Source organism: Amphiura filiformis, chromosome 11, assembly GCF_039555335.1.
Source record: "Amphiura filiformis chromosome 11, Afil_fr2py, whole genome shotgun sequence".
NCBI classification, from domain to species: Eukaryota; Metazoa; Echinodermata; class Ophiuroidea; order Amphilepidida; family Amphiuridae; genus Amphiura; species Amphiura filiformis.
Genome location: NC_092638.1, coordinates 41508287 through 41580375, shown reverse-complemented (window position 1 = coordinate 41580375; position 72089 = coordinate 41508287). Strand labels below are relative to the sequence as shown.

At 37.1% G+C, this 72089-nt stretch overlaps 3 protein-coding genes across 4 annotated transcripts; 2 read left to right on the top strand and 1 right to left on the bottom strand.

Moving 5' to 3' along the window:
• Window positions 1-7180: 7180 nt before the first annotated feature.
• On the bottom strand, window positions 7181-14764 carry LOC140164854 (TGF-beta-activated kinase 1 and MAP3K7-binding protein 1-like). Its single transcript, XM_072188232.1, is given in 8 exon segments — window positions 7181-8263; window positions 8266-8868; window positions 9225-9468; window positions 9870-10008; window positions 10773-10897; window positions 10900-11009; window positions 12149-12288; window positions 14564-14764. Coding segments are annotated over 8 exon segments (1689 nt in total). The 5' UTR covers window positions 14624-14764; the 3' UTR covers window positions 7181-7995.
• Window positions 14765-22370: 7606 nt separating this feature from the next.
• Window positions 22371-38635, top strand: LOC140164853 (THO complex subunit 4-like). The gene is made up of 6 exons (XM_072188231.1): window positions 22371-22702; window positions 26498-26686; window positions 28520-28667; window positions 29103-29199; window positions 30498-30696; window positions 35128-38635. The coding sequence occupies exons 1-6, from the start codon at window positions 22487-22489 to the stop codon at window positions 35140-35142; spliced, it is 864 nt and encodes a 287-aa protein (XP_072044332.1). The 5' UTR covers window positions 22371-22486; the 3' UTR covers window positions 35143-38635.
• Window positions 38636-40226: 1591 nt separating this feature from the next.
• LOC140164852 (rho GDP-dissociation inhibitor 1-like) lies at window positions 40227-64041 on the top strand. Of its 2 annotated transcripts, none has more exons than XM_072188228.1 (6): window positions 40227-40363; window positions 51830-52066; window positions 54302-54385; window positions 54763-54836; window positions 56548-56611; window positions 57721-64041. In XM_072188228.1, exons 2-6 carry the CDS (start codon window positions 51886-51888, stop codon window positions 57915-57917), a joined length of 600 nt encoding a protein of 199 aa, XP_072044329.1. In that variant the 5' UTR covers window positions 40227-40363; window positions 51830-51885; the 3' UTR covers window positions 57918-64041. The 2 variants fall into 2 exon arrangements, with proteins under 2 accessions (XP_072044329.1, XP_072044330.1); XM_072188229.1 differs by lacking the exon at window positions 40227-40363 and adding an exon at window positions 50333-50441.
• Window positions 64042-72089: the final 8048 nt, after the last annotated feature.

Below are 72089 nucleotides of genomic sequence, written 5' to 3'. Positions count from 1 at the left end.
TATATGGTGCTTTATCTTTGAATTCGTGGGTAACACCAATTCATTTAAGCCATCATAACTTGTCCCCTGGTATGACTTGCTAGTAAAGGCCTATATGCACAAAGAGAGCACATTGGACGTGACATGATATGCTCTATCAATAACGTGATTTCCTTTATTAATGACATTTTAAAGTGGAAAGTTAACATAGAGAGAATTTTGTCCCGCTTTCGCTGGAATTGACCATATGATCAAAATAAATTGCATTTTTTAGGTAATTTTTTTGTTTCGATTTCAAATCTGGACATTTTTGAGTCCGTGTTGAGAATAAATTCTGTTTATAGTTAGTCCCGGTATTTTGATCCAGTTCAGGAGTTTTATGCTCAGGTGCGTATCAAGCAGGGGGACAGGGTGGACAAAGTCCATGTGCCCCGATGGTTCAGGGGTCCCAAGCAGAGTTTTCTTTAAGCATTTTGCTGAAGGGGTATTTTCAAATTTTTTTGACCCTTTCAATTGTGAATTTTTCCTCTGAAGGAGTAAAAAACATTGCACAAGGGGTATTTTTATAATATTATTTTTGGAGACATTTTTAACAATATGTGTGTTTTTGGAGCCATAGGCGTAGATCCGGAGGGGGGGGGGGGTGGGGGGTGGGCAATCTCCCCCAATATTTTGCCAGGGGGATGGTCCATACAATCATCCCCCAATGTTGACGCCTGTGTGTGGGTTTCTGACCAAAATTTTGGTCATTTTAGCCCCAAAAGAATTTTTTGCGAGCTTCGCGCGAATTTATTCCACTTTTGCACCATATTTCAACAGTTTAGCTTCAAAATGGCAACATTTTTTGTACCATAAACTTATTTTTTCTCCAAAAGGTGCTGGATTCACTATACATCCCCCCTGTCAAAAAGAAATCTACGCCACTGTTTGGAGCAGTGGCGGGTCTAGAGCAGTCAGAAGGTGGTAGGGGGTTATTTTAGAAGAAAATAATAATATTTAAAATGCCCCTGAGAAGTAAGAAACTTTTGCAAAATGAAGACCTAATTGAAGCAATTTGGTGGATCATTTTGGCACTATTAACAGTGGCGTACCGTGGCCGCCCCAACCCCGGGGGCTGAAGAAAATTCAATTTTGCCGCCCCCTTCCTCAACAGCCCGAAAAGGTTGACCCAATTTTTTTCTCGGTCGTGTAAAAAGTGAAGAGCAAAAAAAAAAAAAAAAAAAAAAAAAAACGGTTTCAGGCGTAAAGCAGCACATTTTGATGTATATTACCATTTTTTCAAATTTTTTTATGCTTTATCAAAATCTTCCGCCCTTTTTTATTTACTAATTCTTTTGGCCGCCCTTCGTTTTTGCTGCCCCTGTTTTTGCTGCCCTTCTTCTTCCGCCGCCCTTCATTTTGGCCGCCCCTGCTTTTACCCCGGGGCTGGCGCCCCAAAGCCCCCCAAATACGCGCATGATTAATGTGTAAAATTTTAGTTTAAAAAAGCCGAACATTTGTGAAATGAGCAGTCCATGGAGTCTTTCGTGGACGGCAAGTTTTCCCTATTATGGTAGGCCTATAAATTGTGTTAAACATAAATTGTCAAATGTCGAAAGCAGAAGTGAAAATGGTCATTTGTTTATCAACTACGCAAGGTGATGCATGATGTTCCCCCCTTAGAACAGGAAAATTTTGCAAAATGATGACCTAAAGCGATTTGGTGGACCATTTTGGCACTATTACTGTGTAAAATTTAATTGAAAAGTTGAAAAGCCGAAAATTATGAAATGACGGTCCATAAAGCCTTTCGTTGTTCCCATTAGACCTATAAATTGTGTTAAACATATGGTCTAAATTGGCAAATGTCGAATCGAAAGCAGAAGCGAAAATGGTAATCCACTACGCATAGGGGAGTCTGAGGGGGATGTTCCCCCCTGAGAGGGAAAATTTTGCAAAATTAAAGTCCAATTGAAGACATATATTTGGTGCATCATTTAACCAGAAAAAAGGACCCGAACCCAATTTGCAAGATTTCAAACTGACACTATACAATTTTAGAGACTCGCAATCACTAAAACATACAGGGATCGATGCTGACAAAATGTGATGCCCAGGGCCCCCATAAGGTAAATCCTGCCCTAGTTAAAAGGGCCCGTACTGCTCCTTGTCCATGGGCCCCTGATCATGCTCTTGCTACGCCCTTGTTTATGCTTATTCCATGCCCTAGCGGCTAGCACTCATATTTATGATTCACATATCAAATATAAAGGATGGAATTATAACTCTCATTTGTGAGATTGGTACCCCTCCCCCGGCGACGGCCCTGCACGGAGTGCCTTACAAAATTTATTGATCAGAAAGTAAGTATGCGAAGGATATTCAAACAAATTAGAACAAATTATGTATAAACATAAGTAAAGCTATATCTAACGCACCAATATTTCTCTCACTGGGATATTTAATTGCTGAGAAAACTTGATTTTAGAGAACAGGTTTATACGTCTTTTATATGTCTTTTATACGTTTCTTGTAGTATCCTTAATTAACCATTTTTGTATTCAGTGCAATATGCAGAAGATTTACCAATTTTTTTTGAACATTCCGTGATAGAACACTGTCGCCAAAGGGTAAAATAACACAGGAAGCCTTTCCGACTTGAAATGGGGGAGGAGGGGGGGTCTGTCTGAATTGTCGTATGTGGCTGAAAAGAACAAAAATGCCAAAAGGTGGGGGGGGGGGGGCAGTCTCCCCCGCACCTTCGTTTCAGATGGACATTTTATTATGAAAGGACCTATATGTCATTGTACAGGCAATACAATTATCTATGTATTCACTCAAAAAGCATTTTGTGTGAATTTTACATCCGAACTAAGTGCTATTTAATTTGTATAGGCCTTTTTATTTTACATGTAAAGTGTATGGGGTGAAGATTAGAAATGGACGACCATATTGAAAAACCCCTCATTTTGGGCCATTTTAGACACTAAAATGACCACAAAATAAGAATAGCACTTTAATTCGGATGTAAAATTTACACACAATGCTACCTTAGTGAGTACAAACATAATGACAGGGAGTAATATCAATATACAAAATGTGATTCCTTGTGTTATTTTTTTTATCATATTCACATAACTTCCTTTTTGACACCTTATTTGTAGTAATTGACTAAATATGGACGTCACAGCGTACATTTAAATCAATGTAACTCAAGATTTGAAAGTTGAAGTAAATTCTATTGATTTGTGTTCTGTATAATGGAAGGAAATCTGTGTAATGATATCTGAGTGTTTTAGTAGGGATGACCAATGAACCATCAACTTGATTAGAACACTCCCATAGACATGCAGGGAGCTCAACTGTGCACTGCTTGCACAGACATTTCTAAATTGATCTCATTCTTTTAATTTTCAATATTTTTCTGTAAAAATTGGGGAAGTTACTGCCAATTATATTTTGTAACTATCTTGCAAATTACAGCAACGTAAGTTATTTCGTTTTTCTGTAAGTGCGAGTCAAAACTGGTCCATCGCCACAGTGCGCTTAATTGCCAGTGGCTGAGTTCAGCACTGCTCAAGAATGGCACAAAATATTCATGTCAATAATTTCAGGTGAAAAATGTGGCCTACTGAGCTGAAATTTGGCAGAGTTGCCAGTAATACCTCTATCATACCCTCTGTAAAAAGGTTAAAATATTGAACAAGTAGATCTTGAGTTACAAATTAAATCACCTTTGGAATTTCCATACTCCTTTCGAATCATGCTAAGAAGACACCTTTCTGAACATAAATGTGAAGTTTCGTGCTCATTTGATGTATTTTTCACCTGATTTCAACCCTAAACGTTTTGTTATATTTAGGCCCATACCATCTACAACTTGCTGCTGGCTATACCTTGTTTAGGACTTTCACCTGAATGTGCAACCACAACTGTTTCATAATAGCCCGCGATAGTCATGCAGGTAACTCCGAGGTCAAGCATTGAATTGTTTGAACAAAGATACTCATAATGTATTGAGTATCTTTGGTTTGAATGAGGAATACTACAGGAACCAGCACCTTTTGTTAGAAGTCGCACATGAGCATGATGAGTAAAGTGGATAATCTCTATTGTTGTGAATGAGTCAATGACCTTTAAAACTTAAGATTTCGTTTACATACACCTACTAATTGGTCATATTAAACCCAATAACATTGACATTCTTGGTTGTGAAAAAAAGTTCACCTTCTTAGTGCAATTTTGATTTTGTGCCATATCGGCTATCTTGGATGATTTTTGGCAAATGTCCTCTAAATGCATGATTTCAATGCCTCGGTTTGAAAAAATAAGTTATGCCAGTGACTAGTTAAGTGCCATTTCATAAGAAACCCTTTGATACTTTCACAATATGCTTGTTTCATGTTTGCAAATATGTTAAAATAAAGAAATATATAAAGGTAAATATATGCTTATGCCAATTTGGCTCCCAATTGCTATTTTTGGACCTTGTATTTTATTTTGTTCCAATGACCGGTCAGAATGGGAAACTTTGATAATTCATAATCCGAAAAGTTTTTGACCGATTTTGACCATTTAACCACCAAAATACTTCTGTTGATGAGTTCTACCTAGAAAACAATATTTTGTAGCAATAGGGTCAACATGAAATGTTGATGGTTATCCCTAGTTTTAGTATTGCTGTAAGTGCAACGGTTTTAAATCTGGACCTCACTACATTAAAGTGACCTGTGTTTTATTGTTTTTTGGGCTATCTATCAAATGAGGTGTCAAAATGCGCAGAAATAAATTCTGCTTCCAACACATTTTACAGATTTGTAATACAATAGCCTGTTTTTGAATAATGGTCATTATTTACCCAGTTATCATCACAACTTGGATTTGCATCCAAATGATTATTTGCCTATAATCTTTTCTCCAATATCAGATAAAGGAACACATAGCTATATCATTAACATTGCATTTAAAAGTGGCAAGATAGGGCTTATATCCGTCATATTTATTATTTAAAATTGTAAAATATTGAAATATGAAGAGGTTCTGCATATCAATGTCATGTAACTGAGTAGACCATCCCCACAAATCTCTGGTTATACATATCAGCAATTTATCATTTTAAATTTCTTGCGCACAGGTATTTAGACCTTACGCATGGTGTTTGTTTTTGTTTTTTTGTAGCTGTAAAAACAAAATATACTACTTGTACGTCATTGTGAAACACTTTAACAAGGTGCTATTTTCACAGTCAGCGCTCTATTTCACTTATTCAGTCCCATCATTTTGTTACTTCCACAAAATCGAAGTATATTTGATGATACATCCACATTTGATCAAGAATAATATGTATTTAAAAAATAAAACTAATACAGAGAAAATACATACATTACAAAATGCTGCTCTCCTATCATGCAATGATTCCATGGTGTATTAGGCAAATCTACAGGAGCAGGGTACAAATATAGGAAAAGCAGATGTGATGTGTTTGCTCAAAAGAACTTTCCAGTTGGCTCCATAAACTAACATGTCTGGGGAACATTTCTTAAATGCATCCCAGACCTACAAGCATATCTTTCCAGTATTTTCTAATATCTTAAAAACTGTTGCCTTTCATGCTATTAAGGGGTACTACACCCCTGGCCAATTTTACATATTTTGCAATTTTCTCAAAAATATAGCACATTGGTGACAAGTAAGATATGTATATTATAGGGGCAAGGACTACAACTACTGTATTAAAAATTCAGCAACTCAAAGCAAGTAGTTATTGATTTATTGATCAAATATTGGTTTTCCCTCATTTTTGACTGTAACTCCACAACTGTTGTCTGTGCTGGAATAAAATTTCCAGTAGAGTAGTTGTAGTCCTTGCCCCTATAATATGCATATATCTTACTTGTCCCCAATGGGCTATAATTTTGAGAAAAATGCAAAAATAGGCACAAAATTGGGCAGGGGTGTAGTACCCCCTTAAGTTGTGGAATAGCATTGTGGTAGACAATAGGTTTTGAATAGAGTTGTATATGTTAAATTCATTTTCCAGAAATATATTTGTATAATCTTAAAAAGTTTAGTTGTACCCTGTATATTACCTGTGTGTGTGAATATCATATCCATAACACTCTAACCAAACCTGTTGTCAGTCACATTCAAAAGTGCAATGACCTGCAAGTATTTGAAGATCTCATACCATCTAGCATAGAGCTACATTGGATTTGAAGAATACCATCTAGCAAAAAGCTACTTTGGAATTGAAGAACTCAATTTAAAATTTGTTGCCTTTGGTCCCCTTGGACCAACACCAAATTGCGTCACATACTACCTCGCCGAACGTTATTGAGCGCAGCTTCACTCAGCTGGGATACATAAATAAGATGTACAACTAAAGACTACAACTGTATACGCACAGTTTTACGTCAATGCCATGACTCCATCGGTGAACACGGTGAATAAAACAGAGTTCCTGGGTTTATTTATCAAAACTTGAATTTTACTGTAATTAAAACACTTCAGGTTTAGTCTTTCACCTGGTATTTTAGTACACTATTGCGCACAACAATTGTGCAAAAAATAGAAATACAAGAATTTAAGGCATCACTATGGAGCAAATCACACATTATGGCTCTGATTCCCCAACCAAAATGTTCTCATTTCCCATGGAAATTTGAATAAAATTGACATCCTAATTTTACTTTTAAAACATTATCAAACTTCTACAGCCTATTGGGGGCTCAAGGAGTTCAAATATGTGTTGCTATGACCTTGTTTTGCAAATCTGGTCTACTAAAAAGGTCAACAGCCATTCTCAACACTTACAATTATAATGTAACATCTGTCAAAGGCATTAATTTTATTATTTTGCTCATCCCAGGAGCAAACTATCTAAAATGACAGGCAGATGGGTGGCAAGCTTAGACACTGCTCTTCACCCCTCTTGCCTCTCCCCAACCAGGTGTACAAATGAGTAATGCCTCTATTCAATGCCAAGAAGGTAACAGACTCACTGTGGAGGTGTACTGATCTCCCTGCAACAACATTATATGGAGAAGTCTGATCCAATCGCTTCTAAAGAGAGATGAGCACTCCGGCCTGTGAACAAGATTTGTCCCCTATACCTTACATTTTCTATGGTATGCTGACAGGAAAATGAGATGAAATAAATATGGCTGACGAATTGCATAAATACGATTTGGTTCAAATTACATAGCAATGTAAATTTGTTTTCTGCAGAGACATGTAAAATCAAAATTAATATTGAAGCGAATTAAAGTTTTAACTTCAACACTACACTATTTTTCGCTCACCTGGAACGTTTTCACTAGTCCGACTAGCGTCTTCAGCAGATGGTGATGCTGTGATGATATCTTGTCTTCAATCGGGATATTCCTCACTGATGACGTCATATGATTGACAGAATGACGTCATAGGATGTTACGATGATCACCATCTGCTGAAGACGCTAGTCGGACTAGTGAAAACGTTCCAGGTGAGCCAAAAATAGTGTAGTGTTGAAGTTAAAACTTTAATTCATTTTATCTACCACTACGTATGAATATCCACTCGTATAATATTGAAGCGTTTTAATTTGAGCTCAAAACTTAATTAAAGGTGTGCAACCTGATTAACAGCCTCATCCACATACATTAAGCCGAAAATATGTTTTGTAATGTATGGGCATTATGAACAAAAACATGGTAGTTAAGTGGTTACCAGCGTGGTAGTCATGTACTGTTCTATGTAATGGGCCTCTGTTACACACATTTTTGCACTAGAATCCAAACAGATGGAGCAATTTAACTCAAAACTTGGAATAAGAATATATTGGTGAAGGGCCTCAATGTGAGGTAGAAAACATCATGTGTTACAATCGGACCAATCCCCTTTAATATAACGAGGAAATTTTCTTTTTTGCAATGGTTCTTCTTGCCTGTGATTTTCCTTATTTATTGTCATAAAGAATATATGTTGCAATACTTCACAATATGACAAATGCAAGACTGAGCTTATTAGTGGGTTAGTACAAAGCATTTGAGTCACAAGTTATAAGCCTTCTTGAGAGTAGTGGATCTCATTGGCAGCTGCTTCGTAGGCCCTCATAAAGTCTGTAAAATCAACGTACGGCTCTATGTACCCTTCCTCATCGGGCTCGGCTTGCGAGTTAGTATCTCGAGGCTCTGATAACCGCTGAAATAAAAGCGGACTACTCTGGGTGTCGCTATTGGTTGACCCTTGCGTTCCTGTACTGTTTGTATGTCGGGTCATATTTCTCTTGGCGTTGATGTCCGCTGCTGGGTTGAGATTCAATTGTACTAGTGTGAGATGAATGACGGTGAATTTGGGATATTTGGGTTACTCACATCCACAAATATGGGTTGCGTGATAGGTACTGAGCTTGGAGTAGCGCTTGGAATTCCTGTTATGATAGGCGTCTGTGATATTGAATGTGTAAGCGTTGGTGGGGTAGGAGACGGTATGAATAAAGACAGACTGGTTTCAGTTCTGTGTGGACTATAAGGTACTGTTACTGGGTTATAGCCAGGCAACGGACTGACGGAACTCCCCAAGGGACTTACAGAACTCCACAAAGGGTAATCAAAGTTACGTAACAGCAACGTAATGTCATCTCGCTTCTGACAATACTGTGCACGTTCCATGCCGCTGAGATATGTGTCGTGATGGTTGCGCACCACCTTGTCAACCACTTGCTGTGCCACACCACTCAGAGTTGATTGAAATTGGAATTCTGCAGCCACGCGGTATGCAATGTCCATGTTAAGTTGACTGGTGTCTGTGGTTTCCTCAATGGATTTGATTAGACCATTAGTAAACACGAGTAGAAAACCAGACAAACCAGTGATCGGAAGACCTCCTATGACTTCTGGTTCGGCGATGACGGGCTCGCTTGCTGCATAGCTGCAAATGTAAAAAGAAGGTGAGGAACACATGGTTTATGTTATGTACAGAGTCCCAAAAGGTTACATGCAGATTGTTTATAATAATCTAAGTCAATATTAACAACAAATATAAATTTCATTTTTATGTCACCCTCTAGTAGTAATAACAATAATAGTAATGTTTCTATATTGCAATTAGCATCACAGATGCCCCATTGTGGTCACAACTAAAAAAGGAAATGGACACACTACAAATACAATATGAAATTAAGTACCCTTGTAAATGTTGCATCTTGCAAACTTAGCATTCATTGCACATATTCCTGAGAAAGCTGGTTATGTGACATAATGCAACAAAAGCTACCAGTCACCTACCTTAGTACTTCAATATCCCTGTAGCCCCCTTTAAAACTGTAGTCTCCTATACTCCTAGTGGTAGGATGACCTGCCAGTCCTCTGCCATATAGGCCGGTGGCTTGCTGGATGCCTGCAACATCCAAGTTGAGCTGTGATAGGCGCAGTTGTTCATCTTCGTTGTCGATTGTGTGGTCTATACTGAGCTGGCGAACTTTGAGCTTGTTGTCAGGCTCTCGGGTGCATAGCACTGCTCTGGAATCACCTGCATCATGAATAGTTTAGATTTAGATAGATGGACTCGTATGTCCATACACGATCAAAATATTTATCAATATTGGGGACCCTAGATGCAGGAGTGGATACAAAATCTACCATTGTGCTTGTTCAATGATAAATTTTGTATCCACTCTTGTATTCAGTGTCTTTGATATTGATCAATAAGCTTGAACATGTATGAGCCGCATTAAGGATACAATCAATCAATCATTACAATAATAGTACCTTAACTAAAGCTTTGAAATTACAATGGATTAAAGGATTATTATGCACATATGTTAGTGAAATAGTGATAATACACCTTTGAGTCTGATGTTTCAAAAAGACATGTTTTAGGTAACAAAACAGGTTGAGAGACCAGCTCTCATTTAATAGATGTTTACTTACCAACACTAGCTATATAGAGCTTTCCTTTGTGTATAAGAGCCAGAATTGCAGAGGTTCCTCCAATGATTTCACTATCTAGTGACTGCAGTTTCTCCACTTCTTTTGGGTAGTTCTGATACAGCTCATAATCACTCAGTCCCTGCAGATTAAAATGAGTAGCTATGTGAATAGAAAATTTATGTGTGTAATCATAAAAACAGTAATTAGGATCTCATAAAAAAACCATCTTTTTTCCATATTCATATTGCTCAACAGAACTATTTTTGCTGTCTTTCTGTGCAGTGGGGAGTTCCTGATACTTTTTTGACATTGGTGCCATGTCAAATGACATATTCAAACAGAGACTACTTCTGAAATTTACCAGATCTAAGTTATGATTGTGAAAACCTGTCATGAATGAATTCCACTACATATTCTAGGTAGGAATTCAACAATTATTAAATTCAACCTCTCCAAAATGTGTTTGTTGTTTCCATTGATTAAACCGGCATTCACATTAAGCAACTGCAATCTCTAAACTACGAGATGAACTATGAGATCACTTGTCAGGAACTAGAATTTGAGCAAGGTCATTAAAGCAATGCCAACTTCTGATACACACTGGCGGCTTGAGTGAAAATGTCTAAGTGAGGGAGAACTTTTATGTAGATCACCAAAGTACAATCTGTCAGCCTTCCTCCCTTTTCAAATATTTTATTCCTGACCCATGCAGTACATGGAAATCTGGCCCTAAAAATGACAGATTACAATACAGGTCCTCTATAAGTCAAGTAAAATGACAGATTACAATACAGGTCCTCTATAAGTCCGGCCCTAACTATATAAATTCTATGTAAAGGCATTGATGTGGTAACTATGTGGTGTCAGAGGTAACTCATAAAGTTGTGTTGAACTGGCATGTACCTCAGGTAGCTGTAGTTTCAATTTCATCTTCTCTGCCAAAGCAGCATCTATTGTTTCAAAGAAAGCTGCTTCAACTGTCAGAAAAGCTTGCTGCAAGATCTTCTTAACTGAGAAGTCGTCTTCTCGTCGGTCAGCTGTCCAAGAAGAAGTTCTGACGGGAGTCTCTGACGTACAAAGTCTGCAACATGAACCCCAGAGTGACCATCAAAAACACCATAGAGGTAGATATCATCGCATCTGAAATGGAAATGCACAAATTAAATTTTCAAATATTTTATTTCATCCCATTTCTGTTACCGCATTCATTCCATTAACCACCTAAGGTGCTTAAGGGGGTACTACACTCCTGTGGTAAATTTGTGACTATTTTTGCATTTTTCTCAAAAATAATAACACACTGGTAACAATAGTTATGTATATTATTGGGGCAAGGAATCCAATTACTACACTGAAATTTCAGTGACTCAAGACAAGCGGTTTAGTATATATGATAGGAAACGAGGTACATCCTAGTGGTACCTTATTTCTTATCATAAATAACAAATAAATCGCTTGTCTTGGGTCACTGAAATTCCAGTGTAGTAATTGATTCTTGCCCCTATAATATACATAACTTTGTTACCACTGTGTTATTAGTTTTTCTTGAAAAATGCAAAAATAGACATAAATTTATCGAGGGGTGTAGTACCCCCTTAACAATTTGTGGAAATTAACAAATTTAAAAAAAACATATCAAGTATGTTGTATTTGAATAATAATAATAGCCTACATTATAGTAGAAGTAGGCCCGTAAGCCAACCAATTTTGAATTTGTCCTTATACATCCCTCATTAATTATGGAAGTATGTGATACACGATATGTGGTACTGGCTACCGGTACTTTAAGTGAAACATGTGGTGGCCAAGATGTTTATGAGTAATGTAATAATAATTTTATGTCATAATAGTTCTACAATTCTGATTTCTACAGTATTTGTAACCAAATGAAAATTCAATCTAGATCTTACAAATCTGCTGGCTTATTGCCCCAACTTGCTTCCACCAGAAATACTTCCAAGTGAAGTTCAGAAAAGTCTTAACAGAATTTGCTTAGAACTAAAATGCCACAGACTCCCATTTTTAATTTATGTTTGAATGACGGTATATTTCTAGGTGTTTGGAATTATCCAGTCCCTAAAGTTCAAAATGCCAAGAATCTTGATAAACTGAGACTTACATACGTACAAGTCTCACAAAGTTGTTTGGCAGAATTTTTATCAGTTATTTTACACAAAATTAAAGACACACAATCTTGATTTAAATGTAAAAAAAATAAAGACACAACATCTTGATCAACACACAATATCTTGGTCAACATTTTTTTTAATTGCTCTTACTTAAAATGAAAACACCTGTCCTCAAATTCATGTTCCTCTTCCCTTCCACCATCAGCACGATACACTTGGTTAGTAGAGAACCCAATAGCAGACAAGTGACACACTGGCAGATCATCTGTCCAACTTGGAGTGGAGGAACTCTATTAAAACACAAATTACGGAAAGCAAAAAGAAAGATCATTAAAACATTACTCAGAGATGCCAGTCTTCCGGTTTTAACCTGAAATCCGGTTTTTTAGTGTTTCTAGAAAAAAATTCTGTTTTTCTAAAAAAAAAAGTTATAGGCCCTAAATTACTTGTTATTGAAGGTCGGAAACCGTAGAAAATACTGCTACCGTACTTTTAAAAAAAATGTTCCAAATTTTCTTTACAAAGTTGGATAAAGTTGTACATTTTGTATGATTTTGATTACTTTTGCTTCTATTGAACAGTCAGGGACACATTGAATTAGTATGTGTTGCTAGCTGTTCAATAGAAGCAAAAGTAATTAAAATGTACAATTTAATCCAACTTTGTAAAAAAAAATTGGCAATTTCATCATCTTTTTAAATATTTCTTTGGACAAAAGTCAGGAATCACAGATAACACATCACATGACATTGACATCAGTGCCACAGGTTTCTGCTAAAGTGAGTATTTTACTAGATATATTATAAATATAATTACGAGGGGGTATCCAAAAGTTTTTGACATCACCAAGAAGCGAAGGAGCTATATCGATGAAATTTTGTCAGTGCAATTACTGGTCCTTCTCTTCATTATGGTACAAAAATGGTCTCATAAGTATGTTTACTTTTTTTACAGGTACTGTAGCGCTAGATGGGCAGTTGGCGCATAACCTGTAAAATGGTGAAAATTGAGGCACGCAGCGTGATTAAGTTCCTGCATTTGAAGGGTTAGGCCTACAATGCTCAGAAAATCTATGATGAAATGAAAGCTATCTACGGTGATGATTGCTCATCATATGGCACTGTTGCTTTTTGTAAAAGGAATTTCCAAACTGGCCACATGTCCCTCACAGATGAGCCAAGAAGTGGACGTCCATCACTTTCGGATGATGCAGCCACAGTGAAGAAATTCAAGAAAGTGGAGGATCTTATCATGAAAAGGTTATGCGCCATTTCATATAGTACAAGAAAGCCATTGAACAGTGTGGCGGCTCGGTCAAGCATATTGACCGACGAGTCCCTCGCCTTTGTTGATAAACAGTGATGTCAAGTGGTCTATAGGGAAAACCAATAACATTGTCTTGACTGTGTCTGTGACTTTCTTAAAGGGGTATTTCGTGATCCACAGCCTCATCCCCCCACTTTTCTCAAAAAAAGTTGAGATTTTTATATCACTGAAAACCTCTGGCTACATAATGTTTATGTACAAAATATTTCTTGCAGATTAATTCGTTTAGCAAAGATATCGTGAAATTTGAATTTCGTTCTGGTGCACCAGAACGAAATTAACGCTAATGCCCGCCATTGTCTATGCCGGGGGCACATCAAAAAATTTTGGTGGGTATGCTCCCCCAAAATTTTGAGGTGGTGGGTCTTTGGGAGCTGACGGCGTACCGGTAAAAGGGGGTCTTTCGGAGCTGCGAACCGGGCTGTGAACAAGTAAAATGGGGTCTTTTGGAGCTGCGAAAAGTCAAAATCAAGGGTCTTTCTTGGCTTTTTGGTTGAAAATCGCCTGAAAAAACAAGAAATATGAGGAATGAGCAATTTTTGGGTCTTTTAGAGCTGAAATTATCGAAATCAAGGGTCTTTCGGAGCTTTATTTTGGTCAAATATAGGGGGTCTTTCGGAGTTGCGAAAGTCAAAAAGGGGGGTCTTTCCGGGGGAGCATACCCGTATGGTCTTTTGTGTTGAGTGCCCCCCCGGCCCCCGGGTGTCTATGGAGCAGTGTAATACACATAATCATGCATAATTCGTGAACGCAAAATCGGAATCAACTGAAATTTTGGGAATAGGTTTTTTTTCGTGGATATCTAATGAAAAATGACATAAATAGAGGATGCTAGGCTAGACTGCGGAACTCAGTCCTCAATGATAGTCAGTCATTTATCTTTTGGTCGTTATATGACTATCATTTGAGGGACTGAGTTGTTATAATATATCTTCCGAGGTGCAATTTCAGACAATAGCTGGGGATTAGTGGGGCAGAGGTTATCTATTGAATCCTTTCATGACCACTGAAGCATAGTCAAGTCTCCCAAGGACACTCGGCACAAATTGAAAGACCATCACAAAAGAATGCATGCATGTCAGGTCATCGACACCAATTTGGTGTTTGTTATGACACAAATTTTGTGTCTGTTATGCACCTCGAAATATGTACCTTAAAGTCTGTATCTAATGCTAGGCTAGGAATAGGATCACGAAATACTCCTTTAATATTGACAATAAATATACTCTAGAAGCTTACCATTGGCCCAACAGCAGGGCCCTTCCTCCTTGTATTTACTGGATGTGCGGGCATCGCCATTTCACATCACTCATATCATTCTATTGTTAAACGTACAAATCTTCCAATGTTTTCCCCTTTCCTTCCTGGAAATTCAACAACAACAGGGCGCAGCCATATTTGGACCTGGAATATTGGTGTTTCTATTTCATGTATTTTGGCTATGAAAAAGGTCGACTTTAATATCTTGAATAAAAAATATTATCTCTTTAAATACTCCGTACATCTACCAATCGAATAACGTACAAATACTGAATCATTAAAAGATTTTCTCAATTATACAAAACTGCCAAAAGAATCAAATATTTTTTTCTATATATAGAAACAAGGTCACTGTCCCGTGATATGACGGATACCTGAATGGGACAAGAGACAAACAACATTACCAGCAGTTCCAAATCTACTCCACCAAACTGGACCCCTTCACCAACGCATTCTTCCCTAGGACCACCAGGCAGTGGAACGACCTTCAACAAGACTGCATGAACCAGCCTTCCAAGAGCTTCCAAGACCACATTTAAACAGAGCATTACCCCCTTAATTTTTTTTGACCACCCACCTCCTGTCAAAACGCCCCTGCGGTGTTCTACGGAGCATCGCCTGGCTAAAAGAGATACTAAAATCAATACCCGGGATCGATACACGTGAATGTCCTATGCACGAGTTTGATATGAGACGAAAATCTTTAGATACCGGGGTAGAAAATGATGAATATCTCCCGTAAATGATTTCGTATAAAGAAACCAGATATGGTTCCTTGCACTTGAATATATATATATTCTGTTCTCAAAACTCGCTCACTACGGTATTCGTGGGAATGCCTTCGATTGGTTCAGGAGTTACCTTACTGATAGATCCCAGTTCGTTAACTTTAATCATCGTAACTCAATTCATTTGAATACAAGTTGTGGAGTTCCACAGGGCTCGATCTTAGGACCCTTATTATTCATTCTATATATAAATGACATTGTGTTCTCAAGTAAATTTTTCTCATTTGTCATTTATGCTGATGACACTAATTTATTGGCTTCACATAAAAATCTCCATCACCTTATACATTCAGCTAATATTGAACTTGCAAAAATTTCCACATGGCTTAAAGTAAACAAACTTTCCTTAATATTAAAAAAGACCACATATATGTTATTTAAAAACAAACACAACACACGTATTACGTATCCTGACACTATCCTGAATCAATATTGAAAACAAACCTATCTCAAGGGTCTCTCACACAAAATTTCTCGGGATAATTCTTGATGATTCTCTAACATGGCATCAACATAACACTTATATTACAAATATTGTTTCGAAATATTCAGGTATTCTTTATCGTCTTAAACACATACTTTCTGGCTCAACATTATTTTCTCTTTATTCTAGTTTGGTTTTACCACATATTCAATATTGTAATATTATTTGGGCCGACAAGAATAATTGCAATTTACAATCTATTCATCTCAAACAAAAGAAAATTGTCCGTTTATGCACCAACTCACATTACCTTGCACACACACAACCTTTGTTTAAGAGATTAAATACAAGTTTACAGTTTATGATATTCACAAACATCAAATTTCCCTCTTTATGTATAAGTTCAAAAGTAGTTTACTCCCAAATATTTTCACTGATTATTTTAAGAAGAGTAATACCTTCCATTCTTATGGAACCAGGTCAGCTGAATTGTATAGACCTCGCAACTTCAGAACAGATCTTGCAAATAACACAATTAAAAGACAGGGCCCATTAAGTTGGAATGTTATTGATCTCAATATTCGTAACTGTAACACCATTAAATGTTTTAGTAACCTGTATAAAGATTATCTTGTATCCCAATATGAGTTGTAATTAGATTGCTCGGGGCTTTATTTATAGATCATGTTGATTTCCAATTAATGATTCTCGTGACTTTGAGTCTCGTAACCATCTTTTTATTATCTTGATTATATCGTATTGCCAACACATTTGTCTGTCTCACCTGTGCTGTCCTGTCTCGCTTTGCACATTGTAGTTTTGTCGCTTCATAATGTCTCTCGTCTTCGCACGTAGTATTTAAGTATTAATATTAGTAGTTCTCTAATAAATTTCTTTTAGGGTGGCCAAACTTGTACGAGCCGTGTGCTCTTTTTTGGTCATCCCTCCATTGTAATACCGTTTGTATTGAAATATGATTCAATTGGTAAATAAAACTGAAACTGAAACTGAAACTGAAACTGATATATATTTTGAACAGATATGATAGTCGTTAGCTTGCGTCTTGAGAAAGAAGCTTGCGTCTTGAGTCAAAAACTGACAATAATTCTGATTTTGGCCTATAGGCCTATGTGCCGAATTATATAGCGCAGTGTATAGGCCACCCGGTCCCCGCACTCCGTGCATCCGCGGGTATTCATGCTTGTCTGTCAACATTCAAAACACACCCTTTTGCATCTCATTTCGCGAAGTTTTTAGGGGAAAAACACCCCTTTTTTTAGCGATTTCACGAATTATTTGCCCTTCGACAAAACCCCTATTTTCGCTAAAACGCGAACTATATTTCTAATACACCCTTTTCTGGCAGAAACGCGTAGGCTGCTCTATGAAAATACCTTTTTTTTTTTTCAATTTCGCGAACACGTGGTTTGAAAAAACACCCCTTTTTTGTGTGTTTCGCGAATCGCGTTTCTTCATCTGAAAACACCCCCTATTTCGCGAAATTTTCGACGAGCATGAATACCCGCGGATGCACGGAGTGCGGGGACCGGGATAGGCCAATCGTGTAGGTAGTCTAAAAGCATATGACCATTGACCTCATCAATGGCGTATACATGCTCACTCACACACAGAGAGGTCAATTACCAGGCTATTGTCAGTAGCCTTAGTCGGATGCCCTCGGCTCATTATGCGTCTCAAAGGTCGGAACAAAATGGCCATGCGTGGCGGTGGATTCAACCTACCATGGTGATTTCTGCCATGAAGATATCGGGCGACGCCGATGACACTGTGTGGCGTACGCCGGAATTTTTCAAAGGGTGTACTTGTGTATTAATACGTGTTTGTGTGTATTGTATACCTCGACTGCTAACATTAGACCCAGTTTTAACCACCGTTTATCAGAGGATAATGCGTCCGTCTAGAGATCGGAAGGTCGTGGGTTCGATTCCCATATGCCGGCACATTCAGTTGCTTTCTTTTTCAATTGTAACACTTTGGGTTGGTAAACTGTTCATTCTGTTTAAGGCCCTTCACAATTGAATTGATTCTTAGTTTCCTGTTTCATGGTTGAAAACAAGGGACGAGGCGACTTTTAATTATTAATTATCTATTATTTTCTTTATTTTAAAACAAGTGGTCATTACCTACATCAACCCGTTTTGATTTGGACCATACATTTAATTATTTTACAACTATGTTTGATTTTATACATAAGTAATGGTAGAGTTAAATGTTCTTTGTTTGTTCATCATTGTAGTTGATATGAGCAAAGTCAGAAAGAGTATGGAAGTCATTAAAAGTTATTTTAAAAGTAAAATCCAAAATAAAAATAAATTAATTAAATATTTTGCAATTCTCTACTTTGGACGCGGGCGGGAAACAGGAAACTAAGAATTAATTGTAAAGGGCCTAAAGTTGTAAAAACATATTATCAGAGAAGATGAACAGAATTATATACTTCAATCCCGTAGGTAATCCTGTCGCATCTATTCATAATCCTTTATTCTCAAGTAGTTGGACATCCACTTGAAATATTTTTCAAGGAGGATATTTTGCTGACAGGGCCCTTTTCCTTAAATCCACCTCTGCAATTGATTCTTATATTATAGTTTCCTGTTTCATGGTTGAAAACAAGGGATGAGGGGACTATTAATTTAAATGCAAATGTTACATGGCAAGAGAAAATTATAGAGGGCTACTGCAGTCCGTATAACATTAACAGTAATATTTTATATAACACCACTGGTGATCAATTAATAAACATAGTTAAATTTATGCAAATTAAAATTTAATTAGCATAACGAGGTAATACTCATAAATGAAAAGTAACCGTTTCGTTGAATGTATACTCAGTACATCATAAACTTACCATTAGTTTCTAGAAGGGAATCTGTCTTTATCCTTGCCCAACCCAAAAACGATCAACGGTCCATGCTAATTAGCTACTAGGCAAGAACCTCCGGGATACTACCCGACCAGGGGAGCTTCACAACTAACCTGCGCGCGGTACTCATTACAAGTCAAGAGGCTGGGGGGTGCAAAGCCTTACTGTGACCTACCCATAATGGGGAGCACCATTGGACACTACGTTACGTGTTTCAAATATCTGGTTACTCACATTTTTCTGAGATATAAATTTCATGGTGTTGAAACCGTAGAACAAACGTTGACAACGCTTTGCATTATTCATTAATCATTTGAATAACAATGGTCACGGGGCGAATACACTCCAGCGGATTAATAACCTACCAAACCACTTCAAATACAGATGTAAATTGAGATCAATAACTATTATTGATTTGATAATGCTGGCGTCTGAGGTGTTAGTGTTTTTTAATTCAAGAAAGTAAAGTTTGGCATTAAACTTATTTTTAAACAATTATATATACATATTTTGATGCAAACAATTTAATTTTGCTGGCCGTATATGTAAGATAAACGGTTCAAAACAGACCATTACCAGAAATAATGGGCGTGTTGTTCATGACTGGCTCAATGTTAGTTGGTTTGAGGTTTCGACCCCTATCGGGGTCTCAACCTCAAACCAACTAACATCTCACCAGTCATGAACAACACGCCCATTATTTCTGATAATGGTCTGTTTCTCACCCTTTATCTACTACGTAGTTGGACATCCACTTGAAATCTGCAGCTTCAAATGGCGCGTCATATTCTAAAAGCACCACGTAATACACCGCCAGCAGCGCTTTATGTAGACTATGCCATAGTCGAATTTTATTAACTATGTTATTATTAGTCATGATGAACCCATTTCGTTGAACTCAAAATTATACTGATGTTTATTAAAATTAAAGTATTCAATAGTAAAACGGTCATAAAGAGTTAAAAATATCAGATGATTAGTGACAATAAAAGTAATTGAATGCAACACTATCTTGCATAATTATAACGGCTCACTTTAATACTGAACAATTCTGATTTTGGAATCTACCAGTTTATCATTGTTTATTGATAGCGAACCCCGAAAATCCGACTATGGACTTTGAAGTTTAAGCAGAACTTTACCTCCTGGACTTTGCTCTCTAAATACACACTGTCAAGCATACTTGTTTATCAGTCCATTAACCACAAGTACTAAGCATGGTATAGTACAAGACGCGCTAGATGTTTGATGAGAGATTAACTTTCGCGTCAACACAAAAGCGCCGCAAATACCACAGACAGTTGTTTACGGTGTAGTTAATGGTAATGGCGCGGGCCCAGACGATTTAAACAATAGCGAGATATGGGTGACCAATCACAAGGCAGATCCATTTAAAGATGCATTACATCATCGCCAATTTTAGTTAGGCCAGAAATTGGCCTAACTCTCCATAGAGTCCCGTGTTAAAAATCTTAACCGCAAGGCAAAGTCAGTAGTCCACTTGGGAAGCTAACAAACAGAGGGAGTAGGGTGACTGATCAGATGTGAAAATCTATCAATTGTGCACACATTAATTAAATCAGAGTTTTAAGCTTAAATACAATATCCAGAGTATGCACAATGGGCAAGTGGACTACGGGGTAGTAGTCTACGCTTTATGGTGAATGGGTTCCAATTTCCACTATGAGCTACTATGCAGAATTCGTTTAGGGCAAAATACTTTGCACGTGTTATTGAAATGGAGCATCATCGTTGGCCTAAATTGCTCCTAAACACGATGATTAGTTTAGACATTGAGCCCTCTAAATTGCGTTACAAATTTTTAAATTGTGTTCAGAATATTTTAAGCAAATGCGACTTGAATGACGTCATTGATCGCGCAAAAATGGGAATAGCTTCTAGTAATCCACAAATGGGCTATAAATTAAAAGTACTTTCTATAACATCTTTAATAATGAATGGAAAGATGATGTTAAATCTAAATCTTCTCTCGTCGATTATTTGACAATCAAGAACGCTCCATGTATGGAAACTTATCTCTTAGATGAAATTGATTTTCATGGTGCTTGTCTCAAATTCAAGATTCGTTCAAACATGTACGTGGTATTTAAATAATACGTCCATGGCTCAAATATACTTCCTTTAGAACGTAAAATTAGCAGATGGACTCCAGATAACGACGGTATATGTAAGCTTTGTAACATTGGTGTTGAAGATGTAAAGCATTTTCTTTTTACTTGTCATGCACTTGACAATATTAGAGCTGATGAATACTGTAAACTAGAGAATGAATTGATTAATTTAAATAGCCTTGATATATGGGAATTGTTTATTTCTGGCAATCTAGATGTAAAATTTAATCTTGCTCTTGGAAGTGCAGCAACCACTTTCTGTAATTTAAGTAATACTGATGATATATATCAAATTTTTGATAAATTCTGTAAATTTTTCGCAAAGAGAGCGTGGAAATCAAGATCAGAATTGAAAACTACTGACAACTATAATTGTGCTAAATTCTGCGTTGCTTGTTTAATATAATCTATACTATATTGTATATATAATATTTTATTACCGTAAACCCACTTCAAGTCAACTTGGGTTGAGGTACTTGTGTGTTTTCCTCATTCATTTGTCATTCAATATGTATTTCTTTTGCTGTACAACAAGTTTTACTTTTGACTTGTGCTTTTTAAGTCACCTTTATATAATATTTGTGTAATTTACTTTGTTTCCTTTAAAGGAGTATTTCGTGATCCTAGCATCCTCTTTTTATGACATTTTTCAGTACATATCCACGAAAAAAGCATATTCCCAAAATGTCAGTTGATTCCGATTTTGCGTTTGCAAGTTATGCATGATTATGTGTATTACACTGCTCCATAGACAATGTACGTTGTAATTTCGTTCTCAGAGGATGATTTAAGCACTTCCCAGCAAGTCTTGCGGTTAGCACAGCTGTGTGAGTGAACATGACGCCACTGCCGCCCACTGCATACACACGTGCATGGTTAAATTTGAATTTGGACAGATATATTTACAATAAAAACACCTTCTAAAAGTTGGTCGATTTCACATTTTATGTTATCTACAGAAGGCGTGAATTATCCTTCATGCATACGTCACTTTAGATCTGAAATCGACCAAGTAATAATGACACACGGGCAATTCTAAAACAACATCTTTTGCACAGAGTTCAATGGGATTTGAAAAGTAAAGTGGCAGTTGAAACACTAGTGATAACACTTTTACAGTGCATGATGGGGCTTCCTTAAATCATCCTCTGTTTCGTTCTGGTGCACCAGAACGAAATTCAAATTTCGCGATATCTTTGCTAAACAAATTAATCTGCAAGAAATATTTTGTACATAAACATTATGTAGCCAGAGTATTCCAGTCCCGGGATTCCAGTGATATAAAAATCTCAACTTTTTTTGAGAAAAGTTGGGGGATGAGGCTGTGGATCACGAAATGCCCTTTTAATATCATGTTTATGAACGCACCGCCGGATTGGCGTGTTCCACTGTTACAAAAGTGTATGTTCTAATAAATAAATAAATAAATAAATATCCTGTGATGTTTATGTGTGTGACCGCCCACGGACCCCCCCAAAAAAACCTCGTAACTTTAGTCGTAAGTTCCCTTGTCCTACATCGTTCACCGTAAAAGTGAGGGCGCTGCACCGTCCCATCATGCATTGTAACAGCCCGTCGTCCGCCATTAACAGAAGCTGACGAATTCCACGTTGTGTTTCTTTGTAATTTAAATTAAGCTTTTGCGTGTAATAAGAGCGTCTCAGATTTTTCAAAATGTCGGACAAGATAGATATGAGTTTAGATGATATTATTAAACAAGACAGAAGTCAAAGAGGGAGAGGTAGAGGACGAGGTCGTGGTCGGGGAGGTAGGGGACGCGGCGGCGGAGGAGGAGGTTTTCAAGGGGGACGCGGTGGCCGAGGTGGTGGGGGTACAGGTGCAATGAGAAGGAGAGGAGGCAGGATATCAAGACCAACGCCGTATCAAAGGGTAGGTTTAGTACAGCTCAATGAGTCAGTCAGTGCATTGATTGTCTGAGACTGAATCTTTCAAATACATGAATTTATCATTCATGACAGAACTGTTTGGAACTCGCTTGATTCGATTCCATTTCCAACAGTCCAATTGAACAATTCCATACAAACAAACAGCCTTCGTAATCATAGCATCCCCACACTTTCTAGTGGGGATTATGCACTTTCAGTTTCCCACACGTTTGAAGTTTGAACGGGAATTGGATTGCGTACTTTTTCGATGTATGTGAGCAAATTTCTTCAATATTTTGAAAAAATGATGTCAAATTTTCTAATTCTATATTGTTTGGTAATAATGTCTTGCCAATAGTATGTTTAAAGTTGTAATTTTGTGTTTTTGATCGCAAAGATCGGATATTTTCGTTCGATTCAATTCTGAACCCTTCAAGAAGAAGGGTGCCGATTTCGCAGAACTTTGACGATAATTTTGCCTTTTTGGACACTAAAATGCATCCGATCCTTAATTTTGTTTCAACCGAGTCTTAAATTAACAAGCACAATAAGGTTGGTACCACTTTTATATACATTGATGAAATTTTAAAGATTTTTTAAAGTTTCTAACCGGCGCAAATCGTTCTTGTGTGTATTTCCCATTGACATCCAAAATGGCTTTTAAGCCAGTCCTCAATATACATAGGTACGGCCAGTGTCTGAAATGAGGAAAATATGGAGGTTATCCCGAGGATAACTAGAGCATAAATTCTGCTTGTCCTCAATACATTTTGGTTGTCCCCAAAATGTGTCATACTTTTGGAGGTAAAATATAGTGGTTGTCCAGGGGATAAGTGATTTTTGGACAAGAGGACAAGAGGATAAGTGCTTATTTCGAACACTGGGTACGGCGTATATATAGGACTGGCAAGCGAGTCTAACACTTTCTCAATTTTAAATGTCGGCTTAAAACCCATCTCTTCCGTCAAGCTTTTCCAGATTCACAGAAGTAATTGCTCCTTTGTTTGTTTGTCTTTTTCATGTTTTTGTGCGCTCTCCGAGTCTGAGGTCCGCGGCAGATTTTCCGCCTTTAGAACCATTCATTATTATTATTATTTATTATTATTAATAGGTGACACTCATAGCCTAGGCCAGTGCCGTACTGTTATGCTGACTTTCCTAGCCGGTGAGGATGACAATTTTGACCTCATCTGTTTACAAATGTTCAGAGAGGTAGACAAAAGGTCTGTCAAACATGCAAAATACTGTTCTGCTTGTCCGAACACTCAGTCATGGAATTTAAATCGTTTGCCCTTTTAAATTTTTTGCATCTCATCGATTTTAATCCCAAAAACCGATATTACAATTTAGCGTGTCTTTTCAATGGATTTTGAAATATTGTCATGTTCTCATTAACTCATTAATTACGGTAATAGATTATTCACTCGGTCGGACATCCGGGAACATTGTCCCCTTCGTCCCCGTTGCACAAGCGCGCGCATAGCAACCAGCTCGAGAAAGGGGAACTGCACATGCGCCCACTGGTTTTACAAGGCTATTTCCCCGTTGCGACGTCAGCCCGACCAAGAGAATGACATGAGTACAAATTTATTCAAAACACAGGCCTACAATTTTTTTTTTAAATCAACCATGAATGATCCTAGCATTTAGGTCTAGGTCCAGGGACACTCCAAAGCCGAAAAAAATAAATAACTTTTTAAAATTATAAATAAATTTAAATATTTTCTGAAATTTTTAGAAAATTTGGGGGTAGGACTTTACTCGAAGGTGGGACTTTACTCAAGGTGGGACTTAACTCGCGTCAGCACGTATTATTTAGTGATACTGTAGTTTAAAATGCGATCCCAACCCTTTGGTTACCTTAGAAATTTCCATATTGGATCAGTCCCATTAATGAATACGTCTTCCGCACTCCAATGGGTAAATGTTACATGTCAGGTATTTACTTAATTATTCATAATGAGGTCAAGTATTACATATTCATCAGAGTAATATGCAGTTAGAAATTGTATTAAACTGGGAACCACATTTTACATAATCATGTCTAGCACAACAAGGGAAGGACCGACAAGAAACCACCAAACAGCGCATCTACATGTTACATCATTACCCCGGAAGTCATGATGTTATTTTATGAATGAAATCGACCCTTTCAAGGATCATATGCATGCGTTGTGGTAATCTTGGTGACCGGTAGCTGCCATTTTGGTCTACGTGTGTGTTCTACTTGTAATGCTAGATACAGCGGTTTGAAAATTTACTTTTGGTTGACATAAATCGAACAAAATTTTTTTATTAACCCTAACACCCAACCCTGCCTTTTGCTATCGGAAGTTAAAGAAGAAGCAAAAAAGGAGAGAAGATAAACAAAGAAGTCGCTTGGCGCCCCGGGATTTGAACCTTAGACACCCCACATGCCAAGCACACAATCACCGACCGGTAGCCACACAGGTTACGCTGCCCTGGGCAGCGATTCCATGAGCATATAGCACTTGAGGGTGATTGTGTCATCGCAAAAACTCTGGGATTCACGCATGCGCATTGGATTTCATCATGAACAACAAGACCGTGCACAAGAGCGTGCATTTTGCAAATGATCACATTAATCTCAAGACCACTGGTGTGGAGATTAGCGGGTCGCAAACCAGGAAGTAAGATTGCAGTTTCACTTGAATTGAAAACCAGTTTAGGCCGCTTTTCGGGGAGAGTCTGATCATGCCTGATCATGTCATTATCTCTGTATGCTTTCATCGTTACTAATTTGCTATAATGATTCCCAAAGGGGAAGCAAATAAATGAAGCCAGAACAAGAATTATTTAGGGTTGTAGTCTGTAGAATTTGTCATTGTTGGCCATCATGGATGTTTTATCTACACAATATTTTCCTCTTGTTTGTCGACAAAGATTCGACGTCAGATTTTGAAACATCTTGGTTGAAAAAATGCTGAATGTTTTGGACGTGTGAGTGACAGTCTCTTCCATTACAGTCTCTAGCCATTATCATTACATATGACGTTATTTTGGATAGAGTGCTCTATATTGGTGTCTGCTGTACTGTACTCTACAAATAAGAAACCTCACAATGTGGCCTCTTCTTTTTGGGCTCAAGGATATAGCTGAGGAACTGTCTCATAGGATGCATGGGGTTTCAGAACAGTCCCGTCCAAAAACATAACAAAAATCACCATGCTATGACCATGCACCCTCAACAACAACCTACTACAATGCATGTGTTTGTTACCACCATGTGCAATGGAAGAGACTGTCACTCACACATCCAAAACATTCAGCATTTTTTCAACCAAGATGTTTCAAAAATTCCGATATTTCCATGCTATCTTGTGTAGTAAGCTTACCAAGTTGCTCACATGGTCATGAGTAGCAGCAATAAATGGCGAAAATCTGCATCCGAACCCGGAAGTGAACCAAAAGTCAGTGTCAAAAGGTCATAGTTCGTCATTTTAGCGTGACTTTTAAGTTTACCTAATGATTTTAACGGGAATTTTCGTGCTAAAAATGACCTCTAATAAACGCCCCCTTGGGAAAATGTAACGCCCCCGGGGGCGTTTATTCGAGGAAATACGGTAATTTTCCTTCGGTTTTAATGATGGTTGTCAAATTATTCATCTTGAGGGTAAATTTTGGTATAGAAATTTTCTGACCACTGACCAGTTTGCTGTATTCCATCGGCAGACTAGAATTTTGGTGAGTCACATGGTTTCTTTTCACGCTAAAACTACAACCCGGTATAACTTTAATTTACATTAATTTATTTATTTAAAATTCTGATTGTTCACAGCCAAAACAGTTACCAGACCAATGGCAGCATGATTTATATGATGATATGGGTGGCGGCGGCGGCGGTGGTGGCTCAGGTGCAGCCCGTATGGCATACAGACTCACAGGTAGTCCAGGTGCAGGGGGTGCACAACAAGGAAAACTATTAGTTGCCAATTTGGACTTTGGAGTATCAGATGCAGATATACAGGTAAGGAGAAGTATTTTGTTTGTTTTTTCTTTTACGTTATCATCACAGTTCTTCTTGTGGTACCTCACATACATTGTGGTTTAATGAAAGCTGTGCACCTTTGTTTCCAATGGACATTTTATTGTGAAATGTCATTGTACAAGGAATACATTTAAAAAAATTCCACATAGCCCCCTAATGAAAAGTATTTAATTATCTTTGTAATCACTCAAAAAGCATTTAGTGTGAATTTTACATCCGAACTAGAGGCTATTAATTTTTACAAGCCTTTTTATTTTACATGTAAAGCCTATGGGGGTGACAATTAAAAATGGACGGCAATATTGAAAAACCCTCATTTTGGGCCATTTTAGACACTAAAATGCCCATAAAAAACGAATAGCCTCTAGTTCGGATGTAAAATTCACACACAATGCTACCTGAGTGAGTACAAACATAATTAAATACATTTCATTCGGGGGCTATATCAAAAACAAAAAATGTCCTATACCCTAATGGTTATGGAACAAAGGTGTGTGGCAGAGATCATTCTTTTAGGTGCAAAACCTGGAGCATGTGTTCACGCCATGCCTGGTGGTCAGTAAAGGCCCCAGTTGTCTTGGATGTTTGTTGGTTTCTTTATTCCTTTAAGGGGGTACTACACCCATGTGGTAAATTTGTGACTATTTTTGCATTTTTCTCAAAGAATAATTTTATAAAGTTATGTATATTATTGGGGCAAGGAATCCAATTACTACACTGAAATTTCAGTGACTCAAGACAAGCGGTTCAGTATATATGATAGGAACGAGGTACATCCTAGCGGTACATTATTTCTGATCATAAATAACAAACCGCTTGTCTTGGGTCACTGAAATTCTAGTGTAGTAATTGGATTCCTTGCCCCTTTAATATACATAACTTTTGTTACTACTGTGTTATTAGTTTTTGAGAAAAATGCAAAAATAGACACAAATCTATCGAGGGGTGTAGTACCCCCTTAAATTTGTATGTATAAATTGCTTGAATGAAGATGATGGAATAATAACACATAAAAACGTACATACCGTATTGTTTGTAATAAACGCCCCGAGAGCGTTGCATTTTTCCAAAAGGGGGGCGTTTATTGGAAGTGAATTGTCATTGAAAAAAGCTTGAAAATCGGGCTCAATTTCCCGATGGTGCTCCTATTAAAAGGAGGGATTTACGACTATACATGATGGCGGCGCCCACTGAAAATGATATTTTCGTGGGAATTCAACAAAATTACACCTGTAAGTGCATGGAATTAGTGAAATTCTACCATAATTAGACAATGAAATGGATGGGAGTTGAGTCATCACAGGTTTTGTCCATTCAATTTAGCGATCGTGACTGACATGACTGATGCAAGTTTTAAGCATACCTACACGATATGCGATGGATGGCATGGAAATGTTTGCATTTTTGTCAATTTTTCACAGAAAAATTGGAGGGGGGCGTTTATTAGAGGGGTAGCGTTTATTACAAACAAAACGGTATGTATCAGTGTACCCTTTTCACCAATAGCTCACAAATTTGAATCCTCATTCCAGGGGCTACTTATATCCATATTCAGTCTCATGCATGGAGATGAGAGTAACATGGAGTGCATGATGGGATATAGGTACTAAATCAGGCATTAGCTTCTAATTATAAATCTAACAGACTCATGTGATTAATGTATATTTTCTGTTTGCGAATAGTAATATATCTTGAGCTTTCAGAATTGGATAAAAAGTTGATTCTATAACACATATTTGACCAATTGTTGTCACATGAAGTTGTGTTTAATCAGTTACACTATATTTTTGTTTGTACGATTGTATTGCACAGGAATTATTTGCTGATTTTGGGGTATTGAAGAAAGCAGCTGTACATTACGATAGATCAGGAAGGAGTTTGGGCACAGCGGATGTAGTATTTGAAAGGAGGGCTGATGCAATTAAAGCAATGAAACAGTACAATAATGTGCCATTAGATGGTAAGTATCCACTCCACATCAATATTATAAGACATAACCAAACATATAAAAGATAGTCATCGCCACCAAAACGTGTAAATATTTACAAATACAATATTTTATATACATGTTATGTACATTTAGGCCATTCGTGATTGAGTGTCAACTTCAGAACCAGCAACTGTAATGCTTACTTGGATTAATTGTTACTTTTTTTTGGTTGATTTATATTATTTTATTGTAATCGAGTATTTTTACCCCCTCCCCCCTAAACGAAACTAGTTTCGTTTATAGGACGTCATCGATCTTTTGGTTTGTTCCCTTACTTTTTTTTAACTGGTTTATTGGCGAAAGTAGTCTAAAATCTTCAAAAACATAACACAAAAGTTCCATGTCATTCCTTGTCATATTTTGACAAAATTACTCATTTTTGTTTTATGACTTTTTGTTTTCTAGGTCGTGCGATGAGCATTCAATTAGTCACACCTGCAGCAGAATTAGAAAGTGTCAAACCAATTAGGCAAGGTGGTGGAGGAGGCGGCCAAATGAGGCAGTAAGTATTATAATTTATTTGTTTATTCTTTCTTTATCCAGGGTAATCTCTTTGGTATCTTGTACTGATCTCCAAGAAGGCCCTGCACTTACCCTAACCACTTGGGTATAAGCCCATTCCCCTAGATGGCAGATTTCACTTCAAAAATGGGGTGGGCTTATAACGGGAGGGTTAGTACTTGAATTTAAAAATAAGAACAATCATCCCCATTTATATATATATGCCCGATGGGCGATGTACCAGTAATTTCTATCATCTATGTCAATGTTTTTATAAACTTGTATGGAATGTTAATTATCAACTGATATTTTTTTTATTGTTCATAAATGTGAGAGAAAAGCATTAGCCAAAATTACAACTGGGCTTATACCCAAGTGCACCATTGTTCCCAGAATGTTTTGAAAAATAGGGGGTGGGCTTATAGTTGAAGGTGGGCTTACACCCAAATGGTTACGGTAATTACAAAATATACAATACTTTATAAATGATATAGAACAATCAAAACAAAACTTACATTACTTTCTAATACGGAAATAATCAAAACAAGGGAAACATAAATTATGAAACAAAACAAAAAACAGTGTTATAAAATGGATCTGAAAATACACATCCCCAATTGGGAAATACTTCAGACTAAAGATGGCCTTCCATAATTCGTCAACATCTCAAATTGGCCAAAAATGTCACTTACGATATTGTAGCACTCTGCCGATGATTTGTGACTGTCAGTGACATAGTCTAGAGTCCGAAGTTTTCCGTTTTACGGAAAACGGAAAAAAATCATGGAATCAGAAGTACAACACGGAAAATGACATTTTTGTATCACGTGACAAAAATTGTTAAAAGATAAGAGAAATAAATGTTGAAAACAATCTTGAGTTGTGTATGTCAATATTTAAAAAAAAAAATACTGTTTAATAATACCGAAATAAAGATATATTACCAAAGCATGAACCCCCTATCTATCCAAACATCGTAACAGTCGGCATATTATTGTGAGAATTTTCCAATCAGAGCATATTGATCGCGATACTGAACACTTTATTGTGACACTAATATCATTCATAATCATTGTTTATACATTTTAAGATTTATTCATAAAACATGGATTTACAAATTGTACAAAATTATACAACACGGATTACGACACGAAAAATGGATTTTAGAGAACGGTAAACTTCGGACTCTAACCTAGTCATTGTAAACTCACTGTCCATGTAATGTTATAGAGGTGCAGATTGAATGAGGTTTCACTTGTATGTATTAACAATCATATTTTGTTTTTCTCCATGTTACAGACGACAAGGTTTTGGAGGTGGTGGCAGAGGAGGACAAAGACAACGTGGAGGTGGTGGCGGCGGACGTGGTGGTGGCGGTCGAGGTGGACGGGGCCAAAGTGGCAGGGGTAGGGGAGGTCGTGGACGTGGTGGCAGGAACCAGGGTCCAGTAAAAACAGCAGAAGAATTAGACGCAGAGTTGGACGCATATAATGCACAGGTTTGTAATATTAGGTTTAGATGAGTCACGTTTAGAACTATTTAAAGAGGCTAGACCCTAAGAGGACTGACTTACTCAGAATTACCCCTTGAGTAATGCTGTGGTGTAATCAACAGGCATGAGAAGAATTTTCAGGCTTTTGCCTGAATTCACACAGTTTTTTTGTCCAAATTTACACTTTTTTGGGGGGGGGGGGGCCTTTTAAGGCTGAATTAACACGCTTTTTCAGGCAGTTTTCAAAAAAGCCATTCTCATACTTGAATCAAAGTCAGAATTAAAAAAGACTAGTTTGCATCTGACGTCACTGTCAATCAAACTTCCCATGACCCTTGATTGGTTAAAAGGAAAGTTGATTCATCTGGTGCCAATTGGATTAAAGAAATCACTTTTACAAGGCAAAAGGCAAATTATTTAGGCATTGTTGACATGGTGCCTTCAGGAAAGAAAGTTTCCTATAGTATTAAGACCTAAACCTAAACATTGAGGTCCAAGGTCATTTGAGATCACTTGTAAAGCAGGCTGAAAACAATCTGCATGTTTCTACTGGGGAACGGTTTATGTGGTTTAGTTTAGAGTGTTACCGGTTAATGTGCTCAGTGGAAACAGATCGGTTCAGAGTGATGCGGTGTGGACACCCCGGCAACCGTGATCCACCTCATGAGGTAGTCCATGTGGTGTCACTGTGACACCCGGTATTTCTGTCAGTGGAAACGCAATGGTTAACGGTTGCTGGGTGTTGAACTTCTTTATGTACATTTTATGTATCACATCGTGACCTAGCAGCTTGGGGTCAGGAAAATATTTTCAGTACATGTACTTCCGGTACACACCACAACCCTTATTTTAAGCATCAATAGAAACGTGCTGGTTGTTGCCTGAATCGGATTGTGGGTTACCAGGTAATACCGGGTAAAAATACAGAGTGCTCAGTGTAAACACGCAGATAGAGTATGCTGAAAATGACAATTCTGGTCTCCCATGAATAGTTCATATCCACTTGCAACCATTATCATTATGTTTTGATGAATCTAAGTGTGTGAAAATATTGTCCAATATTTTAACACTCATGTAGCTTGACCTATAAATATGGGCTCAATCATTCCAATTTTATATCAAACTTGGGCCATAGCTGCACTATGGGAAATTTCGTGTAATGGTGATGTACAAGGTCACACACTGAGATCAGAGGTCAATAAACATTGTTGTTTGGTTTCTGTGCAGTGCATCTGGCTTAAACAATTATATTTGGATTATGTTGTGCATACAATTTAGGCATCAAGAAGTCACATGTTAATTTTCCTGATTTTTATCAATTTGCATTCTGTTTACTGGAAACGACCAGAAAATAGTAAGCTCCACATGTACATGAATTATTGTGGCAATGGCGCATCTATGGTATAGAAATGAAGGCTGCAAGCATCATTTTAACCCCTTTGTTGGTTTTGTGCTTAAACTATATAAAACTAGATAAATACAGGAGTCCCAAAATTATGATTTTCCCAAGAAGTGGCCATTTTATTCTGTTTGCTTCTTGTTTGCATATTTGTTTGCTTGTTTCATTGTCTATCTATTTAACATAAAATACTAACAGCTAGTTTCAGGAAGTGTTGGGAAATTTTCATGTTTTTAGTCATAACATTGTCATTGCGAAATGGTTAATTCCAAGATAAAAGCTGTACATGTATAAACAACCTTGCATTGTGTTGAAAGTAGGCAAATATTTCTGCTCAAATCCCCCCTGATTGAAAGTTTGGCATGTACCAGCAAAAGGCGCTGAACAACTATCCATTTTACATGCATGTGCAGTAGACATTACAATAATGTACAGTGTATTTTCAATTTCCTTAAATAGTGAAGAAACCAAACTGCAACCATCGCCTTAATTTGTATACACTTTTTTGCAGTACACTGTAAAGATGTGACCTTGTTTCTTAGGATATGTGTTTACAAGCTCTGCACCTTTATTTCAGGCTAACATTATACAATTTAAAGCTCAAATTTTATAATAATTTTATGAAGGACCAGGTCTTATTATAGTCTGTCTCGTCTAAGCTGAGAGTAACGCCATGTTGGATTTCGTAGTGGTAGGTTCAAATCTAATCTAATCCTGTGGGGTGTATACACATATGTAGAAGGATGGTTTGTCCATACGCTGGTGACACAACTTTATAAAGGCACTGATTCGAGTCTGCCACTACAAAATCCAACATGGTGTTACTCTCACTTTGAGACAAGACACCGTATAGTGAACTATTGCATGACACAGCGCTATGTTTGAAAAACATAATGTGCAATTTTCATGAAAAACAAAAGGCTTATTTATAATTTGTGGGCATTTTGTTTGGCCCCCACACATATATGTGGTTTATATGTTATCCCCCAGATGGTTCTTTGTATGTTTGGCTGTCCAGTTGTTTGTCCCGGCAGAAGCAAAACCAGTAATCCACTGTGCAGTTCCATCCCAATAACCGATCAACCGCAAACTTGGTATGGTGATAGGATATGGTGGCCTGATGTGCTGTATAGTTTTGTGTCATGTTATTTGCACATTTATGAATATTAATGAGCTTATTTGCATCTTGCATATTATTTGTATATAAACCTTTGTTATTTACACATCTTTGTGTGGGGCCACCTTAATTACAAACTGCATAATTCTAGTTTATAGCAGGTATTTGCATCAGGGTTTTTGTCTGTGGGAGAGTGGACATAGCGGGTTCTATTACCTCAGTTGTCATTCTGTATTAGCCTTGTAGTAAAAAAAAAAGTTTTTCATAGGAGTATGTATGCAAAATTGTCATACCACTAAGGGAAACATCAAAGAACACCGCTCACCGGATATATTTTCAGTGAGTGCGTACTTACGCTTTATATCTAGTCAGTGAGAGTGTAATGCGCAAGCACGATACACTTATACGGTGAGTTATGAGTATAAAGGCAAATCGCATAAACCGGCCATGTAAAATGCATGTGATACGTAATACATGGAACAATTATCTAATTTTTGGTAATGTTTTTCTTATTTTGCAACAATTAAAATGTATAAATTAAAAACATCATTATTTCAATATTTAGAATGACTTAGTGGTATGATAAATTTGTTATTAGGTTCAGCATCAGCATGGTACGGAAAATTATCTTGCACTCAGTGTCATACTGGGTTCAGCCTTCAGTTTCAGCCAGTATGACACTTCGCGCGTGATAATTTCCTGTACCATACCTCTGCTTCACCTGATAACTTACAGTAGTAAGACCATGTCCTCAAAAAATACACATCATACGTACGTCCTCAATGCTTAAGAAACATGAGTGTGAATCAATTACAGACGGAGCAATATTAGAATAGTTATAACCACCAGAACCATAATCCTAATCTAACCCAAGCCCTAAACTGTAACCCTAAACCTGAGCCTCACCTCACCGCTAATCCTAAAATCTAATAATACATTTGGATGAGGGCAGTGATTCTAAAAGTCTTGCCTTTGAAGTTCTTTCTCCGTAATTCTCCACCCTCCCATCAATATGGCACTTTGCTCCTCAGTTCTGAATGCAGCTGGAAATGTTTATTTCACAATTTGGTTTCTTATTAATTATTTCAATGTTATTAAGGGCTGGGGTATGAACGTTTGAACAGTATTTATTTTGGGACATTAGAGCACATCAGACATATCGAATTGCATTCTGAATACTGAAGAATGTCATTCTGATATCAAATAATTTTGGTTTTTGAAATTCGCAATTTAATACACATTTTATGGCAAATCATTAAAATTGATATTTTTGATATTTAACAGTACTCGAAAGTAAACTTTATAAATCTGATGATTTATACTTAAGCGATGTATGTAGGTGGGATGAAATGCCGACGATCAATTGAAAATTTTGACCTTTCGTATTGAAGATATGGATTTTTTCCCAAAACACCAAAAAAAAATTAGGTCTTTTTGGGAAAAAATCTATATCTTCAATATGAAAGGTCAAATTTTCAATTGACCGTCGGCTTTTCCTCCCTGCTACATACACTTTAAGAATATATCATTAGATTTATATAATTTACCGAGGACTGTTATATATCAAAATTTGAAAAATATCAAATTTTATAATTTGTCATAAAATTTGTATTATATTGTGATTTTCAAAAATGAAAATTATTTGATATCAGAAAGACATGCTTCAGTATTCAGAATGCAATTCGATAGGTCTGAGGTGCTCTCATGTCCCACAAAAAATACTGTCGAAACGCATAATAAACGCTCATTTTAGATCCCTTAATTTGCAGATATTTGTTTTATTTGGTAATATCACATTGTCTTTTCGCCATTTCTTTAACATGCATGTGTGTATTACAAAGCATACAAACTTGGGAATTGTCCAATATATTTTTCTACTATTAAACTGTGAACTCTTGCATCTTTTTCTTTCATTTTGCAGATGGATACAGCCTGATTGTAATATTTGGGAAAATCCAGGGGGGAGAGTCTACCACGGGATCCTGCCAGCAGCAGCTATGATGGTGGTGGCCTAGTCTCTGTTCCAGTCCCAACACACCAAAGCTGTTTGTATTTTTTTAAATGTCCAACCAAATATATTATAAGAGGATGCTGTCACAAACTGCCACAACACAATGAACTATATGAAGCTGCTGCTTAACAGTTTTGATCTCCCATTCAGTGATGCCATTCTCTCTTTTTTAAAGGATATATGCTAGTGAATCAAAAAGAACTTACTACCGTGGGTATTGTACTGTATTGCAGAATATTGCACAGGTGCTATGATGTGGGAAGACTTGATATTTTGGTGGTTTTTCTGTAAATGAAGAATGTAGAAATGAATGTACTTGAAAACTTTTTGTATAGAGTGGAAAAAAGGAAAGTGCCAACAAAGTGAAACCAAAATGAAAGGTAGTCATCATCACGCTATAATATTGAAACCAATACACAAGTTGGTGGTGTGCGTGAGTAAATAAATAGGTGATTTCATGTGATCGCGATGAGGTTTTAAGTTACAGCTGTTTGGAGATTATATTTGTCGCTTGGAATTGTTGTTCAAAACAAGCCTTGCTTTACATAAGTATTAGATATTGAACTTTGAAATTCCAAGGACTCTGTCCGCTCTTACCTGTGACTCCTCTGACCTAGAATATTGATACTGTGGGATTCATTAGCATTATCTGATGACAAAGAATTATTTGGAATGTATTATGTAATGAATGTAAATATGCTTATGTAAATTGTTCCTTTTTTTAACGCACTTCACACACTAGGTGCACAACATATCATGTCGTATTGGGGGTGTGTAAAGGTCAACAACCATGTACATGTTCTTATGTTTTCATTTAAAGCCATATTTGGTGTAATGATGAAATTGATGGTGCGCTGGTTATGTAATAACAATTTTTGAGGAGGGCAAACTTCAGTATTAAAGATCTACATGCATCTGCAATTCGCTGTAGAAGTGATGATGTAACATGATTAATTACCATAGCAATAGATGAATACAATTTTTGAATATATCACCTTGCACTGCAAGCAGGTTGCACTCATCACACGTGTATGTCTGCAATCATTTGATTGAATACAATATCGCTCTTTTCAAAGATACTAATTATTCTATAGAATTACGACCCGGGTCTTTATCCCTGTTCTTTGACATTGTGGTTCAATGCATAGGTACCACATGAACGTTATAGCGCAGGGCGATATATTCAAAAATTGTATTCATCTATTGCTATGGTAGTAATCCGATTATTACCTCACTTCTACAGCGAATGCAGCAGTATTCATAACAGACTTACTTTCATCTTGGATTTTCTGAGCCTTTCGCTGCTCCCATTTGACCAACTTCCCTCCACAAAAACTACTGTAGTGTATGCAAAGGTTCCTGTGCTAAAAAAATTGCAAGTAAATGGTAAATCCCACCAAACTACAGTATGATTGTGGAACAAGAATTGTGGCTGACGAAGACAGCATCCATATCAAGGGTAGAATTTTGACAAGAATCTGAATATCTGTTTAAACAGCAATCAGAACTGTAACTCTTCTAGGTAGGGCTGCTTTACTGTGGCCTGTCAACTCTGAAAACCACAATCACTCACTACCCCAGTGTTTCCAGATTGTTGGGTTAATAGGTTCTATCTAGGAGGGCTAAGATAGGTATGGACTAAATAAAAAATGGTAGATTTTTACACTCTAATCAACATATATCCTTAGGGGTGGGAGTGGGAAGACAATTCTATTCAGATTGATTGATTGATGATGATCATTTCAAAATGTTGTGTCATGATTCATTATAGTGGATTCTGAACCCATGATTTCTTTCAAACAAGAAAGTGTAACAAAATAGTTGTTGTCACCAGCATTGATGACAGAACATGTTCTTGAACCTGTTTTACAAAGTGAAATATTTTCAAATCAGCTTTCAATGCTTTGTCAGCTAATAAGATTTTATATTTGGAGTTTTATAAGTTGTTAACATTTTGAATTATTGTAGTACAACATAGTGTAATTTTTTCCAGGGTTAGAATTTTGTTGAACAGTGTCAGAATCTAAGTCGTGATTCTTGCTAAGGAATGTTGTGCAAATCGTTCATGTATAATTCTTACAAATGGTCTACTGTGTACCCTCTGAAAATTCAACTTTGAATCATGCAAATCATTTAAATAGATTCTTTGTGAGAATTGATATTTGCACTGAAGTGAAATGTGATGAGTGTGAGTTGCAGAGGAATTATAGGTGTAGGACAAAGAAGGTGTATTTGACTATGTTTTCTAATCTTGAATTTTTAAAGGTTTTTAACTGCACATCAGTTATTTGGAGGGCATTGTGACAAATCTAAACATTTTGCCTTTGGAACCGAGAAATATCCCTAGAGATATTCTGACGTCCAAAGCAGAATCTCAAGATTTTGTTCTACGAAATTTGTTAAAATAAATGTAAATTTCAATCTCAACTTATATTGTGCCCTTCAAAAAATTGAACAGGCTAAAACAGACTTACCAATTGCTGCAGCCATGTGCAAAAACGGTAGTTGCGCAAGTGTGAAATGTTCCGACACAAAGGATGCACACATGCAGTAGTCATAAGAGTTCATGATTTGAAAACAAGTTAAAGCCATCTCATAAGCGGTGAAGCCATAAAATTCTAGCAAATATCTGTGAATCGTTAACTGGTTGGCACAAAACACTTGATTCCTATACACTTGGGACTGCACAAAAGATTCTACGATCCTGGCAGATTTCGTTTTTAAGAATCATCATAGATTCTGGCACCTTAGGATTAAATTTGGTTTGGTTAAGAATAATTTCTCTTAAACTGTTTATTGCATAGGCTGTTAAATGTTAATCTTTTCTAGTTTACCTACTGTTTTCTGTTGGCAGTGGCTGCACCAATGGTAATTATCCTCCTGTTAAAAAATAAATTACTGTTGCTGCTACTCGCTGTAGGTATATTAGAAAAGCTGGTCTGTATTACTAATAGGCCTACCCATAAGAGTGAAACCCTAATCAAAAACTGCCGGAATATGGTACTGAATAGCCCCATTAATTGGAATATGATTGTAAAACCACACCAGTGCATCATATCAGCACAGGCATTATGTGTATAAGCCTTTTTGAAATATGGCGGGCACAAAAGGAGAGGGCGTACTTTGAAGTGAGTACTCTTTTGTATGCTTCTCAGCTGACAAAAGATTACTCACTTGAGTCACTTCAAAGTAGGCCCTCTCCTTTTGTGCCTGCCATATTTCAAAAAGGCTTATTGTCATTGATCTGTTCTTGTTGGGCAGGTCTTTTAAATGGTCACCGCTTTTAAGACTTTTTTTTCCATGTTGGTATATTTTGTAGAAAGTTGTAAGCATCATGAAGGCAAGAAATATTTTGTCAATTGTTGTTCTTAGTTTTGATGTGTAAAGTCAGTAAATTTGTTTGTCATTTGACTAAAAACCTGGAGTTTGTTAGTATTTTTTTTAAAGTTGTACACATTGCAGAAATACAAAGTGGTGTATTATAAATTTTGGATTTATATAGCGCCTTTTTCCAGGTCTTGAAGGATTCAAAGCGCTGTAATTTCAGATTGCATCAACAAGGCCAGTTGCCCGGGGCCAGTTGCAGCCGAATCTGGCGCAGACCTATCCGCACTTAGATTGTAACATCCACTAATTAATATCTGTGCAAATTCCATTGATGAAGGAAGTTTTGATAACCAAACAACTAATCGGGAACCATAGGGAACAAATACATGACCCCCTTGACCTGAAAAATCACCCCTTATGTTTTTCCAGGCCCTTTAAATAATGAAGTTAAAGATTTGTGACAATCAACCCCAAAGACTTGTAAAACTAACAAGTTATGCATTTAAATTTTTTTGGAAAATAAGTTTTCTATAACCAATTTATATCACAAATAACATAAAAATAACATTAAAATGATGAGGCAACTCTTTATACAGCCTATACTCAAGATTTTGAATGCTTAGACTTGTGCCAAGTCCTAGGATTTTGTTACTACAAAGGGGCTGAGCAATAATTATGAGGTCCGGAGGGGTAAAATTTCCAAATTGCATGACTAAAATTGCTCCCCCCCTCGGCCTGCCAAAAATACTCCCCCTCCCCCCCTTGCACATGCCAAATTTTTGGGATCCCAAAATAGTTTAGATACACGTTGCGAGCAGGGAAATTTGCATATTTTAAGCGTTTCCGTTCTGTTTTCGGAAGCCTTTTAGAGCGTTTTTATAAAAAGACGAACCTTGAATGTGTGCTAAAAATTGCTTGCCCCCCCTCGGCTTGCCAAAAATTGCTTTCTCCCCTTTCAGTTCGCCAAAAAGTCTCCCCCCTCCCAAAAAATAAACCCCCAAATTTACCCTTCCACCAGGGCTCATAATTATTGCACACAAAAGAAAACATGCAAAATTATTGTTTTTTGCCCATTTTCCTTCAAATTGCAAAAATATTAAAATGTGATTTTCATTGCCAGAACTAAACTAAAAAGAATTTAGATTTGGCTGTTTCTATTGGCAAAAGAAGATAATAAACAAGATAAACAAATAATAACAAGATAAAATAAGTAGGCCTAGGTCTACTGTATTTTTCTGTAATAGTAGGCCTAAAGACCGTTCACAAACACTTGTAACAGGGGGTGCCTTTTATAAATAATAAATTTTCTCGAAGGGGGAGGGGACTATAAAATATCACCTTGACGATCAATTTTCATGGCCAAAAGGGGACCATTCATAAACACTTGTTAGGGGGGCCTAATGCAAAATGGGGGGGCCTTAAAAGTTTTGACCCTCCTAAGGGGGGAGCTAAAAATATTGACCACAAATTTTCCTGGGAAAATTGAGTTTAGGCCTAGGCCTATATGGGGTTGACCCATAAGTTTCATATCAAAAAGGGGGGGCTGAAATTTTTGAGATCTGATCCTGAATTTAATTTGCATTAGGCCCCCTAAAACAAGTTGTGAACTGTCCCTTAAAACTCCATTGTCATGATTGTGCGCCTTTGGGCTTTCCATTTGGAGATTTTGGACGCAATTTTTAGCAACACCGAGAGGAGAATGCGGAAACAGGCTGGCGGAAATAAAGAACATTTTGGCGATTGATATCCTGGGCGTGGAGCGTGATCGTTGATGAGACAGAAAGAGCTTCATCTGTGACAAGTTGACAGTGTTTACAAGGTACGTATATATGTTGAAGATAATCTTAATTGTAGTAAAGTCTGTAATGTTATTGCTGATCACACTTTGAGTAGCTTGCAATTGTTTGAAATGAGAAAAGGGAGCACTTTAAAAACGTAACGTGGGGAGTGTTAAGTTGCCGAATTCGGTAACCGTCCCACCAAAATGCTAGACTGCGGAGCTCAATGATAGTCTTTATAGTATCCATTTTATAGAGAATAAACGCTATCCTCTACCGTGTGCTAGACGACAGGCAGGTGAATTTAAACAGGCACTACTCAAAATATTGGACCTGCCGCAGGTCCAATATTTTGAGTAGTGGATGCTGGTGCATACCCCCCCCCCCACTAAAGCTGTACAACTACAAGACTAGTATAATATTAATAGCCCCATCCAGGGGTAGGACTTGGTACGTGGAACCCATACCGCACTTTAGCTCAGCATCAATAACGAAAATATCATACCGATAAATGACACATCTGTTAACATGTTAAATGCTGGTTTGCCTTGCGAACTAGGTAGCGCTAGACCCGGCCCCCAACTCATCACAAAAGTTGGCAGCCATGAGAGTTACCAAATCTTTCAAAGACCCCTTTGCAATGATTTTTCATCAAATTTACCCCCTTTTTTCATACAAAATCGAGGACAAAATGTGGCCAAAATCAACCCCTTTTTGTGGTTTTCGATTACTCGAATTTCAAACACCCATTTTCAATGACTAGAATTTCAAACACCCCTTTTTCAATGACAATGACACTAAATATTGCCATAAAATTACCAGATTTTCTCAAGTACCCTTTTATCCAAATTTTATGGACAGTGTAAATAAAAATACCCCCTATTTTGCTGATTTCACAGTCAAATTTCACGGACAGTTCAATTTCGCGGTCCTTGCTACTGGTAATTGGTAAAAAATTACCCCTTTTCCGCGCTATTTGGTAACTCTCATGGTTTATACCAATTTTGGGTTGCTAGACTAGAACAAAACACTCAAGGAGAGTCCGAGGGACCCCGAACTTGCAGAAAATAAAAAGTAAGTGGTCCCTAGTAAGTGGTCCCTAGTACTGGTAGAGTTTCTGATTCTGATTCTGATACTGCCCAACACTCCTTTCGTTGCTCAGCAACTGGTGAAGTAATCCGGACAGGAATGTGAGTGCGCATAAAAAATGTGTTATTCTCTTAGGTACTTATGTAACTTGGTCTTGAAAGATGTTGGTTTCTCTGTAGAGGTGATGTCGTATGGCAAGTTGTTCCAATCAACCACTGTACGTGAGAAGAACAAGTATTTATAACAATCTTTCCTGGTCTGAATTCTCTGGAATGTACGGTCGTTGGTATAACGGGACGGACGTGTAGTTGGGAGCAGTATTTCGTTAGCTGGGAATGGATGGACAGGTGACCATGTAAAGCCTTGTGAAGCACCAGAAGTCTTCGCTCTTTCCTTCGTACATGTAGTCATGTAGTGACAGAGGCTCCCATTTCAGTTTGTTGATCATGTGAGTCATAGTTGCACAAATGCAGCAAAACTGGAGGTCTGCCGTGACCCCTGAACTTTAATATAGAAAATTTAAGAAGGGGGGGGGGGTTCCGAACTGTATTTTGGTGAGTCCGGGACCCCAACATGCAACCTAGGGCTACCCTATACGTCAAACAACTGAATACATGCACAACGTACGGACCAATATATTTTTGTAAACATTTTGGGCCTATAACAAAATGTATATTTTTGTACAATTGTACAACTATCGTTTCTACCCTATGACCTATAAAAGTTACCTGTTATCAAAGTGTCCGCAAAAAACTGGTCATCGCAGTAGACTTTGATGATGAAAAGTAACGATATTCACGCAGGGACAGGCCGAAAACCTTACCTCGATCGTAAAATCCAGCCCATGCATGTCATAAATAATTCATTATTGCATTGTGTAAATGTCACTGATTGTGTCCACGTATTGTTATTGCACCTGTTAACCCTATTCTATTACCCCCTATCAATTTCGTGCCATATGGCACGAAATGTAAAAAAATTATTTACACAAATAAGTCTTATCTTTGGAATAGTTTTGATAATTTATCACTTCTCTATCAACAAAACACCTTTTTTTCCTAATACAACTACCATTAACACATCATAAAATGGTTTAAAATGTTGAAACCTGCATATTTTGACCATTTTAGGCCAAATTTTGCCCTAAAATAGCCCAAAATGTCCATAAACTTTTTAAATATGGTAAAAAGTAACTCAGATTTCTGTTTATTATACCGTATTGTTTGTAATAAATGCCCCAGGGGCGTTGCATTTTTCCAAAAGGGGGCGTTTATTGGAAGTGAATTGTCAGTGAAAAAAGCTTAAAAATTGTGTTCAATTTCCGATGGTGCTCCTATTAAAAGGAGGATTTACACTATACATGATGGCGGCGCCACGGAAAATGATAGGGAATACAACAAAATTACACCTGTAAGTGCATGGAATTAGTGAAATTCTACCATAATTAGGCAATGAAATGGATGGGAGTTGAGTCATAATAGGTTTTGTCCATTCAATTTATAGCGATCGTGACTGACATGACTGATGCAAGTTTTAAGCTTACCTACACGATATGTCATGGAAATGTTCGCATTTTTGTCAATTTTTCACAGAAACATTGGAGGGGGCGTTTATTAGAGGGGGAGCGTTTATTACAAACAATACGGTATACGTAGAAACACGGCAGTGTATTTAAAACTGCATAAAAATGCCACATTGATGTACTCATACACTTCAAAATTGTAAATGAAAATAATTTTTGATCATATTTGGCTAGGAGCTAATTTGCATAATATTTACATAATTAAATATTAAACTTGTTTTTCTAAAAGCTTGAAGTCCAATCTTGCCAATGGTATGCCACTTATTGGTTTTTACCCAACCAATAACACTGCAACGCAGTAGTTAATATGATACCTCCACACCACTCAAATATACCACTTTTGTGGGGGTAATAGAATAGGGTTAAAGCAGAAGTCATGCTGAATTTATACTCGATCGCTGGATCACCATGTGAATTTGTCTATTAAAAAAAAAAACCTCTATGACCAGGTTGTTAAGCATCGAGCACGCTGACTGGCTTAGCAATTATCCAAGTAGTTTTGTAAACCAATCAGGTTAGACGTACTTTACTGGCGGGTCACATTAATTCATACCGTAAAAGGCTGTCGCCTTCATTGATTGGCTTACGATTGCGATGAATGGTGTTTGCAACCAATCACAAAACGGGTTACAAATAAATAAGGCGCCCATCAGAAATTTTGTACACGTCCATGATGACGTCATGCCACGAGGTAGCCGGAGGCTTCGCTTTTCTGCTAGCTTTTAAAGCGAGCGAGTGGTATAAAGTCAGTTTCACACCTGTGATTTATGGAGCATATCATAAAATCTCTGAGCACATACACAGCGGATTTGACAGATAAAAATGACATTTGCAATTCTGAGCAACGGGATTCCATGAAATTGAAGATTATGTAAGTTATTCTACAGGATCGGTAATAATTAACAGCTGGTCTGCTGTATTTGAAGTGCATATTGAAGTTTGTAAGTTTGTGACTTCGTACGTTATGTGCAATAGATATTACAGGAAGCTTAAATTGGCACGCTTTCCTGCAATTTGTCTGTCGCTTACGAAAGTTATTGGGAGTTCAGGGCACGTCACACCGAGTGTGACGTGACCTCGCTGGGCATAGGGCTACCCCTGGCCCCATCCATACCTAGTATTGATTAAAGCCACCACACTGAAAGCATTTGGTGGCACCAAGCTTCCAACTGTGGGAGAGGTCGCATTACCAAGCCTTGAAAAAGCGGGCGCGGGAAGCAAATTTGCTCTCATAAAGCCACCGATTGCTCCTGCTCCTGGTCCTTGTAAAATTCACATGAACCAGGAGCAATTGTAAAAACAAATTGCTCCTGGTTCCAGTTTTGCACTTATGCAGTAGTGCTGGTATTGTATGCAGAAAAGGATTACTATTTGAAAATTGCTCCTGTTTCTTCAGAAATTGCTCCTGGTTCTTGTAAAATCACAGTGAACCAGGAGCAGTGTTCAAAAACAAATTGCTCCTGGTTCCAGTCTGCTTATTTCAAGGCTTGCGCATTACCGCACGTTGGAGGCCCGTCCCCTGAAACATGCCGGTTTAAATTCCACGTTATGGAGGGACCGTCAGTGCATGAGTGAAAGCCCTTCTTCAAGTTCTTGGATCGAGTTCAAAGACAAAATGGCCCTGGTAAACACCATTTTCACTGATTATGCGGACTTGTTTGAGAGCTCCCTTGGTGAACTGCCAATATAGCATGACATTAGACCCTAATGTCACCCCTGTGGTTTGAGCCCCCCGTCGCATACCAGCTGCCATGCAAGACAAAGTGCGACACAAGCTTGATAGAATGACTAGTATGGGTGTTATCACACCTGTGTCCGAGCCCACTGATTGGGTCTAATCTACATGTATGGTCACGACACACAAAAAACATGGCGAAGAGATTTGCTTGTGTATTATTGACCCCAACAAAAAAAAAAAATGTAGGCCTAATAATTTATGTTGCAAGTGAAAAGTGTGAGCGATCATGGAAAACCAATGCATGTATAATATGTGATAGATGAAGAGGTAAACATTAGTTAGTGGTTTGCATATTTTAGGATAACAAACTAATTTTTTTGTAATTTTCTTCCAATTTTTTTTCAAATTAACTGTGAATGATCCTAGCACTTCAGAATACATCTAGTGGTTCTCCAAAGTCCCCCAAAATGGACTTTTATTTCTGAATTTTAAACTTTGTATTGTGCATCATATCAGTGTCCTATCAGTCACGTAAGCCTTGTTATTAAGCCAAAATATCGCTTCTAACGAATGATCGTTATATGTACAAAAGTATAGGAAACTGCATTTTTAAAAGCACATTTTCTGTGTGAAGGAAGCATATTTTTCAAATTTTTTAAAACCGGTACCAGAATGTTTTTTATACATTTTTTTAAAGATTGACTAGGTTGTAGTCATCAAATGTGTTGAAATTGTTGCTAAATATGGAGTATGTATAAATCCCTCCTCAAATGCAAACCTTCAGAATAGGTCTAGAGGTTCTCCAAGTCCAAAGTCACCAAAAACTTTGAAAAATTAAGAAAATATGGATTAAAAAAACCATTTTACCATTGCATTGTGCATCATACAATGTATCAATGTCCTATCAGTCACATAGGCCTTGTTACATGTATAAAGCCAAAAAAATCGCTTCAACGAATGATCGTTATGTACAAAAGTATAGGAAACTGCGTTTTTAAAAGCACATTTTCTGTGTAAAGGAAGCATATTTTCAAAACAGGTCCCAAATGTTTTTCACATTTGTTCAAAGGTTGTACTTGTAGTCATGAAATATGTGTTGAAATTGTTGCTAGATATGGAGTATAAATCCCTCCTCAAATGCAAGCTGAAGTGTATAAAAGCCTACATGTAGGGCTTCATTTTCACCTTGGGGTCAGTCCATGTCAAATCAACCAATTTTCTTAAAATTTCCCAGGTGACCCTCTCACAGACCTGCCAACCGTTCCGATTTTTGAGGTCAAAAATCGGAAAAATCAGATTTCTGAAAATGCAAAAAAAAAAGTTTTTGGCGACTTTGGAGAACCACTGGACCTATTCTGAAGTGCTAGGATCATAAGGATCATTCACAGTTAATTCTTAAAAAAATTGGGAAAAAATTACGAAAAAATTACAGTTTGTTATTTTTAATAAGAAAACCATTAGGGCCCTAACCAATATTTACCTCTTCATGTAGCACATATTATAAATGCATGATGCCATTGCCTCATTTCAAATATATAGTTTTAGTTTTGGTTTTGGTTTTGGTCACGTGGTTTCCTATTGTCCTGCCTAACCACTTGAATCACAAGATATCGAACTCTTTGTTTCTACCTTTTGTTTAAAACTAAACATTTGTGACAGGTAGTTTCGGTTTTGGTTTCAGTTTCTTATAAGTGGTGTGACTAATAAAATTACAGGATTTTCGAGTTACCTGATCTAAGTATACAAAAGAAATGTTTAAATTTCGCAGTGCAATATTCACGAGCAGAGAAGTCGAACAAAACAGTCTACATTTGAAAGCATTGATTTAGTTTGAAAGCATTGGCTTGAGACTACAAAATAGCCTAAGCTGATTTCACTGTGAAAATATATAGACCATCGAAATATTTGCATTCGACATTACAAAAGGGCCACTACTGTAATTGTATAGGTGCTATAAACAAAATCGATTCATGTCCTTAATCCCATGTACCAGAATCGACGGAAGGCCATTATATGACCTCTAATAACCTAATGACTTTTACTGAAGCAATTTTTACTGCAAAAAGTAGAAGATAGAGGGGAGAAGATTGGGGGGGGGTGTGCCGGGGTGTTGGGGTTGGAGGGCAAGGGGGATATGGGGCGGGAGAGAGAGAAACATATGAGGGAGGGCATTGGAAGGGAAAGAGAAGGGGGAGGAGAGCTCGAGATGAAGATATCGAATATAGGGGAGGAGGAGGGGCAAAGGGGTAATTTAGGAAAGAGGTGGTTATATAGGGAGGGGAGCCCCCTCTTAAAGAGGTATGGGTTGTGCTTCCCGGGGATAATAAACTAATTCATAATCAAATCATCTCCATGCATCGTTTATGTTTCATACAAACAAACAAATTCCCCCACCCCACCCCATCCTTCAGTAAACGCGCATGTTTATATATGATTTCTAGGCCTAGAACTCGTGAGTGTAATATGCCACCTATACCTTCGACAGAGAGCATCAACTGTCGTCCGCGGGATAGATTTCCGATATCAATCATGATAATAATTATATTAGCACAATAGGCTATTGTATACTTCTGGTTATATACCCTATACTGTGTCCTCCCAGCATAATAGTGTTATGATTGCAGATCAGATCAGCTCTACTTTTTAATCCCTTGATTTTTGGTTTCTGAACAAAAGAGAAACCAAAACTATATATTTGAAATGAGGGAGTGCATCTATAATATGTGATACATGAAGAGGTAAACACTAGTTAATGGTTTACATAGTAAATTTTTTTCAAATTACCTGTGAATGATCCTAGAACTTCAGAATAGGTCCAGTGGTTCTCTAAAGTTGCCAAAAACTTTTAAAAAAAATTTTATAAATTAAAAAAAACCATTTTAATTTTTTTTCAACCTTGAATAAACTGAATTTAGGGTCTATATGCCGTAGAAGTGATGTCATAATCGGATTAACTACCATAGCAATAGATGAATACAATTTTTGAATAGATCGCTCTGCACTACAAGCAGATTGCACTAATCACCTGTGTATGTCAGCAAACATAGATTGAATACAATAACGCTCTTTTCAAAGATACTTATCTTACAGGTGCGAGTGATCAGGCTTTCTTTGACATCTATGGTTCAATGCATCTGTAATGCGTGATCGTTGTAGTGCAGGGCGGTATAGTCAAAATTGTATTCAGCTATTGCTATGGTAGTTAATCCGATTAACTACGTCACTTCTACGGCGTATAGCTTTTTCTTTTTTTCCAAAGTTTTGTTTCGCTTCTCGCTTCACTCTAATTAGACACTGACCTTAGTTCCAAAGTTTGGCAAGTATGCGCCGTCACCGTGAGTGCGTGCTTCGCGCGCACCCTGTACACTGTACAGATTTAAATTATTTTTACAAATGTTGGCAGGTATGCTCTCAGATTTTGATGAAATTCCATCTGAATGATCTTTTGTGGTCACAATGAACCCATACAAAAATTTGGCCTCGTAGGCCATGCCGTTTTTGAGAAATGGCCCTTTGAAGTTTGGCCCAGACCCCCCCCCCCCTTTTTTTGCACTCGCGCATGTCATTGGTGATTTTTACCAACTTTGGTAGCTCATAACTTCCTGTTCTGAAGAGATATGGAGCTGCAAATTTGAATTCTAGCTAACATTATATCATATTTTTAGTATCTGGCTCTAAATTTCAGATATCTGCTTTTCTTTTGAAGTTATGAGCACTCAAATTTGGTAATTTATTCAACCTCAAGTGTGATTTTGCCATTTTGGGGGTCCCCCGGTGCCAAAAATATGTGATAAATGACTCAAATGTCACAGATACATTGTCTATGGTTACATATCTGAGCCCACAAGCAAATTTGAGCTAATCAAACCATTGATGGAGGAATAGGCGGCTTCCAAAGTTGGGTCCGGGTGAAAATTTGTCTGACCAATGGTTGACCTTGTGGACAGTTAAAACATGAAATTTACAGCCATGAAACATACTTCTGAGACCTACCTAGAAACCAAAATTCAGCTTTGGTACTCAACTCCATCATAGTTAGATGGCAGCTTGAAAATAGGGTGGAAAACCTGCTATTTCTTGTCTAAGGGTGTTGAATTCAGCAACCATGACAATACAATTCGCAAAATTTGACAAGTTTTATCACAAGTTACCTCAAGTGTCATGTATGTTCTGGGTATGTTTAACCACATCTAGAGTGGTCTGTAAAGTACAAACCAAAAATATTGAGCATCTACTGTCAAATTTGGCATATTTTACATACATGTATCCATAAGTACCAGACTTGAGTCCTGTATCAGGGACAGTCTGTGTAGCTCAGTGGTAGAGCGCCGCCCAACAAGCGAGAGGTCTGGGGTTCAAGTCCCGCACAGGCAGGTATGTCCGGAGTTTTTACTGGGTATATCTGCCTATGCATGTTATGTTTCCATTTGTAAATTCATGTTTAAATGTGCTAGTTTAGAGGATAAGTGCTTATTTCGAACACTGCTGGCGGGTAAGCATCATTAATTGATCTTGTACACTGGTATGTAATGTGTTGTTTGTACTGTTCACCCTTGACTGCTCATATCCATAAGTACCAGACTTGAGTCCTGTTTATCAGGGACAGTCTGGGTAGCTCAGTGGTAGAGCGCTCGCCCGACAAGCGAGAGGTCTGGGGTTCAAGTCCCCAGGCAGGTAGGCAGGTATGTCCGGAGTTTTTACTCTGGTATATCTGCCTATGCATGTTATGTTTCCATTTGTAAATTCATGTTTAAATGTGCTAGTGCGCGATGCGTAATTCTTCTTTCCCCTGTATATCAAGTAATCTCAAATTCAGGCATGGACGAATGTGTTTCCCCTTTTTCTGTCCTTAACCTTTGTCACATTTCTAGACATAGCTCAGTAATCAACATGACTAAAGGTCGCTGGTAGGGCAAACTATAGGTTTTTTGATCCCTAATGACCAGGGGAGTATAAATTTGGTATACTTTTTAAAAGAATTGGGATCATTTATAATTTTGACCCCTGTTTCACTGTAATTGACCCCCAAATTGACCCCTACCAAAAATGTGTGACACTTTGAAGAGGGCAGCCCAAGCCAAATTTGTACCCTTCAGGCATGCCAAAAATACTTTCAAACCTTGGTTCTAAGATTTGGCCACCAAACATTAGCATTGTTCTCTAATCAATATTGAAAAATAAAAAAATGATTGTGCAACCAGGAAATACCCTGTGGTATCATGCCAGCTGAGAACTTCTTGACAGGAAACATTGGTGGTAGCCAATTGGATAGTTGGATGGTTCCACTTTTATCTTGTGTGAATCTCCTATTAAACACTATGTTCAAATGGAGCCTAATGTAATCCATGGAACCACCAGTTGAATCTCAGCTTACCTAGTCTACTTTGATAACCCTTTTGAAATTCATATATTTCAATATCAACTCATCTTGCAGCAAGAACCCACTGTGACAAGAACCACTCCCATCCGAAAACCATGATGCCCTGAGCAAAAACTTTTTTCTCTGGGCAGAGTTTTATGGAAGGGCATTGCTGGGAAGAATGGTTTATAAATCAAGAAGTCTGCAGTCTACAGCTAACCTAGCAACATACATGTAGACCCTGCTGAGTTTACCTTTTAGACCACAGACCATCATCTGTGGTTTACTGCTGTGTGACTTTGACCTATGACATGACTTCTAGGGATATTGTAAAACATAAACATGGTAAAGGCAGTATTGTTTTGAGCTGTATGAGAGATATATGTTCTGTGTGCATGAGGTTGACAAACTGTGAGTACTTATTTTCTGTTACATGAGATTGAAGTTGAGTTGTGGATTTAAGCTGAATAATTTTTCAGAACAGGGAAGTTGGTCTAAAGAGGTTGAATATAAGCCAATCCATTCAAATCCTTTGTGTGTAATTTGTTTGCATTTGTGGTATTTCATAAATGTCAGTGAATGGAATTGAACCAGGAAGTGCATGCTGGAAAACAAACTAAGCAACAGACAACTGCAGCCATTAATGTTGCATGGGTATTCAAGTCCATTCAAGTTACTAAGACTAGTAAGAGACCCTAGGGTATAATTTGCTATAGAAAATACATACAGTCCAACCTCTCTTATCCGGCCATGATGGGACCAAGCAATGGCCGGATATGTGAAAATTCCGGATAAGTGAATAACATGTGATTCTGCATTGAATGTCTGAATTGCTAACATTGGGACAGCAAAAGGTTATACTCAAAATGGGGTATTAAATAACACTGAAATATGGTATTTGAGTTATGTATGCCACACAGTTATGTTCTTCTAAATGCTTCATTGCATGAAATCAAGTTCTTAAAACATGAAAAACATGTTTTTCTATGAAGATCACATGTCTAGATAACAGAGAGATCCATATAAAAGAGGTCTGGATAAGAGAGGTTGCAGGTTGGACTGTAGTGTACATTGTACCACATATATGATATTAATATATAAAAATTAGGGAAAAAGTGAAAATGCACTCCCTGATTGAAGCAACATTTATTTTGTCAGGATTTTAGTGGCAGTACTGGTGAATTTCTGTGGCGTTTACTGGATTGCTGGCTGCATAATCAATAACTAGGGTATATACTGTAGATGGTACAATTCGGTTAAAAAACATTTCCAAAGATTAAAATGTTATATAATGGAAATAATTCTGTACATTCATGTATCCAGGAAGTGAATTTTAAATGGTAAAGGATGCCCGCAGTTTTGGTAGGACAAAAGAGCAAAGCATTTTTGGCTTGAAAATTCAGGTCACACCTTTTTGATTCATATGATGTACCGGTACTGAAAGGGCATAGAAAAATACAAAACATTCTAATAAATAAATCAAGGGGTGAGAGCCAGAAAGCCTCGACTCACAATTACCTGCTCCCACAAAATGAGCATAAAGTCGTCAGGGCACTATAGAAACGGTTCAAAAAATGACAAAATTCAATAAAAAACAAAAGACATTGTGGCGAAAATATTTATTTTTGAAGACCAAAGCAAGGACCCAACTTAATGCTCATTTGGTGAGAGCTGGCCATAGTGAGTTACGGCTTTCTGGTTCTGAACCTTCGAAATATAAACAAAAATGAGGATGCTTGTACCATGAAATGCTGCTTTAACATGACTACCTGTTTTCTGTTTTGTCTTATTTTTTCCAGACATAATTGATCAGACTTTGACCTCATTACCTCTATACAATCAATACTAAATCAAAATGGCTGAAGAACCACATCAAGATGAAGAACTAGTACCTGCAGAAGAGCCAGCAGAAACACCAGGATACAAACCACCAGCAAAGAAGACACTGGAAGAGATCAAGCAGTTGGATGAAGAGGATGAGAGTCTTAAAAAGTACAAAGAACAGCTACTAAAAGGGGCTGAAGGAGCCGTCAAAGGTATACATGCAACAATTTGCTAAACATGTTCGGCTCAAATATATGGAGCGGAGCCCAATATTTGCTTCATGGCAAGTGATGGACTATTTTAATAGTTCATCTATTAAAATAGTTCATGGCCCAATTCAACCAGGCAATCAGAACCAGATATTAATATGGGTTCAAAATACTTGTTTCTCATTATGAAGAGATTCTGACCTAGTCTCTTCCAGTGGCCATATATATTTCCTATTTTCCCTATATTTTTGAACTCTTTCCAATATTGTTACAGAATGTCCTATAATTCCTGTTGATATTTTGTTTTTCAAACTAGTGCACCTGCAGCTGTGAGAGCCCTGATGCTGTGAGAGCACTGGCTGACCTCAATTTTGTTTATGCATATATATTCCCCTCAGATCGAGGATGCCACCCACCAAGTTTGAGCCCGATAGGACAAAGTTTGAAATCCATGACTTTTGACCTTTGACCTCGGATGACCTCCATATAATGTTTTTCATGCTCCCCTCATACAAAGGATTCCACCTACCAAGTTTGAGCCCGATCGGACAAAGTTTGAAATTTGACCCCCTCCGTAATGACCTTTGACCTCGATTTTATTTCGCCTCTATATTCCCCTCGTATGGAGGGTCCCACCCACCAAATTTGGGCCCGATCGGACAAAGTTTGAAAATTTGACCTTTGACCTTGACCTCCGATGACCTTCAAAAGCACACGGTCAACATGCTTTTCCCGGCACCTACCCATGTCCCAAATATCGGATCGATGCGTCGCAGCACGGCGGAACGCATAGCCGGACAGACAGAGACCTCTTATTATTTTATTAGTACTAGTTCACCCGTATCTGTGAGAGGTAGCTGTGAGAGCAACTGAGAGCCCCAGCACTCCCACAGCATGATAGCTATGCTGTTTGACCCCGATGACCTCTATATGACCTTTGACCCTAGATGACATCTATTTGATGACCTTTGACCTTGAAAGACCTCAAGTTTTATTTTATGCATGCGTTTGAATTTAGAAATTATTTTCAGCTATGAATGCTGGGAAGACATTGCGGTGTTCAGTTGTAAAATCTGTAACAGGTGTGTGGCAGGTGGCCAAATATTTCTACTTTTCTTTGTATGCACTGACTTGGCTTCATGGTATCCAATTGAGGGAATCATTTACATTTTCCCCCCTAGATGACCTTTGACCTCGAGGGGCCCTTCGAAACCACCGGTCAACAGGCTTTTCCCGATACCTATCCATATCCGAAATATCGGATCGATGCGTCAGTAGCGGCGTAAACGCATAGCCGGACAGACAGACAGACTTCGCTGGTTATTTTAGTATAGTAGATAGATGTAGAAATTTTTTTGTTCATTTGCACTAGTGAATTTGATGTAAAATCTAAAATTTCTGTGTGCCTTGTGGATGGTGACTTTTCAGCAGGTTAGCGGGTACAGTTTTAATTGGCCTCTACTTTTTTACCCAGTATAGACATGCCAGTCCAAAACTATGCACTCATCATGCAAAAATTAATCTTTGGACTTTCCCCCTTTAACAATAATACTTGTCTCTGATACCCACTGTATTTGACTTCCACTGTGATATATTTGTTCTATAGTTTCATTCAAAATGTTGATATATTATTCCAATATTTTTGCAAGTGCTGGCTTGAAGCCCTAGATTCTACCAAATGTAGGCTCACTGAATGGGCCTTTAAATGATTTTAAAAAGTGGTCCTGCAAGTCTTAATACCTGTTAGGATTGAGTCCTTTGAAATCACCTTGATTTACCTCTAAACTTGGGGCATAATTTAGTGTCCGAATTTTGCATAGCAAAATTGTGTTTTATCGTATAGCAATAATATGTATAGCAGTGATGTATGTGTGATTGCAAAGCAATTTGGCTAGATTGTGTAGCATAATGTGATGCGATACCGACCCTGTCAATACTTTGCTTTTGAATGAAAAGTTTTATTACACAATTGGAATTGCTAACACTTGAGCCACTTTGGTTGTCTTTAAGGGTGTAAATGTTGTTGTGAAGAAGAAAATAAAAAAATAATGAATTACAATAATGATCCCCAACCCTGGAAACATGGGTCTTAGCCCGCATGTATTTTTAGCCCGGATCATCAGAATCCTCATTTTTTAGGTTTAATAAAATCATCAAATTGTAATAGAGAAAATGGATAGTTGGCTACTAATACTAATAGTTTTTGTGTTTTGTGATTGCTTCTCCACTTGGATACAGATCCAAGCAAAGGCCCAGAAATGAAACCAATCAAAATAACACTGATGTCAGAAGGTAGAGAGGATAAAACTGTAGATCTTACAGGTAAGAGTCCTGAGGAAAATAATAGCACTGATGTCATCAGCTTGGGATGAAAAAAAACTGTGAAATGTGCTCCGTTGTGTGTGTGTAGTAGTTAAGTTGCAGTGTAAGAGGCTGTGCAATAATTAATGAGGCCGGGGGAGTAAAATTTCCAAACAGCTCGCCAAAAATCGCTTGCCTCCCCCCTTGGCCCGCCAAAAATCGCTTCCACCCCCTTTGCATAGGCCAAATTTTTGGAATCCCAATTTGCAACCTTAAATGGTCTAGATACATGTTGCGAGTGCAGGGAGCAGGGAAATTTGCATATTTCAGCGTTTCCGTACTGTTTTCCTAAGCCTTTTTAATATCATCATTATCACAATATTTATTTTTCGTTTCAGACTTAGAAGCACTGAAGAAACACTCATTTGTCATTAAAGAAGGTGTGGAGTATAAAATAAAGATTACATTTCAGGTGAGTTCACTTTAAAGTAAAGGTCAGGTTTGGGTCGATATATCAATAATAATCAATAAGTCAACTAGCCAATAATATTGATATCGCCGATATCACTTTCTGAAGAAAATCAACATATCCAAGCTGCCAAAAATTAAAAAAAGTATAGAAAAATGTGGCAAAAAGGAGTGAAATGTCGTAGGTTATGTGATGATATCGTATTACTGGGGTCCAAAGGAAATAGGTTTTCCATGCCAGCAACGAATGAAATGCTGAGGGATGGACTAATAACAAATGGATAGGAGTAAAATCAATATATTGATCGTTATCGATATTAAGTAGCCAATATATCAGTTTTTAAAATCTTGACATCAACGGTCAAGTACATGTAGATATACGTGCCTATAAAATAATGTGGAGACCCATCACTACATGAAATTGAACTTGCCAGTATTACATCAATTTGAAAACAACTTGCCACAATTATTCAGCAAATTTTGCGAAAAATTAACCATTCTTACCAAAATTAACCTCCAAAAAAGGGTCAGTGATATATTAGTCGCAAATGCGAGCCATCTTTGCAGCATGTCTCCATATGGTTATTTGTAGTGATGCCATACTGCTACATAAACACAGTTTTGAAAGAAAACTTTGTGGAGGAAGAAGAGAAATATCATTAGACCTCACATTTTCCCAATTGATAACCCTGGATACTATATGCAGAAAGTTTTCTGAACAGCAAATGCATGTTTTCTGAATTAATGAAGAAAAATAAATTTCTGCAATTTTGTCAGAAAATGTGATTATTTTTGACCAGAACAGAGTGGTTTGTCTGTGATAGATATTCTATATAGGGAATGATATGCTATGAAGGGATGTTTTATTTTTATCCCATAAATATTAAATATATACATTACGCCTGTTGAGTTAGGACAATGATGTATGATCTTTTTGGATGAATTTGATTGATTTTTTGCTGTAATGTTTACGCTTAATTGTTGTGTTTAGAGAACAACATGGCAATTTTCCCTTTGATTTACAGAAAATATTCATGGCAGGTGTTACTAAATATTATTTTATAATTTATGGCAAACAATAACAAAATGAACCAAAATTGTATATTATGGCTTTAAGGGGTGCTACACCCCTGCCCAAATTTGTGCCTATTTTTGCATTTTTCTCAAAAATTATAGCGTATTGGGGACAAGTAAAATATGTATATTATAGGGGCAAGGACTACAACTACTGCACTGGAAATTTTATTTCAGCACAGACAACAGTTGTGGAGTTACAGTCAAAAATGAGGGAAAACCAATATTTGAACAATAAATCAATAACTACTTGCTTTGAGTTGCTGAATTTTCAGTACAGTAGTTGTAGTCCTTGCCCCTATAATATACATATCTTACTTGTCACTAATGTGCTATACTTTTTGAGAAAAATGCAAAAATAGGCACACAATTGGCCAGGGGTGTAATACCCCCTTAAAGCCACAGTAATTAATATTTAAAAAATGTTGTTTGAATCCCAAAATGTTGAGGTCTTCACCTCCTCAGGTTCTGCCAAGTACTTCCCCTGGACCCCAATGGGCGCATCAAAGACCTCTGGCTTAATTTTGTGAATTCTTTCAGAGGACGTACTGGCATCTGAGAAAATTTACCGACATATAAGAGTGAAAGATTGCTCTTTGGATTTGTTGATGATATTTTTCTGTATGTTTCATTCCTGACAGGTATACAATGACATTGTTTGTGGCTTGAAATATATGCAAACAACACATAAGAAAGGCATTGCTGGTGAGTAGGTTCAAATATATGCATTAATTCCTCAGTACATCACCTTGGTCTGGGACACATATTTTATAAATGAATTGAGTTAGGGATTCAATCATGTTTCACCGTTGTTCATCACTGATTAACAATGATGCATCCGCGTCGTTTGAGTGGTTTACTTCGCGAGGGCAGCTTAAATTGCCCGAGCGAAGTAAACCACGCAGGCACGCCGGACGCGAGTTGTTAATTGGTGATGAACAACAGTGAAACATGATTGAATCCTTTCAACAACGAAACAAGCTGAAGATGTCTAATTCACATGATTCTTTCATTCGGAATGTCCGTTTGTCATTGCCACTCTACCTTACAAGAAGATCGCTGTATTTCTCTGTTGATATCAGCAATAAAACTAAAGAATAAAGCGGTGTAAATATTTAGCTGCTATCGCCAACGTAAGAGAGTGCATGTTTACGCATACGTTCCAGGCGTGACACATTTTATGCGCTCATGCGTAACGCGTATGCGTAACCTTGCGTTCGCGTATACGCTACAACTGGACTGTGGATTCATCACCGATTAACAACGCTTCACTCCTATACAAAGGTATAGGAAGAGTTGTTGAAAAGAGCAGCAATGACATCGCTTGCATTACATTCCAGACGTTAAATCTAGAATCCAGCATTTTTATTTTAGGGCCATTTTTTATTATAACTGGTACAGAGAGAGTGACCATTGAGGGCACTATAACCTGCATTTTGGTAAATTTTTTATACTGCATGTATATTTAGAGATAAACTGAACTTTATACAAAGCAAAAAATCTGGGCAAGCGGATTTGCCCTTGGGCCAGCTGGAAACCTTCCCAGCGGCCCCTTGGGCCAGCTGATTATTGCTCCTTATGTCTACCCCTGTCAATTATTCCATTATCTTTTTACACAAGTTTGGTATCATACCACAGCTAACAAAATTCTCCATACATGCATATCTATTTTATTGCTTTAAGTTAAAATTGTGCTCAAAGTTCTAGTCACTCAAAGTAGTAGTGGGAACTTTCTTTTTGATGTGTTTATTAATGAGAAGGGACATACATTAACAATAATGGCTGTAATTGATTCTTTATATCTTTTTGAATAGTTGACAAGCAGAAGATTATGATGGGAAGTTACGGACCAAAAACTGAAGATCAGGAATACACAACCCCAACTCAAGATGCTCCAAAAGGTCTCTTAGGGCGCGGGAGTTACGTCATCAAGAGCAAATTCCAGGATGATGACAAAAACGAATATGCAGCTTGGGCATGGAATTTTGAGATCAAGAAAGATTGGGATTAATGGGCAAGGACTTTAAAGAACAAAGAACAATATAAGCAACAAAAGTATGTACTGTTCGGGCTCAGTGTATTTTTTTATTTACATGATTTGTATTGTGTCTTATTAAGTCAAAATTGTCAAGAAAAATAAAAGGTAGCCTGAACGTTGTTTACGCAAACACACACCACACACCTTACATTGTACTAATATTGGTGTGAAAAGGTCCACATAACAACAATGTGAAGTCTTGTAAAAATCCTCTACTGAAAATATTCCACCTCTTTAATTTGTTTTAAGCAAACCTATAACGTATGACATTAATATGCATGTCACAACTTAAGAAAGAAAAATTGCTCTTTGTAAATATTATCTAAGCAAAATGTTGATTCTCCAGAGCTCTGCACCCAATATGGAGCAACATTTCTCTTGGCAGTGGCTCACAAATCCTGCTCAGGGTAGAAAGGAATCAATGGGGGCACGGTGGTGCAGCGGTGAGGACTCTGTCTTGCAATCAAAGGATTCCAAGTTCGAGCTCCGGCTGGGTCATCATGTTGTGCACTTGGGCAAGGCACTTTACCTCACTTGCCTCTCTCTACCCAGGATGACATATTCTAACGACAGCAGAATAAATGTAAAGTGCTTTGATACCTGTGAAGGCACTGTATAAATGCCTACATTTATAATGTGTAAAGGCATTTTTAGAAATAGCTATTTTTCTGTATGCTGAAGTTGTGACAATGTAATATCTTGTCTAAATATTCAATATTTATTAATTTCACACTCACACAGCCACTGCAAAAATTTAAATGTGCAAATAAGTTACATGTTTTGTTATGCACAGGCCTGTGTATAAAAACTAAAAATTTAAGAACAGTGAAGTAGTTAAAAATCGGCAGAGAGCAAAATATTACACATGCAAAATGCCCACCTTTACAGTTGTTGTTTCAGGGCAAGAATTTCTATCCACATACTGGTTTCATGCCTGCAGACAGTGAGAATCACTATATACTCATTTGGTCAACATATAGGGTGAATCAAGAAATCTTGTGAATATTTTTGCTTCTGAACCAACTGAAAAGTGGGAGGAAAAACTATCATTAACTAAAGCTAAACCGAAAAAGATGCAAAATTGTGCAAAAAAATGGTTCTTTAGGGTCAGGAGATGTAAAATATGTAATATTAGTATGCAAACAAGTGTTGTGGTGTTCCAACATGGAAGGAATGTTAATAATATTAAAAGGGGGGAACCCGACAGTCCCAAAACACCGTCAATCCGAACCCCGCCAGTCCGAAAACCTTTTACCCTAACCGTAACCCTTACCCTAATCCTAATGGATTTTTGGACTGACAGGGGTTCGGATTGACGAGTGTTTCGGACTGATGGGGAGTGATCCCAAAGTTGTCGCTACAGGAATGTTGATAGAATAAATGTTGGCAGGCAACAGGAGAGTTTCTTGGACACTACTGATGTATGTATTGCCATACTTATTCTCTTGAATCCTATGAGAATCTATGAATTAAGGGTATGTGATAAGTGTGAAAAACAAAATTGAAAGATTGACAATGACAATCAAAAAGGTTGTGGAAGCAAGTCATTGAGGTTGAAGCTTTTATTGATCTTTATACAGTTTGTGCTATGCAAAATGAATCTTTATCTTTAGAGCATATTGTATTAGCTTATATTCTTTGTGATTTATAGTGGGTGTCTATAAAAGTTTTATGTACAACAAAAAATATATTTTTTCCTTAGACTAGAGTGTTAGGTCATGTTTTTTCAAGCTTCAAAAGCATATTTGATAAGAGTTCTATATATCGCAGATAATGTGTTAATGTATGTTTGCAGTAATGATGTAGTTAATGTTTCCGTTCCCTCTGGTCACCGTTCTTCCTTTTATATAAGAGATACATTGTGCCTTGGGGATGATTCATTGTTTTCAATGTTGCATCTGTGAAGGGATATGGATATACTCCTTGCTTGGGTACTGGGTAGAATGCAAGAAATGTGTACCTTAATTTCATTGTCACATACAACCTTTTTTTTTTCCTCTTCATGCAATTGATTTGCATCACATTTTGTATCAAGTCAAGTGATACTTGGTTTACCAGATTATATGTGAATGTTAAAGTAGATTGGAAGCAGCACGTGTATGCCAGTAGCGAAGCCAGGATTTTGGTGTGAGGGGGCAAAGCCAAATTTCTGGACACTTTACTCTTTGCCATCCCCATTATATCTCTGATGGCTGATGGCAAAGAGTTTCTGGGGGCAGTTTCCCCCAGCTCCCCTCTGGCTATGCCCCTGTCTGGTGCCTTGTTTTGCTTTGTTCAAGTTGGTGTTGATAATATTATCATTTGATTGCAAAAAGTGCTCTGCACACCACCTTGCATTATCCAATTGTTACATGACTTTGTTGGATGAATTAAAATAGAGTTGCTTCTGTTGTCATAATCAAACCTTGGTGCAGATGTTTTGAAATTCTTTGAGATATGCCTTGTTGCAGTTTTGATGACAGTAACATAAGCGACAATGAGGGGGCAGGCTATTTCGACAAGGATTATACATATTTTGATTTGCATAGAGAACAATGAATCATCCGGCCCGTACCAGATAGTTAATATACAGTGGCGGTACTGGGTGGGGGGTATTTGACTCAAAATGAAAACATAATTGAAAATGTCACATTTTGAGCACCACTATTACAAATTGTGGTACCGCCATTGTTGATACATCCATATAATGATACAAATTTTGAACTCTTTTTAATGTTGCATGATTTCGCATTCCTTCTCAAGGAGGGCTTTCCAATTTACCAAATATTCCATTGCCGCTTAGTTGAGAATACTTGCCTGGCTGTCTGCCACATATATTTTGTAGTTTTATAATAAACCAGACAAGACATATTTTATTTTCAGTAATATTGATAAGATTCTTTCACTCACCCACCCACAGTGTGTTGATGTGTGAATGGTATGATAAGCTAGAAATGCCAAATTATTGTTCACTTTTATTTTAAACTCAATTTTGCATAAATTAAAATGTTTGTATTTCACTTTTATTGAACCTATTGACCTCAAGTTCTTTACTCTGGGCAAGAAAATTCCATTTTTGTAATGTATGGAACTTTAATTTTGAGAAATGGTTAGTCTTATAAATACTAGCATAGCTACTTTAAGAGGTTCCGAAGGATGTAGTTTAATGATTGAACCAGATAGAAGCGACTAGTGAATTTTTTTTTTAATTAATTAAATTATTAATGTAACACTTCACTTTGATTTAAGAGTGTAACACAAAATAAAGTTGGTGATAAAGTATTATTCAGATTCCCTTTTACAATTTAACCATCGCGTATATGTGCGCGACGTCAAGCGTGTGCATTGGACCATGTGCAAAATAATACGCGCTGGACAGCAAGCAGTATGCTTAATTTGTAAAAGGAAATCTGAATAACAGTTTAGGTTAAAGGACACAGTTTCTTGAAGTAATGTAATAATATGTATAAGTAAAACAATCATGGCTATATAATTGTGTGTTCATAACAACACTCAAATTTCAGTAACTAAGTGTAGCTGTTAATAGTATTAAATACTCTAAATGCACGTTGGCAGGCTAAATGAAAAATTGTATCTACACAGGCAGCTGTGTACTCTCAGACATGCATGTAGTAAAAGTGCCATAACTTTGTGTAATTATCCACGCAAGACATATAAATTATAGATTTATTTAAGGGAAGACATTCCATATCAAAAAAGCTCAATTTCATGAAAGAAACAATGTCTAGAGTACACAGCCATGTTAAAAGATAAGCACTTAATTATGAAAATATAATTGTTGATGAATTATAACATCAAGAAACTTATTTTGTGTACATTTTACTTTTATACTTGGAGATCAAGTCAATCATGCCTTTAGTAAATTTGCAAATAAATATAAAAAATGTAATGTGAAAAAAGTACAGAGCTTGTGTTATATAAAATTAAAAGTATACATTGTAGGTTAAACAAATGAAACCACCTTATTCCACCGAATTGTACTTAATTATAGAGTGTGCACTTAAAGGGGCATTTTGTGATCCACAGCCTCATCCCCACACTTTTCTCAACAAAAGTTGAGTTTTTATACCACTGGAAACCTCTGGCTACATAATGGTTATGTACAAAAGAATTCTTACAGTTTAATTCATTTTGCAAAAATATCATGAAATTTGAATTACGTTCAGGTACACTAGAATGAAATTACAACACGTTGTCTTTGAAGCAGTGTAATACACATAATCATGCATAACTCCCAAATGCAAAATCAGAATCAACTGAAATTTGGCGAATTTTGGGGAATAAGCTTTTTTCTACTGAAAACAGTCATAAAAAGAGGATGCCAGGATCACGAAATACTCCTTTAATACATGTACTTATTAATAAATGCCCAATAATAGAAACTGTATAAAAATAAGCTTGAAAAGACAAGTATTGTTTCGAAAGGAAATAGTCATAATTTACAAAGTAAAGCATTATGCTAGTAGGCAAATAAAGATGTTCAGCTTGACAATCTGGTATATGATATTAAACATGTGTGGCTGAGTTCACTTGTAACCAAGCCAATTGAAAATCCTGAAGAAACCTGTCTTAGCTTTGTCTGTGGTTGGAAGCCATGTGGAAGATACCCCCCACCACAACTGGAAGAAAAACAGAAGAAATATTCCTTGTTCTTAGTACTGTTTAATACGCACACATTCTGTAAATACCTTGACTTGGGTATAAAATAGTGTAAAATTGCACATTTTGCACGAAATGAACCCAATGTGTATCATCTTTCACTTCCAATAGTATGTAAACTGAACATATTTGTGCGCTGCACGTGCAGATATTCCAATAAAATTGGGCTGAACATTATAATGCTCACTAGACCATTTTGTTTCTTTGCTCCCCATGCAACAACAAAACATCTAGGCATGCCACTGACCTCATCTATAGCATACAAAACATCTAGGCATGCCACTGACCTCATCTATAGCATGCATGTTTAAATTAAACACACATCAAGATTTAATAACTATCATGCAACCTGCCACTCCTTCCGAGTCATGTGTGTCCTGATCATGGGCGTAGACAGAACTGCATCTTGCATGGTAATTTGTTGCCACTATTTGTAACTAACAAATGGGGGCACAACCCTTCTCAGGGGCACTCCTGCAGTAAGCAAGCATCACACATAGTAATTATGAACTTTATCTCTAAAATCAGCAACTGCTACAAAATGAATCTTGACTATGCCCCCAATTTAGAAAATTGATCTATAGGCAAAATATTAAATTCTTGATCATGAGAGGATGTACCTTCTGTGTACTGTTGCATCAGCGTACTTTTCGTGGAATAACACAATCGCGCGACCGAACCTTGACCTTGCCTAGCGACGACTGTATTCGAAGTGTGATTGGTCAATTCTCAAAAGCTGTGCTTGCTCTGTAAGCATGTGGTCTTGCGTTATACGCTTGATACAAATATATGTGCGTACCCAAGTTGGCTCTCATGATCGAGAATTGGATATTTTACCTATAGTTTCGGACACTGGGTGCAAGCAATTTGTTCAGAGCAACATTTTTGAGTGTAAATTTATTCAGTAGCCCAAAATATTGTTACTCAGAAATTATTAACATGTGTTTTATGGACAACATATTATACCATATCTGATACCGAAGTACTTTGTCGTTAAATATTATATATTATGGGGCTTTATATGTATATATCTATATTGTGCTGGGAAATGGTGAGATGCAGAAATGAATGCAAGTCAATTTGATCCTTATTACTAACTGACCCAGCAAACACAAAAATGTTCTAAACGTGTTGTAAACATGTCTTGGTTTTATCCAAAACGTTAAATAACATTTAAATGTCGGGTATATAAAGGTCATGAAAACGATTTCAAAACATTTTATATGAAAAACAAACCACTACAACAACATTGCATCAAGTTTTCAAAAATGTTTCTGTAATGTCATTAAAACGATTTTATACCCTATATAAAACCCGACAATACAACGTTTTGTGTTTGCTGGGGAAGTATTATTTAAAACTACTAAAGCAGCATTGTGAAATTGGGTTGCATTTTATTAATAAAAATATAAACACTGAGACATAGTATAAATTACAATTATTGTGCACTGATGGTTGATTTGTATACAAGTAGTACTTAATAAAAATTGATTAACAAAAATGTAACGGTTATGCTGGAGTCAATGATTTGAATAACAAGGATTGCAATTGGCAAACTGCAAGAAAGATGAAAAAACCAGTGTATTTCATTGTCACTTTTTAGCTTGTGCTGATGTAACATTCTCATGGCTTACAGCATCTTGCTAAGTACCGGTATATCCCAGGAATTGTTACTACTACTCATCTGCAAACTGTATAAAAATGATTGGTATCCATCGGGTTTAAATGTTGATTGAATCAAAAAATGGACCAAAATGTAATGAACAGAATATGTATAGGCCCAACACTTTTCACTACTTTGTCCATATTTGGATCTTTTCAACATTAGGAACTTCTAATCTATTGTTTTGATAAAGTGTTTTAAGGGCACTTTGTGATCCACAGCCTCAGCCCCCACTTTTCTCAAAAAAAGTTGAGATTTTTATACCACTGGAAACCTCTGGCTACATAATGTTTATGTAACAAATATTACAGTTATAACTCGCAAACGCAATCAGAATCAACTGAAATTTTGGGAATAAGCTTTTTTTGTGGATATCTACTGAAAAATGTCATAAAAAGAGGATGCTAGGATCACAAAATCCTCCTTTAAACTATTCAGTTTGAAGCCACAGTAGCAAGAGGATAAAAATACTACATGGTTGGAGGGCTAATAGAGTCAACTATTTTTCCCGAGGTACTGGCGACAGGCCTATCACCCCGAACACAACATCTATTTCCCTAATATGAACCAATAATGTAGTATTTTGATTTATTACACCAAACTGTGACTATGGGGATGAGGTATAGCACTGATTTTTTGGAATTAAAAATATATCTCGTTTTGCCAAATAAAATATAGCTGGATCCTGATCCTTTACTTAGTTCTAATTGGCTTATAAAAGTCAAATTTTAATATTTTTGCAAATGAATTTGAGGAAAAATGGGCCAAAAACATACAATTTTGTGTGTTTTCTCACAATTATAGTCTCAAATTCTAAGACTTGCACAAGTTTAAGCATTAAAAATAGGCCAAGAATTAGCTTATAATTCATTACACAGGGGTGTGAAATCTCCTCTTTTAAGCTGAATTCCTCTTTTTTGGAAATTTCTTTGAGGCAAAATTTCGGCTTTTTCTTTCATTTTCAGCCCATTTTGAGCATATTTCAGTGCTTTTCCTCTTTTTTGAACAAAGTTCCTCTTTTTTCAATAGAGGTCACTCACACCCCTGATTACAAAATGCGTAACTTGAAATTAGTCTTAGTACAAGTCTTTAGGCTTGATTGTTAAAGCATACCAAAAACGTCCTAAAAACACGTGTTTTTGGCCCTTCCAAAAATTGACTATATATTAAAATTTGACTTTCTTTGACTAAAGGATCAGGATCTAGCTATTTTTCATTTGGGAAAATAATATTTTTCAACTGATCCAAAACAAATTGTGCTGTATTTTTCTGAAATAGGGAGTGCTCACACAGGGAAATAGGCTTTGTCATTTTCAATTCACCATTAAAAGGCATGATTTACTCATGAATATTTATGAGGTGTAATCATAAATTCTGTACAATACTTGTCACCAATGCCAGGAAATGAATAAGTGAACAACAAAACAAATTAAACATTCCTCTTGCTATGGATCCAAAGAAGCCTATGCTGTCAAAATGCTTACAAATTTCATTTTCAATCGAGTTCTATTAAAATAAAATGGGTTTGTATTAAAGCCATGTTGTAACATTTCCATAAAAAATATATTTGTATTTCTTTTCCATAAAATGTTAGCTTTTGCTGTCAGATATGTCACCTTTTAATTTTGAGCCGAACAACCGAGGTAAGGGGCTGTGCAATAAGGGGTAGGGTAAAATTTGGTAGGGGAGGGGGAAGAAATTTTTGGCAAACCGAAAGGGACGGGGGCAAGTGATTTTTGGCACACATTCATGGGGCGCCTTTTTAATTAAACGCTCTAAAAAGGCTTGGGAAAACAGTACGGAAGCATTTTAATAATGCAAATTTTCCTGGTCGCTTCGCTTCCAACATATATAATAGACTTTTTAAGGTTTGCAAATTAGGATCCCTAAAATTTGGCATATTCAAGGGGGGGATTTTTTGGCAGGCTGCTGAGAAGGGGGGCAAGCAGTTTTTGGCAGGCCGAGAGGGGGGCAAGCGATTTTTGGCAGGCCGTTTGGAAATATTACCCCCCCACCTGGTGCTCATAATTATTGCACAGCCCTTAAAGCAAAGAAAAAATGGAATTTACTACCACCGCACAGTGTCAACACCCTGTATTATAAATATTTTTTCCATACAGCTCTATACTCCGTTGAAATCAATATTCTATTACTGACACAGATAAAGAAAGTTTACATATGCATTGTGTTATAGGACTTGCGCCTGGAACTTAACTGAATGGGCTAAACGTGTTCCTTTATACCTATAAAGTATAATTGTAATTCTCAAAATTAAATATATCACAATTTTTACTTTGGATTTCAAAATCTTTACTTATAAAATGCAGTAAAAGATATTCACAGCAAGCTGCAAGGCCCCGCTAATTAGTGTATTGCTTTTCGAGTTAGTGTACTGGAAACAAAACCCTGGTTTTACCTGAAAACATACAAATCGATTTTTCTTGTAATAGAAACATCATATGGGGTACCAGAGCATGCACAAATCGTAATAATGTGTAGAATATAGAAACTCTATGGTATATCTCATATGATAGTCATGGTATGCTTAGCCTGAGTCGCTCGGCCTATCTCGAACAAAATCGCCATGCGTAGCTTTTGAAAAACGAGAGGATTCGCTATACTATCACGGCAATTTTTGACACAAAGATATAGGGATGATGACGATGTGCACCGCTGATGTTGTAAAAAGTATGTGTTACTCAGTCTGTCCGAGCTACGGCATGGTCCTTTGATGTGTGTATAACCGCACGCTATCTATGTGCCGTGTTATGAACACTGTACACATTCGACTAATATTTCCATCAACGTTTTACAGTTCATGCACTTTATTCAAAATCTTGGATTTTGACAAAACTATAGCACCTAAATTGATTTTTACAAGGTAAATAAAGTACATTATAATTGTGTAAAAAAAAACCTTCAAAATTTTGAAAATATATTGAGGTTATCCTTCTCAGCAAATGTTGCAATATGAGCCATTTTCTGAGCTAAAGGTATGCAGATCAAGACATAGCAAATACAGGCAACTTTGTGGAATTGCTTGGAGTGAGATATTGTCAAACAGGAGCATACTGGAATGGAAATATTGTTTGCTGACTAAAATTGTTAATTGTTGACCCCTAATGTTTTTCGCCATGGAATCTAAAAAGTGTGTGTGCGAGGGGTAAAGACAAATAAATTCATCTACATGTATACCAACAATATTTTGATGATGCATAAGATTTTCACTACCCTGGCATGAGAAAGTGCCCAAATGTGTGAAAGTTGACAGCCCCTGGTAAAGAGTGAAAAGTGTTCAGGAAACTGGTTTCAGGAAGTGGCTGGAATCTTCTATTCAGGAAATATTTGATCAGGAAATCCTGATTTGTTGATAGCTATCAAGATTTCAGTTAAATCTCCAACAACTTGCTCTTAAAGATTTGTCACTAAAGACCAGAACTAATTAAAGATAATAGTCCAGATGTAATGTTTTATAAAATGTGGATTATATCATCATGGATTTTACATGAAGATGTACAGCTAAATTTGGTGGAAAACTGGCAGCATACAGAAGATGCACAGGGTAATTTTGGGGAGCTTCTTTCCTTTCACCTTTTCTCATTATATATTATTATGTGCTTGGCCTCCAGAGCACATAATATAGGATTGGATCCATGTTTTATAATTGTGTACACCGAATTAGAATTAAATGCATATTAAAAAAATAAAGTCTTCAAATGTCACTTCAAAGTATATCAAATTATTCATCTATGCACAAAGATCACAAATATCAGGGGTGTGAAATCTCCTCTTTTAAGCTGAATTCCTCTTTTTTGGAATTTTTTTGAGGCAAAATTGTAGCTTTTTCTTTCATTTTTAGCCCATTTTGAGCATATTTAAGTGCTTTTCCTCTTTTTTGAACAAAGTTCCTCTTTTCAATAGAGGTTACTCACACCCCTGAAATATATGCAATTTTTTACTCAATACGACATATGGTTCAGAATTTAAGTGCCACAACATGTCAAGGGTCAATTTCCAGTTTGTATAGGGGTCAAAACTTTTCGTGAAAATAGTAGCAAATTGTTTGTCTACCAAAAGGAATTCAGTTTGCACTATCTACTATTGTAACATTACTAAGATAGCAAAGGTCAAATGCCATAAGTTGCAATTTGATCCTATTGAGCTCTGCAATCTTTGTCCCCCTAACTCATCAACCAGACATCGGAGCTAATGCAAACTTATGTTTCTGAATTCCTTGTGGTAGACTAACAATTTTCATGAAAATTGGCCGGGAGCAATTTTGACCCCTATACAAACTGGAAATTGACCTGTTGCAGCACATAACTTCTGAATCAGGTAGTATTGAGAAAAAAATTACATATTTGTGATCCTTGGGCGTAGATGAATAATTTGATATATTTTGAAGTGATATTTGAACACTTTAAATTTTTGACCCCTGTATAACCCTATGGGGTCATTTATTTCAAAATGCTGAAGGGTGCTATGCCCGCCAGATTCTGAGTCCGCAGATCTCAGAGATGTAAAAAATAGAATAAAACATTGTGCGGACCCTAATTTGCATGACAGAATGACCCATCCATATATTCTCCTCCACAGCTGGTTTGGTTGCACTCCTTCAGAATCAAACTGGCTGCAGAGGAGACTGCCCAATTTTGTGTATGTTCATTTGCATATGGAGAGCCATTCCTGGAGCTTGGGCTAGGTTCTCAGCTAGAGCCTGATGCTGCATTGTGTAATATAGCATTAAAGGGGCATTTCGTGATCCACAGCCTCATCCCCCCACTTTTCCCAAAAAAAGTTGAGATTTTTACACCACTGCAGGGCCGTAGCAAGCGGGGCGGCCGAGGATGCCATGGCCGCCCCACTTTTTGAGAAATTTGTTATGTTTTTCTTTATATCTTTATTTCAATTTGGGCATATATTTGTAATTTGGCCGCCCCACATTTGTGATGGCCGCCCCACATTTTTCAACCTTGCTAAGCCTACGGCCCTGCACCACTGGATACCTCTGGCTACATACATGTTTATGTACCAAATATTTCTTGCAGATTAATTCGTTTAGCAAAAATATCGCAAATTTGAATTTCGTTCTGGTGCACCAGAACGAAATTACAACACATTGTCTATGGAGCAGTGTAATACACATAATCATGCATAACTCGCAAACGCAAAATCGGAATCAACTGAAATTTTGGAAATAAGCTTTTTTCGTGGATATCTACTGAAAATGTCATAAAAAGAGGATGCTAGGATCACGAAATCCTCCTTTAATGTTAATTAAAAAGAAATGCAAGTTCAACAAGAGCACCAATGGTGCTGTAGCACATTTGTTGTGGGTTATGGTCAGGAATTTAAATTCATTGTGTTGGTGGTTGTGTGCAGGTTTTATTTGTTATTTTGTTTGTAAGTGCAGTTGTTAATTTTTATTAGTTTGTTGACAGGACTGTGATGAAGAGTGTAGTTAAGTTTAGTTTATTACTTTCATTGCACACAAAAATATCAAAAGGGTAACCCCGGACAGGCACGCAAGCCCACTTGATAGGGTCCGTTATACACACACCAAATAAAAGAACTAAAATTACACAGTACATAATTATAGACACATTTAAAAAACACTATAAACTACATTAGAAATACAATATTATACTAAAATTGAGTTGCCAAATTACTTCAGAATGTACAGAAGACATCAAGCAACTATCCTATCAGTCATTTGTTAGACCATCATTGGAATACAGCTCGGCGGTATGGGATCCCTACACTTCCGACCAAATTTACCAACTGGAAGCAGTGCAGAGACAATTGCAAGCCATCCGTTTTGTCAAACACAACTACGACAGGAGAGCAAGTGTCACAGAAATGCTTAAGAACTCAAACTGGTCGACACTCCAACAAAGACGCAAGATAGCTAGACTTTCAACATTCCAGAAATCATATCAGGGTTACCTGTCCATCCCTATCCGAACACTACTACGCCCGGTCACACGTCCCTACTCGCCGTACTCCACAGCAAATCATTCATAGAACTGTCAACAAAAAAGGACTGCTTTAAGAACTCCTTCATACCTAGAACACTAAAGGAGTGGAATAGCTTGCCTGAGTCAATCGTCAGCATTGAAGAACCCAAGCAGTTCAAAGCACAAGTAACAAATCTCCAATAGCTCAACCATTGAGCGCACACAATTTTCCGGTTCGCCTTCCCCACTAGGGGTGTTGAACTGTACCAAGAAGAAGAAGAAGAAGAACCCCGAAAATCTGACTATGGACTTTGAATTTTAAGCAGAACTTTACCCCCGGGACTTTGCTCTCTAAAAACACACAGTCAAGCATACTTGTTTATACAGTCCATTAACCACAAGTACTAAGCATGGTATATACAAGACGCGCTAGATGTTTGATGAGAGATTAACTTTCGCGTCAACACAAAAGCAAATACCACAGATAGTTGTGTACGGTGTAGTTAATGGTAATGGCGCGGGCCCGGAAGATTTAAACAATAGCGAGATATGGGCGACCAATCACAAGGCAGATCCATTTAAAGATGCATTACATCATGGCCAATTTTAGTTAGGCCAGAAATTGGTCTTACTCTCCATAGAGTCCCGTGTTAAAATATTAACCGCAAGGCAATTAAGTCAGTAGTCCACTTGGGAAGCTAACAAACAGAGGGAGTGCGGTGACTGAAAAGATCAGATACAGATGTGAAAATCTATCAGTTGCACACAAATCAATATAAATCAGAGTTTCATGGGCAAGTGGACTAAGGAGAAGTCTAGTGGTGTACCTGTCGTGCTGTTGACAGCTTTTTGGCTGGTTGCATTGGGCAGGCAATGTAGATTTGGTATAATAGAATTGTTTCATGTTTGCTGCTTTGTAGTTTATAGTTGAAGGTATTTTATAGGGATGCGTTGTGTAGAGTTGGTTGCTGGGAATGTTAGCACTTTTGTTGTGTGAGTGCGTATTTTTGAAAAGAAAAAAGAAAGAGAAGAACATGCAAAGAAAGAACCAATATAACTGAGCTCAAAAAGAAACTTATAATTGTATACAACTTGTGAATCACAAGGTCATGTCTTAAAATGCTGTCAATCAAAATGAACCAAAATTACACACAGGATTACCTTAATACTCTACTCAAAACACATGTCAGTAACCAAGCAGTTGTCCAACTGACACAACAGCAAAATGCACTGTCGTGGGACAGCTTCCTGGACTTCCTTCACTTTCACAGCCCAACATTTGGCACCCAGGACAAAAAATCTGTGAGAATGCACACAAGATCCTTGCACAGATGATAAAACGGTGCTGCTGTCTGCTTTTCATACACTTTTTTCATGAAACAGGGCTGGGCTGTGAATGTGGTCCAAGAAGCTGTCCCATGTCAGTGCATTTTGCTGTTGTGTCAGTTGGATAACTGCTTGGTTACTAACATGTGTTAAGAGTAGAGTATTGAAGTAAATCTGTGTGTAATTTTGGTTCAATTTGATGGACATGATTTCAAGATATGACCTTGTGAAAAATAAGTTTCTTTTTGAGCTCAGTTTATTTATAACATTTCAATAAATAGACATTCCACAGTTCATACAAGAAATTGATAGTTGGGTTGGAAATGGGCGAGGTCATTAAATAATGCCTAAATATTAGATGTAATTTTGCTATGTAATGTTTTATACACTAGGTATGTGGGAAGTGAACCTGTGTACTTTGTTTGCTGCTAAATATGGGTGGTCTTATTCAAACAAGTATAACTTGGGTTTGCTGTGAGCAGTTACATCAATTCTTTTTTTTTATTGAAACATGTAGAATTTGCTCTTTTTAATGCTATT

What these genes read in the sequence shown, in the direction of transcription:
- LOC140164853 (XM_072188231.1), top strand. Translation starts at nt 22,487, where the DNA reads ATGTCGGACAAGATAGATATGAGTTTAGATGATATTATTAAACAAGAC. An exon ending in GACCAACGCCGTATCAAAGG is followed by an intron (nt 22,703 to 26,497) that starts GTAGGTTTAGTA and finishes GATTGTTCACAG; the next exon opens with CCAAAACAGTTACCAGACCA. An exon ending in TATCAGATGCAGATATACAG is followed by an intron (nt 26,687 to 28,519) that starts GTAAGGAGAAGT and finishes TGTATTGCACAG; the next exon opens with GAATTATTTGCTGATTTTGG.
- LOC140164852 (XM_072188228.1), top strand. Translation starts at nt 51,886, where the DNA reads ATGGCTGAAGAACCACATCAAGATGAAGAACTAGTACCTGCAGAAGAG. An exon ending in TAAAACTGTAGATCTTACAG is followed by an intron (nt 54,386 to 54,762) that starts GTAAGAGTCCTG and finishes TTTTCGTTTCAG; the next exon opens with ACTTAGAAGCACTGAAGAAA. An exon ending in AAATAAAGATTACATTTCAG is followed by an intron (nt 54,837 to 56,547) that starts GTGAGTTCACTT and finishes CATTCCTGACAG; the next exon opens with GTATACAATGACATTGTTTG.